Genomic DNA, 72,089 nt, shown 5'->3' with positions numbered 1-72,089 from the left:
CTTTGATCACAGGAATAAATTACATTTTAAAATATATTTCATACATATTTTAATAATATTTCACAATATTACTGTTTTCCTGTATTTTGAATCCAAATAAATGCAGCTTTGGTGAGCATAAGAGACTTCTTTCAACAACATTTTACAATTCTTACCATCCCCAAACCTTTGAGCAATAGTCTATGTATATTTAACAAATAATACAATAAAATGTAATAAAATGCGTTATTGTATAAATTCCAAAAGACATATAACCACGGGTGAAGTTCATCACACTAACTATGAACATGTTCCACTACTGTTTGACAACCACAAATTTTCACAATATTTTTTGTATTAATTTGTATTCCGTATTGTTTAAAAAAAAATGTTTAATTTGAAAAGCATGCTTGTGCTATTTTTCTTTCAAATATAAATACCACCTTTTTTTTGTGGCGTTTGATATTTTGTTATATTTAATGCATTTCTGAAGGCCCTGTATCTGCTTCCAGTAAGAATTATTTCAGTCTTTAACTCTTATTTTCAGCGTGACACACCTGATGTGATGATAAACTGATGTGAGTGTAAGCTAGTATCTCACCACTAGAGCCTCTTTAGTCATGGGGTAACTCTCCAGAGCGCATATCACGTCCAGAAAAGCCATCATGTTCTGTATCTGCTGACAGAAGTATTGCTAACGTCAATTCAGGCTTTCATAATATTCTTTATTCATTAAAAAAAGACTTGCATTGATTAATGATGAATCATCATTAATGCTGAAAGTCAGTTCCTTTGTCTTTTGAAAGTAAACATGTATTTGAATCCACTCGTGCACCTGCAGAAGTGAAACTTTCAGATCTCAGTTATGCTTCAAAATGCAAATGTGACATTCTTGCATAGTCATTGCTGTAAAAATCTGTGAAATAAGGCCCCAGGGAGCTTGTAAAAAAAATAAAAATAAAGAAAAGTGAAATGTCATTTATAAAAGGATGCACCCGTATATTATTTATTCAGGTAAAAGGCAACACTGTTTGTCATTCGTCTCAATGACAAAAACCCAATAATTAATTGAAGAAATAAAAAAAGTCTTGATTATGAGATAAATATACAAAGACGGGCATTAAAAAACAACATGCAGCTCATTAATCATTGGATGAATGGGTAGAAAATGGCTAGTAAAACTCACGTTATGTTGAGCATCGACGGCCTGCAGGAGCTGCGCTCTGAGTTGTTGAGGTCTCGATGAAGCTCTGTTCATTGTCAGTGACGCTTTGGAATAACACGGATAGATTTGCAGCAATAAGAACAACCGACTGTGCAAAGCTCTTCAAACATGCACTCGTCACTCATATGAGCCCACTTCACAGCCAACCCCGTTCGAGCTCAACTGGCCGTGTCCGCAGGCAAAACTCGGCGTCCCGAGGGTCCCACGGGTGCAGCGGTGCTCTCAGTGTGAGTGTGACACCCACATAGGTATCGAAGAAACTCATTCATTTAACAGGTTTCTAATTGTATAATTACATACATTTTTATATATTTTTATGAGCCCATATTCATATATGGACTTTAGCCATTCTTTTCATATATAGACTTTATGGTGACTTTAGCCCACCTTTAGGTGCTACAGCACCCATAGATATCCATAATAAAGGCTAGATGTCTCGTCCGCGCTGCTGGCCAATGGAGGTCGACGTCCGCACCTGGCGGCCATCTTGCCACAGGCAGCTCGCTCACTCGTAACATTGTGTTTTAATGAAATAACCATAACTTGCTCAATTTTCTACCGATTTTCAAACGGTTTGGTTTGTTATAAACGTCAGAGATGTAGCTATGATACTGCACACTTGTGAATAATAAGTGTATAAATAAATAATCATTCAGAATTATAGCCACGTTAATAACGTTTGTAAGAAACCAAACCGTTTGTAAATCCGTCAAGCTTTCAGCGAGATAAGAGTATTTGTGTTGGTGCCGATCACTCATCTTACATCAGGCACCACAGAGCCCGCCAGAAAGCTTGCCTGTGACAAGATGGCCGCCGGTGATGACGATAGAGACTCCGCCGTAAGACATCTAGCCTTTATTAGGGATATCTATGGCTACCGCAACCATAGGCTATCATTCAGTGGGCAATGTAATAACTGAAGAGAATATATGAGAGTCAGATGGACACTGTTCCTGAATCGATTCCTTCGGGTTTGCAGAACATCATGTCCTCCTTGCTGAATGTTCTCAAAAGTTCTAGACGATTTTCTTTTATTAATGTTTTCCTCCTTGAGGATCTGCAGAGTGACAGCTAAACTACAGGGACTCTTCCGCTCCCTGCCATTAACATAATGTTCTGCAGCTGTTCCCAAAGTGCTAAAAAAGTGAAGCTTGTGTATCGACTGCCATCGTCATCAAGATTTGTATTGGCGTGTAGAGGATGACGATTTGGTTCACTTAATAGCATGTGTCTTACTTATGTGAGGTTTTAAACATGTCAGGAATGCAGCAACAGTGTTTATTCATTCAGTCTGGCTTTCAGAGAGTAAACATACTTTTTTTGTAATTAATTCATTCGAAATTGCAATCAAATGACTAGAGTTAAAATGTTGGCCATGAAGGTCAGTAGCGCACCACATGATCCACTGACTAACACATATGCAGAATTGGCATTTGTAACTCTTTAGGTTTTACAATAAATAATAGGGGAACCTTTATTAATCAGAGGAACACAAGAACATGATTACATGTTCACGCGTGCGTATTACGTGTTCACGGGGTGTTTCTTGATCGCTAGTGGCCTGGCGGCAGAATACAGCCTTTTTAGTCACTTTCGCAGATCCATGTGAACGGGATTATAATGTTCATCGCTGTCGTGTAAACATCACTACATACCTGGGTTTATACTTGCATTTCCTTATAGCCATTGAACTTGCATAAAGATGCAGTTTAATGAAAGCCTGTATGATTTCTTATGCTTGACTGAGGGAGGTAGTGGTAAAAGTTGTGTGGGTTTTTCTGGAGGTCAGCAGAGGATGACGAACTGTGATGTTGTGTTGGCTGTTACTGATGGAGTTGGGTTATCGGTTGGGTTGTTCAGATAGTGGTCTCTAACCTTCACCTGTCACACCCAGGGCTTCACGCACTCAGTGTGTTTGAGGATGCCCTGACATGAAATTTGCTTGGGATCTTGGACCTTGTTTATTCATATTCAAATTTATCATCTAGCCAAGTCAGAAGTGTGACAAATAAAAACGTTTGTTAAAACAAGGGGTGGAAGTATTGAAGTCACGGTTCGGAATGGCTTTAGTAGCTACAGCAGGAAGGAGAAAATTAAACACAAAATTACTTTTTCTTTTAAATTTAACTGTTTTTTATTTAACCAAATGTGTATATGTATTTAAATAAATTCTATATTTAGGTTGTGTGTCGAAACGAAGCTTCGGACGTCACTGATCACATGGTTATGGCAAGACGAATCAAGCTCCGGTGCAGTGGTTCATGTGAGATGTTTCGTTATTTTTTACACAAGCTTTGAAGCAGCCTCGTCTCTCACATCACATCCCTACTGATCACAGCTACTACTGATGAGTGATAAAGAGCACTTTGACATCAAGGTGGCTGAGCGGCACACTGGCCAGTTCAAATGCCTGGTTTAAGCTTGCATGTTTATCATCAGCTATGATGATTATGACTAGCCTACATTATAAAAAAGGGGGACAAAGTTTAGTGTATAATTGGGAAAGGTATAGCTTTTCCACCTTTTGACCACAAGATGTCGTTAGTGTGTGTGCACCGTGTTGAAAAGCTTCGAGTAATGAACTTGAGGGAGAAGCCTCGTTGCTTCACAAAGCTTCATTTCACCATCACTAGTGTAGCCTATAGCGAAAATGCTCCTAATTATTCGAAAGCCTCCAGAACTAAATGTTAGATGGTAGATGTAATTTAAAGTAGGGGTGTGTGATATCACGATTTCGCTTACTATTTCACAGGGTCTCAAAAAATCTTAAGAAAGTCAGGGCGCCCGGCAAACATCTCATACAAAGACCAAGCAACAAGACAGAACTAAAGTAGGCCTACACAGGGGGAGAGGAGCTGCAGGGGAAGATGATTACACAAACGAGAGACCACAGGTGAGTGACATGACATCTAGTGGCAGAACTGAGGAAACAGCAGTCCCAAATCCGGACACGCAAATTTAGGGACTATCTCTGAATTTATACGACATTGGTTTTCACTTTTCCAACTTCGATAGCATTGTACGTTGATGGCGTTCCTCGAGTTTACCGCTATGGGCAGGGTTTTGAGCCAGCGGCCAGTCTAGAACAGAGGACCCCCGTCAGACCCCCGACCAAGGGGGTAATCCATCGACCGGAAGTTGAAGCCGGCCGGGTGCCGCCATGTTGTAGCAGAACTTCACTTGCGTTAGCATTTCCATTGACTCCCATTCATTTTGCGTCACTTTGACAGCGAATAACTTTACATCTGAGGCGTTTAAAGACTCCATTTGTCCATTATTTATTTCTAAAGAAACACGACAATGTATAAAGGGCTCCATTACCTTCTATGTTACATTATGGCCCCGTAGAAACGGATTTAGTAAAAATAGGCTAACGATTGCGTCATAACCACTCGACTCTCTGTCGCGCTGTACAGAAATGACCGTACAGACAGGAGGAGAAGCTCGCAGGCGATCGGGGGGACGCCCCGTCAAGGGAGAAGCCCATAGATAATGAGTCCATAAAAGCAACGGAATACTTACTCCTGCTCACTCACGCCAAAGAACTCTTTGCTCAAGTTCCCCGTCTCTGCAAGATTAACGTTGGCAATTTTCACGCACAGCTACTAGAAGAGTAACGTCTGTCAGACAGGTTGCTCACGTCATCAAGCTTAGTTTGAGTCGGTTTGAGTCTGCGCGTCAGGAACGGAAGTGCTCAAAAATCGCTAAAAATGGGCTTCAACTGTCTCAACTGAGTTCCAATGAGATGCTCTGTCCATTTATTTTACTGTCTATGCCCCCGACCCCCCACTTTCTTGAACACTTACACAACAAGGTACCTCACATGTCTGTAACAACACATATAATGTACAAAAATAAAACAAACACCGGGGCTCAAAAATAAGACTTAATTGAAAAGGGCCAGATGAGGTCATGAAGACTCTTCTGCTCAGAGCCTTCTGCCACGTCAACCTGCCAGGCTTCAAGTCTTGTAAAGAGAGCTAGGTTCCCCTATAGGAGCTAAGAGTCCGCTATTTTTAGGAAGGATTCCTTCTCTTTTTAAGAGCTATCACTCTCTGCTCCTCTCGTTCTGTTCTTCGCGCTCTCCTGTGAACTCTCGGGACTAACCTCCGACCTCACTTTGGCCTTTTCTAGATTTAAATGTATAATATCATACAAATTAACTTGAATCTGCATTCTTTTACTATTAATACTAAAGATATATTAATAAAAATACTAGTGACCAACTTGGGTTACAACTTCATGTGTTTTTTATGCATGTCTTATGATTGAACCACTAATTAATGCAACCCAATATAATGTATGGTGTCTCATATCAAAATAATTGTCTCCTAATTTTCTGAATGTTGATGTGTACCATGTCCTCCTAACTTGCATTGTTTTTTCATTTCTTACAATAATTAGAGTTTAGTGACAGAAATCGTATTTAGACCTAGTTCAGTGGGTGTGACAGAGGCGTCATGCCCATCCAACCGAGAGCCACGTGCCGCCTCAGATATTTTAACCAAATGGATTTTGCATGCAGCTTCCAAAAGTCAAAAATTAATAACATTTGTTTACATTTGATACGATCACACAGGTGTGGTTAGAGCGTTTGCGCTTTGGCTGGCGCTGAGACAGACACACTCACCTGTCATAAATGACAACCATAGATCTAACGGTTCAGTGTTTTCAGCCATGTAATGTTTATTTTATGTTTCTGATATTTGCACATAGTACTAGCAACAAAAAAAAAAAAAAGTGTAAACATTTTTATGTGTATGAAAGCGGCAATATTAATCATTTCAAATAGCTATAATTTTACAATGTGTTTTTTTGTATACTGTGTAACTATAAAGTTTACTCTATTAATTTCCCTGTTCACCCGCCACTTACTTTCATGTCTTTTGGGAGAAGTGGAAAAAATATTCAGAATTCTGATTCACTGATTCGCTATAGATCAACTAACATATCATTAGTCTGTAAACTGGTGTTTAAACGACAAAATACATTTACTTACATAGGCCTATATGAGAAGGGAATATCAGATCTTTCATGTTATAGTTAAGAAGTTTGGAAATGTTTTAAATAAAAAAAAATGGATATTAAATCAAAGTATAGCCTATAAGTCACACAGCGCTATTGTGGCTGCGGTGTGTGTCAGGGCATCCTCAAACACACTGTGAAGCCCTGGGTGTGACAGGTGAAGGTTAGAGACCACTATCTGAACAACCCAACCGATAACCCAACTCCATGAGTAACAGCCAACACAACATCACAGTTCGTCATCCTCTGCTGACCTCCAGAAAAACCCACACAACTTTTACCACTACCTCCCTCAGTCAAGCATAAGAAATCATACAGGCTTTCATTAAACTGCATCTTTATGCAAGTTCAATGGCTATAAGGAAATGCAAGTATAAACCCAGGTATGTAGTGATGTTTACACGACAGCGATGAACATTATAATCCCGTTCACATGGATCTGCGAAAGTGACTAAAAAGGCTGTATTCTGCCGCCAGGCCACTAGCGATCAAGAAACACCCCGTGAACACGTAATACGCACGCGTGAACATGTAATCATGTTCTTGTGTTCCTCTGATTAATAAAGGTTCCCCTATTATTTATTGTAAAACCTAAAGAGTTACAAATGCCAATTCTGCATATGTGTTAGTCAGTGGTTCATGTGGTGCGCTACTGACCTTCATGGCCAACATTTTAACTCTAGTCATTTGATTGCAATTTCGAATGAATCAATTACAAAAAAAGTAATTTCGTACAGTGGCATGGTTAAAGACAACTTTATAATGTCAATCCACAGTACATTTCACAAGAGCAGTAAATGATTGTGATTTCAGCATCATTTCGCTGTTGATAAACAGCAATTTGTAAGAAAATTAATATATTGCAGTATATTGAAAAATATAAGCACTAATTTTTTGTTTTATAAAAACAGTTTAAAAACTGTCAAAAGCTGAATTATATGGATTTATTATATCATGTGGTTATTGTTTTGGATATTTCCTTACCTGTTTTTCTTCAACTTTTTCTTAACTGTTTTGCATTAAAACACACTGATGTTTGCTGAAACTGTTACCTGGACATTTTCCCACCAGCCATCGCTGCTTACAACCACTGTTCCTTCTGGCAGTCAGCTTACGGCCGTCTGGCACAGTGCCTTACATTCCCATACATATGAATTTACTCTACAGTCCAATCATGTATAAGCACCAGAGATTCAGTTTTCCGGGCAGCTTATTGATCTCCAGACTACAAATGTTCCTGCTCTTTCATAAGGTCCCCAAGAAACAAAGATAGTCCCTGTTATGCCATTGTGATCTATTACATCATGACCCAGAAATTTGACAGACTTGTGTGAAACAACATTTCTTAAAGCCATTTTCTAGATGTGATAGTTTTAAATCAGTGCATACTTTACTGATATAGATACTAAAATGTAGCACAACAAATGTGGACTGCAGGGAATTAACATATATAGATCATAGAAGGAAAGAAAGAAAGAAAGAAAGAAAGAAAGAAAGAAAGAAAGAAAGAAAGAAAGAAAGAAAGAAAGAAAGAAAGAAAGAAAGAAAGAAAGAAAAAGTGATATTTACATGAATCTGGAAAGCTTTAGAATTTTAAGTTTTCACAACAAATTCTATTCTGAATTTTCGGAGACAGATAAAGGTGAGGTTGAGTAAATGATGGGGTGATTTAATTAATCAAACAAATAAGCAATGTGTCTTTATATGAAGAATAACTTTAGCAGAGCAGGATCAACTGGTGGTGCTCTTAATCCAGCAGAGATTATATAAACCACAGGCACCAGTCACTAGCCTACAGTGGGATCTGCTCAACAGGACCAAAGGAGCTGGGAGAAGTTGTGTTCATTTGAGTGTCATTGTTCAATAAAAGGAAACATGATAGTGATAATAGATCTAGTGTTGATGCTCTTGGACCTGACATACACCATCCTCCATGCGGTGGTTCGCACTGTTCTCCGGCCGCGGCTGAAGTCAGTGTCCGGGGAGGTGTGTCTGATCACGGGCGCTGGCGGAGGCCTCGGCCGGCTCTTCGCGTTGGAGTTCGCCAGAGAAGAGGCCGAGCTGGTGTTGTGGGACTGCAACACTGAAGCCAACGAGCACACGGCCAGGCTAGTGAGGGAACTTGGCCGCAAAGCGCACGCGTACACAGTGGATCTGTCCACGCGAGAGAGCATCTATCGGACCGCCGACCGCGTGCGGGAGGAGGTGGGCGACGTCAACATATTGGTCAACAACGCGGGGGTCGTCGCGGGGCGGCGGCTGCTGGAGTGCCCGGATGAACTGCTGGAGAGGACCCTTCTGGTCAACTGCCACGCGCTGTTCTGGGTAAGACCTTCTCAGTCAGGGGTGCTCAGATAGTGCCATGGTAGCGGTGCGTATTTTGGACATGATCACCACTATCATGTTCATTAAGTGCCTTAAATATTTGTGACTTTGATTGGACTGAAAACAATTTACCATAGTATTTGTAATGTAAATGTTGTACTGTCCAAAACTATATATTTAAAAAAAAAAAAAAAAAAATTGTAAGTGTTGTTTTTAGGTATGAAGCAATGTATTAGAATGTAATTCCTTGCTGTAGCTACACTGTAAGGGTAGGGCTATATGAATAGGGTAATTATTCTGTAGCAGGGTATAGTAGACTGTTATATAATAATTTCTAATAGAGATTTTACATTCTAAAAACAAATGTTATGTTATTATCGTAATTATGTTCAGAAACTACAATTAAGTTAGAAACTTAAGTTAGAAGCTCAAACGTGCTGCGCAACAACAACAACAACAAAAAACCCCCGCGTGCAGTATAACGTTACCGGAAGTAAACAAGAAGTAAGTTAGAGGTAAACATGGCGAGACACCATACTTTTGGAGCGAGGAGGACCAGCACCAAAGCGCAAACATCGCGATCGCGATCTGCCCCGAACTATTCATAATCCGGGTGCTGTTACTGTTGTTGTTGTCTTTGGATACAGGAAGAATCGGAAATGACGCATATTGCGTCAAGGTTGGCCGTACGTCCAGACATTAACCGTGCGTCGCCGTTTACATCGGGATATTGCCAATTGATTACAAATTCCATGAGTAACTCTCTCTGCTCACGCATAAACGGGTTATTCCGAATGTTTCAGAAACCCGAATAGTGACCTTAACCCGAATATTGACAGCTTGTAAATGTAGTCATTCGCTTTTGCGCGTCAAACGAACATGCTTGAGCTTCCATTAACCACAACTGATGATGTGTGAGGTGATGATTTTTATATGTGAATAAAAGCCTATTAAATATGTTTATCAAAATTTGGATTAAAGCGCTCAATTCATATGGATTAGTTTTACAATCTCCTTATAAACATTTTGAAGCTTTAAACAAAGTAAATTAAGATAATTTTTTTTAATTTTTTGGGTGAACTAACCCTAATGGGACTAATAAATCTGATCTATTTCAGTTCAAATTGCCAGCTGGCACACTCTAAAATGTTACTCGTATAACACAGGCATTTAATAAACAAGTCATATTACTTGTATGGCATTAGCACAATTATTTCTCATTTGATCAATGCAATGTTTATGAAGTCACCTACAACCTCTTCAGCACAATGATAACCACAGACATGTCAACAGAAGCTCTTTAAATGTCAAGCATAACAGCACTGTATAAAAAACACTTAATTTCAACATTTATTCAGCTTAGCTAAGCATGCTGGCAACTAGAAATCCACTGCCAAATTTTCAGTTATCAAGACAATTTCAGTAACTACAACATATTTACTTGTTTTTTTCTCTCTCAATTAACACAGAAAGTTTAAATACAATATAAAGTTGATGTAATGACCAACATTATTATGTCAGCATCAAAATAATATTTGGAACTTAAAAGGCTTAATTAGATCAATATATTTGATTTTGAACTTTCTAGAATTTATTGAAGCTGTGGTAACGGGTCTCCTGAGTGTCTTTTTACAGTGAAGTATGGGACCACCAGAGTACTTGTTTGTAAAGGCTGTCAGTCATTTTCAAGTGAACTTGTATAGCGGATCCAGGTGTGTTTGAGAACTCTCCAGGAGGGCTGATGTCCATTGGGTCCTGTGTCTGATGGGGACTGTGCGCGATGTTTCATGCTGGTGAACGTTAAGGAGATATTGAATTGCAGTCTAAAGCTGGAGTGGAAAAGTGCAGTGACTGTAATCTGCTTGATTTAAAAGGTTAAAAAAAATGGCTTATTGTGCATATGACCATAAATCACATGTACAACGAGGAACAGGACATTATGAACCAGATTATCAAGTCACTAATCATGACAGCAGCTCAGAACTGCATAAGAGTTATTATATAAACGCTCAATAATACAAAACCATGCTTCCTGAGGCATTTGGACACACCTTTAACCCTATTTTTAACCCTAGCCTTTAGAGAAGTTTATTACGTTTTGAAGAAATGCGACTTGCGAATTGTTCAATGTAAGTGTGTTCTATATATACTTACACTGAAGGAGGGACCCAAATCATATCTAAAGACCAGAATATCGTGAAGACTTGGTGTGCGGTCACATGAAAGCTCAATGTGTGACCCATTGGGACATGTGCGCTGCAGGACACGATTTGACCTAATGTGAAATTACTGAATGTGTCGCTTCCAATTGAAATGAGTAGTAAATGTGTGCGCAGCCGCAGCTTTAGAGGTGTAGTTTGGCACAATCTTTTATTTTATGTTACAACAAAAATGTAACTAAACTGCTTAACTGCTTGTTAATATAATATATATATATATAAACATTTACCGAATCTAAGTAATGTGGAGTGACCAACATAGAGACCTACAGAAAACAACATAAAACAGGAAGTGATATCAGAGGACCTTCATGACTGTGTCCGTCAAGGTCAGTAAGTCTATTAGGATGTTTTAATTGGACCTTTATACAATAAGGCTAGATCATGTTGTAAAATGTGATTTGGTGAAACTATACTTTATAGTTAATATGTACACTATATAAAGTATACTTTATATGTATATATGTGTGTGTATACATACAGTATTCAGACTAACCAAACATTATTCAGACACCAGATATAGTTTTTGATATTTTTTTTTACTAGTGGTTGCAGACACTATAGTTCATTTATGTAAGTGAAGATAGCAAAATAAAGTAAATTGTGACACATTATACCCCAAAAACTCCCCAGAAACATTGACCTGCTGTTTTGCTGAAGTGTTTTTTCTTTAATTGCTAATACGACCTTTTTACAGACCAAAAATTAAGCATTGCTTGGTAATTTGTTGAGCTATATTGTGCACTTAAATTGAACAGCTGACAGATATTCAACATAATTCATGTGTGAGAGTCTAACAGAAGGACGGACAAAACCAGTGGAATATCCACTGATCTGAGAACTGAGTTCTGCTCATGTTTTATTACCATTTTCTATGCAGACTATAAACTGTGATAATGTGAGAAATGTTGAAGGTGTCTGAACAAATTTTGGTTTGACTGTATAATATATATATACACTCACCGGCCACTTTATTAGGTACACCTGTCCAACTGCTCGTTAACACTTAATTTCTAAGCAGCCAATCACATGGCGGCAACTCAGTGCATTTAGGCATGTAGACATGGTCAAGACAATCTCCTGCAGTTCAAACCGAGCATCAGTATGGGGAAGAAAGGTGATTTGAGTGACTTTGAACGTGGCATGATTGTTGGTGCCAGAAGGGCTGGTCTGAGTATTTCAGAAACTGCTAATCTACTGGGATTTTCACGCACAACCATCTCTAGGGTTTACAGAGAATGGTCCGAAAAAGAAAAAACATCCAGTGAGCGGCAGTTCTGTGGGCGGAAATGCCTTGTTGATGCCAGAGGTCAGAGGAGAATGGCCAGACTGGTTCGAGCTGATAGAAGGGCAACAGTGACTGAAATAACCACTCGTTACAACCGAGGTATGCAGCAAAGCATTTGTGAAGCCACAACACGCACAACCTTGAGGCGGATGGGCTACAACAGCAGAAGACTCCACCGGGTACCACTCATCTCCACTACAAATAGGAAAAAGAGGCTACAATTTGCAAGAGCTCACCAAAATTGAACAGTTGAAGACTGGAAAAATGTTGCCTGGTCTGATGAGTCTCGATTTCTGTTGAGACATTCAGATGTTAGAGTCAGAATTTGGCGTAAACAGAATGAGAACATGGAACCATCATGCCTTGTTACCACTGTGCAGGCTGGTGGTGGTGGTGTAATGGTGTGGGGGATGTTTTCCTGGCACACTTTAGGCCCCTTAGTGCCAATTGGGCATCGTTTAAATGCCACGGCCTACCTGAGCATTGTTTCTGACCATGTCCATCCCTTTATGGCCACCATGTACCCATCCTCTGATGGCTACTTCCACCATGTCACAAAGCTCTAATCATTTCAAATTGGTTTCTTGAACATGACAATGAGTTCACTGTACTAAAATGGCCTCCACAGTCACCAGATCTCAACCCAATAGAGCATCTTTGGGATGTGGTGGAACGGGAGATTCGCATCATGGATGTGCAGCCGACAAATCTGCGGCAACTGTGTGATGCCATCATGTCAATATGGACCAAACTCCCTGAGGAATGCTTCCAGCACCTTGTTGAATCTATGCCACGAAGAATTGAGGCAGTTCTGAAGGCAAAAGGGGGTCCAACCCGTTACTAGCATGGGGTACCTAATAAAGTGGCCGGTGAGTGTATATTACTTGATGTTTAGATCACATGACACTTTTACATTTATAAACTTCAAACTTTTGCTGAAAACTGTTTTTCTATAAAAAAAAAAAAAAAGATTTTTCTTTCTGTTTTATTTTTGTGGACATCATATGTGTAGTCATTGACCCAATAAAACTCTCAATGTTTTGAAGATCTTAAATGTTGAAGTGCACAGTAAGTCCCGCGGCTCTGAGCTGATGACTCGTGTGAATAACTGTTATAAAAGAATTACCAGGGTCCTTAAAAAGTCTTACAATTCAGTTTTATCAAATTTAAAGTCCCCATGAAACCAAAATAGCGTCTCCTCCGTCTTGCAGCAACATCTCTTCTCTTCACTGATGATGTGTTTACTGGCTTGAGGGCGGGGCTATAACCTGTCACTCACATGAGATCCACCAATCGCAAAACACAACCATCAAATTAATTAACAATGGACATTTAACTACACATTTGTAATGATGAAGTTGCAATTTAGTACATTTAAAATATTTTAACCTACTCACTAACAAACAACACACTGAAGTTGACATTATTATCAAGCACTTTAGTATGTTAGTCCACACATGAAAATAAGTGTACTTCTTTTAAACACAACACAATATTATTTAAACATAATGATTTAAAATGTACTTCAAAAATAAAACTTTTCAATCAACATAATCACATAGTGACCTTTAAATAGTTAGACTATCTGCAAGCGCAGTGTTTAAAAAAATACTTTTAAGATTTGAGTAACTCTACAAGTGCACATTTAATACGATTAAGTGCACTTCTTTTTCACAAGGCTAAACATACGGTTTTCCTGCTTTGACAGATGACGAAAGCCTTTCTGCCACAGATGAAAGCCAAGAACCACGGACATATTGTTACTGTGGCGAGCACTCTTGGTCTGTTCAGCACTGCTGGTGTAGAGGTCAGTTACACAAATATACAGGTTTTAAAGGTTGTACAAGTCTGCAACCCTTCAATGCCATTAAAAGCTTTTCGACTGACTGCTCGTGTTCTCTCTCCTGTTTTAGGACTATTGTGCTAGTAAATTTGGAGCTGTAGGTTTCCACGAATCTCTGACTCACAGCTTGTTAACAGAGGACGGTGTGGACGGGGTGAAAACCTCCCTGATCTGCCCCTACATCGTCAACACCGGCATGTTTGCTGGATGCCAAATCAGGTGAGAAACCGGGAAATACATCACTAAAACTCAAATGAAAATAATTTAATAATGCCAAAGCACAACCAAAACAATGTTCTTCCACCAAATGCATGCAGTTTTGTTTTTAACCGCTAGAGGGCCAAAAGTTACATAGTGTACCTTTAAATGGAATTACAATGTTCATATTTATTGTATCAAATGCTTAAGTACATTGTAGTTAAGGCCTACAGCGAATGGACATGGTGTTTGATGTCAAACCAGGTTTATTATAAGTAACTATTAAAAACTTTGAAGCACTAAAATTACTTATTGGAAACAACTAAAACTGCCATAAAAATAAACCAAAGAAGCAAAATAGTCATATTTAAAAAAGCAAAAACTAAAAAAAAAGAAGAAGACAAATACAGCAAAATTACAAAATATTTAACGGAAATGAAAAAGAAAGCTGACGATGTAAAAATAAAAGCTAATTTAAAATATTAGTTAACTTGAAACTAAGCAGAACACCAAACCTAATGCAGCGTGCCTTCACATCTGAATATGGTGTGTTTGTGTCGTTTTGGGAGCCAGTGATCACCATACGCTTGCTTTGGAAATGAGCCGTACGAACAGTCTTCAAAAGAAAGAAGAAAAAAATGGCTTTGGAAGTGGAACACCATGAGGATGAGTTCACAGTACAGTTCAGCGGATGTCTGTCCGTCTAATCTCTGTCTTCCTTCACAGGAAGGAACTTCAAGGCCTGATTCCACCCCTGGATCCTCTATACTGTGTCCAGGAGTCAATGAAGGCCATTCTGGCTGACCAGAAGATGGTCTGCATCCCTCGCGTAATGTACTTCGCATCCCTCTCACGGGCGTAAGCATCTCCCCGGTCCTAAACACAGTCCAGTTTGCTTAGTCTTGGATTAAGAGAGATAGCTCAAGCATAAGCATGTCGTGTCTTTTCTTTAGGTTGCTCCCCTGGGACGCTAATGTTGCAACATATCGTTTTATGGGAGGCGACAAGTGCATGTATTCCTTCATTAAGACCAAACAACACCAACAGGCTGCGAACGGCCACCCCAGATCCTCTTAGCTGTCCTGTGATACTTCAGTTCCACACATCATCCACACTCCAAGGAGAAAAACCTACAAAAAAAGTATTGTGCCTGCTATATTAAAAAACAAAACAACAAAAACATTTCAACTGTACTTCATGGGGACCGACAGAAATATGTATTTTTTTTATTTTTCTGTACAACCCCCCCCCCCCCTCCCTCCCTCCTCCTCTAGTTAACTAGTTAATATTAACTAGTTGATTATTAGCATGCATATTACGAGGATAATGGCCGTTAGGGGTGTAACAATACCCTCATGTCACGATTCGATACATGATATCATGATACGATATTATTGCGATACTCCAAGACATATGATAAAAGGTTAACAAAAATGTACTGTTGATTAAAATGCTAACTTTGATATTACATTGTGGGTTTAAATGAATAGTCTTGGACTTGGTGCTTGTTACCCAAGGACAATAGAGAGACCCGAATAAAAATATTCATGATTCTGAAGCTGAAAATACAGAATTATTTTAGACGAATATGCTTTACTCTGTCACTGACTAGATATATTTAAAATAATGTAGGACACTTTTTACTGGTAACAAGATATTTGGCATTATCCTGACCCACAAATATTCCCCCATTGCATTATTATACATTATAATCAACATTATGTATAGTAGTTTAATGTAGTACTGACACTAAAACTCTGAAAAAATTTAATTTTTTTCTCACAGTAATTTTTATTTTGGGGGAACTATCCACGATACATATTGTTGCATTTTTGTATTGCGATATATTGTTACGCACCTAATGGCTGTTTATTAGTACTTATAAAGCACATATTAATGTCTTATTCTGCATGACCAGATTCTACATCACTTAATCCTCACAGTACCTTACTATTAATAAGCAGCAGTCATTAGGAGTTCGAGACAAAAGCCATAGTTAATAGTGAGATTTGGACCCTAAACTAAAGTGACCCAAAAAACAAACCATTGTTTTGTAACATAATGAATCTGTTCATACAACAAACTGATCAATAACCTCTTTCAAAACAGATGCATCTCAGCTATTTATTATATTATTTGATATGACATTGTTGCAATTTAATGTAACAATACATATTCAAAGTTTTAAATTGGAATTGACTAAAACGGCTTAAAATAGGCACTCACATTCAAGTATGAGGATGATTAATGACAACAGCAGGATATTAAATCAGTCCCGCGACTGGTGTTGGTCTCACGTGTTATAGTGTAACCTTAATTAACTACATGTACTTACTATAGGGTTAAAGGTAGAGCTTGGTTTAGGCTTAGTTGTGCTTATAAATATGCATAATCTACTGTTATTACTATAGTGCATGTTGTGTAAGGCCTGTGAAAGGATTGCATGTGATGTGGCGTGAGTTAGCAAGTATGTAATCCATGCCTCAATCATCACTGGGCTGAAGAAAATCTGATCAGATTGCTTTTATGAAGCAGAAATGTACATAAACCAGTGATAGAGTGCTAAAATGTTACACAAACTCATTTCGTTAACTGAAATCTCGACTTTGCATTATGGAAAATCAATACATGTGTTTCCTGGAATGCAGTGATCTGTGAAGTCCGGTAAATCCGCTTTAGCGTGTAGAACAGCTGAGCACAATACAGTGACTGTGGTCTTCAGCACGCCTAAGATCCTCCGGCACATGAACGTGACCAACATGTTACACAAGTGCTTCATTTTATTCATTAACTAGAGCAGCAAAACTAAGACATGAAGACAAAACATGGTAAATTACATGCAACAAGAGACATTTATAGTTTTTTTTTTTCTGCGTTGCAAAAACTCGTTTATACAGTAAAAACATCTTCAAAACTACAGGAAAAAGAACAATCGGAAAATACTTTTCCCGTTGATCTTAAAGATGCCACAAAATATCTGCCAACTCCCAAGTGATGTTAAATATTTGTAAAAGGCGACATTTGAAAATACTGACAAATGAATAGTTGGGTGAGACGGCAAACTAAACAACTTTAACACATGAGGGGAAGCGCCACCATGAGCAGAGGCCACCCAGTGAGGTGACCAGCCCCCCCACACCAGTAGAACCATCATTCCTTGCTCAGTCAAATTTAAATCCATTAAAACAAACCCTTAAAAACCCTCCTGTCTGGCCGTGCATCACTGGGCGGTGCGTCTCCGCTCATGTGGAGTCCATTGGTCGTCTCAGTTTGGGTGTCTTGAGAGTGTCAGGGATCCCCTTTCTTGGTGATAAGGAGTCTGTGTGTGTGTGTGTGTGTGTGTGTGTCTACACCAGCTGTACAGCGGCAGCCTGAAGGTAACCCTGCAGGTACTGAAGAGCTTCTGCTGGCAGACTGGTGCTCAACATGGAGGGCACCTGTCACAAACAACATTCAGTTAGAAGGGATTCTGGGTAGGGGAGACGAGCACGCTCCTGCCATGTTCTGAAGTCATTTTAGTGTTTACTTCAGCATCCCTAAGCCATCGTATGAGTGATACTCACCCTTCCAGGACAGGCGGTGGAGAGTTTGTGTAAAGACTGAGCTAGGAGGATTTTGGGATTGTTGACCGCATCTCCGATGGGGTCGTGTTCTTTCTTGCCTGCAAAAGCCAGCTGGGAGAAAGCGGTCTGGTATCCTGGAGTGTCCTCGATGTCTATGAAATGTTCATCATCTGGGATGCTGTCATCTTCCGGTAACTCGAACAGACCAATAAGAGCCTGCAGCAAAGGAGCCCTAAAGAACACAACCCAGGTTTGGGTCAATGGCAAATAAGTTTGTCCTCAGTAAAGAAATACAAATGTCCTCAACACCATGTGTACGGGGGACGTGTCCGTTACTCGAGGCGTTCTACACTGGATGTGACCAGCAACCATCGCTAATCTATTGCAGTACATCAGAAATAGAACGGGGCATCGGGCTACCGTCGGGGATTTGTAGAGTCACGCCGCAGGGTCTGCACGGGTCCTTTATGATGGTGTTTTTTCCTTCTGTTTGAAGGGGCTATATGCAGAACTCAGAAACCCTTGTTATTAGCGATAGTAGTGGCCGGTGAGTGAACTTATTGCTAGCACTCATGCACACTTAAGGCGGGCATACACTGCGATTTCAGCAAGGTTACCACTGTACGAGTAGAGCACATGTGATATAAACACAGCTCACGATTTATGTGCTCACATTACGGTCCTCTCGTCGAGCTGCGACTTACACAATCCGTGTGAAATAAGCATTTCTTGTCAAAAGCATCAGCTATCGGTATTAAGATGATTTATCATTTCCAATTCGTGTATTAAATTATTATTATTAGGGTAGGCCTATTAAATGGATATTACAATTAATTTGCCCCGCAATAATTTCATAGTGCATCACGTTAATAAAAGATTAGACAGATTAGCTTACTCATCATTGAAAATTATTTAAAAAGTTAGGTCGATTATTCAATGAATTATAGGCCTATAATTAAAATTATTAACAGTATTATTAACTAGCTTAAATTATTAACTAGAATTTGATGCTCTGTTCGCGTTTGGTGTGACCGCATAAAGAACAGGCTGCGATGTCAAGATTGCAATGCTGGAGTGTGTGTGTGTGTGCGAGAGAGAGAAAGAGTGAGAGAGAGAGGCGCGGGCGCGATCGAACAGTGGAAACATAAAAAACATACTCCGTCATTTTGTTCATACAGATCATTAAACCTGCAAAGTGTTTACTTATATTTGTGTACACTCGCAATAAAACACAACATTGTGGTTGTCACACTGTAAACTCTTGTCAAACTGTAACCTACAACTGTCACCCAACCAAAATCACACACACACACACACACACACACACACACACACACACACACACACACACACACACACACACACACACACACACACACACACACACACACACACACACACACACACACACACACACACACACAGTTTTAAAAGCAAAACATATTTATCCAACTCCATTTCAAAACAGTCTGTGTGTTCCATCTTTTGGACATTCATCATATCGCATTGGTTTTCATTTCTTGTCCTCGGAGCACTAATCTTACACATTCTACAGAAAATCGAATGTGTTTTTAATGGTAGTATTATTTTATACAGAAATCAATTATTTATAAGTCAGCTGAGAATAATGTTACATTGTTAATTAATAATGGTAATTAAAATTAAGGAAAACAAATATATTGATCTGAAATATAGCAAAATAATTTTAAATTAATTCAGGTACAATTACCAAACATATCGCAAGGTCTTTTTGTCTTTTTATTAATTTTATTAATAAACTAATTATTTTAAACTATTGTCAGTGCACTACAAATAAACTGGTTCTATGCCTTTATTAATAAAACTTATTTAAAAAATACAATGCCTTCTGCATTTTTGTTTTGCTTTTCCCTCCATCGTACCGAAGCGTGATGTCTGAACCGAACCGTGACTTCTGTGTACCGTTACACCCCTAATATGGGCCACAAGAGAATTAAGAAAATAAATGAAGACAGTTAGGCTATACAGCCTACCGTTATCAGCATTGCAGATTTAACTCTCGTCGTCTCTGAGAGAATATGCGCCAAAAGCTTGTCAGTTTTTACTTTCCCTTTCTGTATAGTGAATAATTGACTGGGGTTAGAGACTTCTTCACCAGCATAACTCTCTTATAAATAAATAAACTGTAGTGCTCCTAAATGTTGCTGGTTTAACTGAAGTTAAACACCAGTGCTACCAAGTAAAAAAGTAGATTTCAAGACCTGACATCATATATTCATCATTTTACATATGCTGAGTTAGTCTTACCAGAGTTTGGTGTACTCCGTGTCCATCATAGCAGGACACTCCGTGAGGATCTTCGTGATGCCCACCGCACAGATCTTCTTCTCCACCGGCCCGGAGACCTTCTGCACCTCAGGAATCACAATCTTCTCCACAACCATGCCAAACATCCTGAGGAGACCGAACAAATAGAAAGGTTCAGCAAAATTTTTTATAAAAGATAAACAGACTCTTTTTTCAAAGATACTTATATGGGAAAATATCAGTAATAAAACAGGAAGCACACAACTCAATACTTCCAAAATATCTGCACCGCAAAATTACGACTAAACGAATTTACAATAACAAAGCAACTTACTTTGGCTGGATGCTATCAAATATCTCCTGCAATGCAATGGCACCATATTTCACAGAATAAAGGGTGATAAAGACGAGGAAACCTGTGAAGAGGAAAAGAGTTGTGGTTCAGTATAGTGATTTGTAGTGTTCACAGGGACCACCTAAATATGCGGCAAACTAGTAAACTACCGACTGAAATCACTCACTCTTAACAAATTTAGTAGTCTTGGAGCTCTGGAGCCTCTGAAAGAGCAGAATAAAGATCTGCTTCCTGTACGAGGTGATGGAATCTCTGCATAGAAACAGAACAAACACATAAATAGAGCACAGAAACATGTCAACGCTTTTATCCATGTGTCCTCATAATGCATGGCTTACGGGGGCATGTGCTCCACTATACTGTTGAGCAGATAGAAGCCTTGATGGTCATTAGCCTTCGATGCGATGAGTTTCTGGAACACGCCAAGAAGACCAGGCTGGAGGGGTACAATTATTTTAATGAGAGCTAATTCAAGTGAGGTAGACTGCATTATGGGTATTAGTAGGGCTGGGCGATAAAACGATAACGAGTTATCGCGATACAATTTTTCTCGCGGACCGAAACTCATTGAACCGCGCGCGCGTCACGGAGCGTTTATCCGCTCGGCTCAGAGTTCAGCGAAGAACACACACACGTCTCGGTGATTTACCCCGTTTAAAGGCAGAGGAAACAGCGCTGGCGAACAGGAGAAACACTGATACAGTCGGAAGGCTTTCCCTATACAAATCCCCATCATTTACTGTAACGTTAGCCTACTAATATTAACTGCACTATGAAATGTGGGATATACATATTGAAATGTAGTATATTATTAATGTAGACAATGTAAGGACTAATGGAATATAACAACATTATTTAATAATGCATTTAGGCTACAGTTTTTCATGCAAACACCATAGAAACCATAAAGTAACGTATTGCCATGATAGTGATGTGCTGTAGGCTATGGTCGGCTTTATCTGGGGTTATCATGATCTAAATGCATGATGCTGGATGACCAATGGTTAATTTTAATAAAACTCAAACAGTCAGAATATTACATTTTACCAAATAAAAATTAGCACATGCAGAAACTAAGAAATATTTTTTTTTCTATTAAGATATTTATTTTGTTAAGGACAAATGACACATGTTTGAATGTTCTACCTCAGATTTGTGAAATGTTCTCGTGTTTGGCAAGTGTTTGTCATGATATGTTCTGACAATAAAGAGTAGTTTAAAACCACAATTAACGCTCTGGTTTCTACAACTTTCACTTAAGAGCAAAAATCTGCCTTTAAACTTGAAAGAAATACAGATTTGACATTTATCGTGATAATTATCGATATCGACTGATATAGAAAATTTTACGTGATAATTGTTTTTGGCCATATCGCCCAGCCCTAGGTATTAGTCTAGCAGAAACATCTCACGATCTTGTCAGCGGCTGTGCTGGCGATGGTGGCGGCGCCCTTCTCCAGGTAGGCCTGCAGCAGCCGCACGAGTGGAGGGATGTTCCCGGTGCGCTCCCACAGGATGGGCTGCAGGAGGTGGGGAAACAGGGCCATGTAGGAGGAGGGGATGGAGCTGGAGTGGATCTCTAGCAACAGAGACATCACCTGGAAGACGTACGGCACAAACTCTGCAGGACCAGGGGACACAAGAGCGAGGGCTCATAAACACATGGCCCAAAACTGTACACTCATCATCAAGAGATTAAGTGCAGGAAACGCATCATATAGACCACTGCTCTTACTAGGGATGATCATTTAGTTTTTTTCTCTCAAACGACAACCAAAGTTCCTTAACCGAGAAGATTTTGTTCAATTTGAATTAAATTAAAGTGGATTTGTGACACACTCCAAAAACAAGTTCACGGAAAGGAAACGGAAGGCATCCTGTTTTGTTTTCTTTATTTTAAAAAGCAATGTTTTGTTTTTATTTTGAGTACACAAATAAAAGTAAAACCTTTACCATTTCTAATGAATATCTGTATGACCATTTTAAGTTGTTTCTGCACACACACATCAGCTCTAGCTTGACATCACAGCCTGTTCATTATCAAAATAAAAGAGTCAATCAAACAATCTGTGCCGTTCAGCACAACCACTGCCTCTGGTGTTAAGCCAAGCCCATTTTAGCGCATGTGAAGGATGATGTTTTACGAGGACATTGGTACGCGAGTGAAGTGCAGAGCCTAGTTTACATAAATAGTAATAAGAGTAAATTATGCATAATTACATGCAACTATCCTTCAATCAAATCCAAACCCTATAGTAAGTACATGTAGTTAATATTACTCAGTACTTAAATGTATAATTACACTAACAGTGACACCTTAAAAAAGTGTAACCCATTTTGCTTTATTTACCAGTATTTTACATTGCCGTACTATGCAACTTGTACGTGACTTGTTTTTTTTTCCTACAAAACCTCAATTTTATGTGAAGCATTATTTTTAACCATGCAGCAAACATTTTCAAAATATCTTGAAAACTTACTTAAAGAAAAAAATCACTTAAATTAGATTTGAAACCATTTAACGATCGTATAAATTCTTACTGTTGGTAACCAGTTAATGTTGAGCATGCCTAGTTCTAAGGTTAGGGATTTTTTAATTGAAGTGAATTTTAATTTTTAAGTCATTACTTCAAGCCAATACTGTAGTAAAGACATTTATGTTACAAAAATTCTATTTCAATGAAATGCTTTTGAAATTTTATATGAAGAATCTTGAAAGAAATGTATTATGATTTCTACAAAAATATTACGTAAATCACGGTTTTCAAACTGATAATCATAAATGTTTCTTGAGCATCAGATCCTCATATTAGAGTGATTTCTGAAGGATCATGTGACACTGAAGACTGGAGTAATGATGCTGAAAATTCAGCTTTAATCACAGGAATAAATTACATTTTAAAATATATTCTAAATGAAATATATACGTTATTACTAAAAATACTTTATTCTAAATTGTAATATTTGACAATATTGCTGTTTTTAACTAATAAATGCTAACCTTTGAACGGTTGTGCAAGTCACCACACAATTGTGTGGTTTAAGAGTTTAACAACTTATAACAGTGTAACGCACCCTGTACATCACTCTGGAGGATCTCGGTGAACACCGGAAACAGGGCCTCCTCGAAGCTGCTCACGGTGTCTGGGTTTGCCTTGCAGGTGACCCTGATGGACAGGCACAGCGACTCAAACAGGTAATGGTTGAAATGTGGCTTACTGGGATTCTGTAGAGAGAATAATAATAATAATAAAAGAGTCATCCTTCAACAGGGTGCCCAAATATCCAAAAAGCATTTCATGGTGTGGCTGTTTAAAACTGTACATATATGAAGTATATTGCTTACTATATAAAGCAGTTTAAATAAATGATTAACTTAAGTCTTAAATTTGGCAAATGAGCTCACTATATTACACGTTTTATTTAGTGAGTGATAATGTACATGCTTCAGAAATACTACTAGTAAAATACTATGCTGAAAAGTATGGTAGTGTGCCATGCTGAACACACCCAGTGAACGAACATTAGCATGGAGGTGTTCCGTCCTGCCTTTAGGATCAAGTCCGGCTTGGGAAATGTCCCCTTTAATGGACGGATATTTCTGTGTGTCCTGCCAGTGAATCCAATGCCATGGATTGAGACATGGACCACATTGACTGGACACCAACCTGAACTAAAGCCCCCTTTCGTGGACAGCAGATTTATTGACTGGCTTACCTTGCTGACAAGGAGGAGCTTGTGGGTGAGCTGGCCAATGAGAGTGGGGATGTAGGGCACAATGGCGTCCTGCAAGAGGGAGAAACTCCTCATGATGGCTGGAGAGGTGGCAAACAGAAAAGGTCAAGGAGAAAATAGCAGAATATTAAAGTAAACAAAATAAAGTTGATAAATATGGTCTGTGAAAATTAAACCGCCAATTACCTTTCATGATGTACTCGTTCTCAGATGAGCCAGGGATTGCTAAAGCTTTGAACAGGTGATTGAGTAACTGCTCTGTGAACGGTGCCATCTCAGTAGGTGTGATGCTGAAAAACAGGATTAGTTTAAAACAAAAAACAAGGACAAACTTCCGAGCATGACCACTCTTCTCATGTAGTGTATAAACTCACAGGGTGGAGTTGTTGGCTCCTCTCATGGTGAAGAGTCTCTCGAGGGCATGCGCAGCATAGGTGTGCTGAACGATGCTCTCGGCCTGCAGGTGCGACACCAGGAGAGGAACCGCCAGCACCAGCTGCTCTTTAGGGAGCTGAGGACCACACACACCATCACACACACCAAGCACACTTGTGGAACGGAAAGCACACAATGTAATGGAAAAGAAAGTGCTTACCTGACTTCTGAAGGTCATAACATACTTGATGGCATCTGCTTTCAAAACGGGGAACTCGTTCACTGAGGGGATGAAGAAGAAAACAACTCATTCAAAGCAATACCATCATCCCACTGCAGTTCTAGTGCATTTACAGTAAATGTAACAAATCATTTGTCTGAAAAGTTAAATGAGACGTCAATTACCGTTGGGAGACTTCAGGTCTACTAGAATGTGGTTGACAAAGAACTCAGACAGGTTCACCAACTCATTGGCTTGTGTTATTCCATGCTGTAAAACAGAAGTGAACGCTTGTAAGACTGGACCTCAGACAAACAGTTCACAAACAAAAAGAAATCAAATGCAAAATATTCCTGAAACTGGCTCCAAAAATCCGACTGCCAAGTAAATTGTGCAAAAAACATGTAACACGATTGTTCAATTCAATAAAATGTATAAAAAAAATGTTCTTAGAAAATACGAAGGCAGTGAAGCATAAGAACCAATGTTTGACAAATTTGAAATTGTTAATTATTTAGATGTGAAGTAATATTGTAGCCTACCTCGATTAAAGCCTACCATCTGTTTTGTGTCAACTAAGATTATTGAAAAAAGGGGCATGAAATTATAAGACTAGGTCTTCCTCATGCTCCTATTCAGCATTGAATGTTATTATTTTGTTGTTTATGTGATTAATATTGTGTCTGTAATAACATCATGACTGAATAAAGAACTTGAACTGAACTGAACTAAATTGAATTTTTACAGCTTGTTCACTAAAAAGTCATGTTAAGGTGCGAGACAACACATGTAAGCCTCTCGATTAAACATTTAATTTCACAAACCTCGCAGATTTAATCGAATCCAGCTGTGATATCTTGTGCATTTGTAGCCTGCATAAACGAGTGACGGTCGGAGTGAGTGAATGCGAACAGAAGATCAGCTTCACAGGAGACGCCATCGAAAAACTTTAAATCCTTCATTTTGAAATATGCTGTGCTATATCCAGTTGGCCACTGTGTCATATTCATATAGTTTTCATATGTAAAATAAGCATTACCTTGTCTTTATTTGAAAAAATATGATTACCAGCGCACACGAAACTACCAGATTACTGAGTGCGCTGTTACAGTGTTTACTTTTTATTCACATATTCATATATATTTAAGCAATTACTTTATTTGTGAAAAATACTGTAATAGGATTGCATATTCAAGAAGTTGCCATCTAAAGTATAAGCATGTTTATTTTAAAGATTCGATTTCTTATTTATAATTTATTATATATATATATATGTATATATATATATATATATATATATATATATATATATATATATATATATATATATATTAATTAGTGTTGTCAAAAATATCGATATTTCGATAAATATCGATACTGAAATATCTGAACGGTACCAATACTAATTTCCCAAAGTATCGATACTAGCCGAGCGGTCACTTTCACTTCTCTCCAAAGGCGCGTTGACAAACACCACACGTGACGCACTCGACTCATTCGCTCTGGCAAAAGTGAAGTTAATGGAAAGATGGCGCGGGCGGCGCCCCCGCGACCGGCTTTGGTTGACTGATAAAGAACACCGCGAGCAGGCATGTCGGAGAATAGCGCGGACACGCGGTTCACACTGTGAGCGTGCTGCGGGCACCTGAAAGATTGTTTGACTATATCAATATCCCTCACATCACTCATTTTTTACAATTATTTTATAGGTGCAAACAGACTTAAGGAACAGGCTCCAGGGGCACCATTTAGCAGCATATGCTCAGCATCAGGGGTGTGTGTTGTTTGGACAGACCTGCCCCCACTGCTAATTAAAACTCTAAAGGACACACTGTAACTCTTCTCATTTGAACTTTTCTGAAACATTAACCAAGATGGCCTAGTATTGTTGTTGATATGAGTCTGTGTTGTCTAGTTTTTTCACCTTTTTTTTTTTAAAAGTTAACATAATCTGACTGAGGAATCTTAGACAAGTAAATATTGTAACTGTGGTCAAATGTAAATTAGATTGTGCCTATTTAACTTTATTCAAAAATTATTATTTAATTCTGCAATTTGCCTTCATTAGCGATTATCATCAATTTGATTACACAGATAATTAAACTAAACAGACAATGGCATCTCTGAATTCAATAATGAAATGCCTTTAACTGAAAATTGAATGTTTAATCTTATTGTAGTAGACATGAAAGAGTTAATGTTTTTGATTGTCACGTGATCCTGGTGGCGGGTCACGGGATTACGTGGGAATGTGAACATTAGTCACCTGTTCACTGATTAAGTTAGGTGAGAGGGGGTGAGCAGGGGCGATGTATTCTTTGTTGATCACTAAACTTTGTACTATCAAGAAACATCAGCCAGCAATAAAGAATTGCTAGTAAAAGATCATTTGCCTCATCGATGTTTTATTTATGCGTCACAAGTGCATAAAGTCCCTGTCTTAGTCTCTCAGCGGTATCATCATTGGATTGAGTAGTCGCTATACTTATTATACATTACTGACACTCTATCCTCCAATTTGATACTGTTAAGTGCTTTTATGTTACAGTATATTTTAATCTTTGATAACAGTAGGTAATAAAAATACAACGGATCATGTTAGCTATGGTCCAATTAAAAATATTAACAAACAGAACTCAGGACATTTTTGTTCATGTAAAATATACCTCATTGTCATGTTCTAGACTTGTTATATTTAGCTTTAAATAAAAAAAATTCCCCCTTAATATTGTGGCAGTTTTTTTCTCCGTGGTATCGAAAATGGTATCGAATATCGATATTTTTCAAGGTATCGTATCGAAGTTAGAAATTCTAGTATCGTGAAAACACTAATATATATTAAAGCCTATTATATAAAATGTATTTAGCTAATAAACATCTAAATAATTACAGCTCTGTAGAAATTAATTATCTCCGCGAGAGACGTTCTGTGTAAAATCTAGACCGACAAAAACATTATTAATAATTCTGATAACATGCCAGATGAGATGGACTCCGTAATTGTGATGATGTATTCGCGGTTTTGTTTGTTTTCTGACAATGTTGTTTGCGTATTCCAGTGTGTTCCATTCTTTTCACTCTTTAACCTATCAAACAACACAAACCTTTTAAAAATCGTAGTTTAAAACGAATGCTTATAATTATGGCGAGTTTAGACTCCCGTCTAGGGCTGGGCGATATATCGATATAAAAAATATATCGATATATTTTTAAATGCGATATGGAATTAGACCATATCGCATATATCGATATAGTTCAAATATGCGCTGTGATCCTTGCTCCAAGCATGCTGCTGACCTGGAGCTCTCTGCACTGCTCCCCGTGCGTGAAACTGCCCGCTGCAGAAGCCCCATCCGCAAGCCATCGACACCCCGAAACGGTGCTTCTGCTACATTCATTCTGCCGTGGTGGTCCGCCACACCAAACATCATCATGCCGCGGCTGCAGCTTCTCAGTGAGGTCCGATATTGTGCAGAATGTGCACACTATTGTGTTATTGTTAAGCCCCACTAAAGGCATAAAAAATATTGTAAAGCACCATAAAATTTTCGTGCACTATATTCCAAGATTTCTAAAGTCATTCGATTGCATAATGTGAGGTAAAAATTAATATTTAAGTCGTTAAGTTAAAGTTAATGGTAACTCATCTTTCCTCAGTCTTTCTCCATTCAGCATTCAAACACCCCGTCGCGTTCGCTTATGACTAACACGACGACACTCTCTTCAAGATCAATGTTCCCACTATTATACTTTATTTGTAGATAAATGTCTATGGTTTGCATAAAATGACTTTATCTTGCTGGAGTTTACTGCGCTTTCTAAATCATATTCCTTTGTCCCGGGTGTCTGTTACTACAGCACTGGAGTAGAGAGCGCTATGAATTGTTCTTCATGCGCACTGTAACTGAAATTTAAAACTGTTAAAGAAAAGGCTCAATAAACTGTTGCATAGATATAATATACTAAGCATCAAATATCTCTTCGCTTTGTGCTTAAATTTTTAAATGTGAAGCGCTGCACGCTGTGACTTCGCGTTGGTTCAAGTGCATCATTTTGCGCATGGGATGTGCATAATCGTTTTGCCGCTCTAAATTGGAGCCTTTCATATTATAATAGTTTATAATATGAATGGCGAGGTTTAAACACCTGGGGCAAGGGGGCGTGGCCCATGGCAATATCACTGCCACCACAGCTGGAAAAAATCCTAGAGGAAACACTGCGAAAAAGCTCCAGCCCCGAAACAAAGCTCACTGCAAACTTAATTTTCCCGCAGCCACCTTGTGGAGCTTTGATTTCAAAAAAGGTACTCCTGTTGTTATACAGTATTTATGTTTACATTTTATTGTTATTTGAACAGCTGAGCATTTAATTATGAACCAGGTGAAGAAACCGGTTTATTATTTATTCATTTGATTTTGCACCTGTTCACTGAAATAGCCGGTTTCAATAAAACTAGGCTACTTGTGACGTCATATTTGGCTTTGACTTTGACTGAACATTTGCTCTCACTTAGCGGAAAAAATATCGGGATATATATCGTCTATCGATATTCGACCTAAATATATCGGGATATGACTTTTGGTCCATATCGCCCAGCCCTACTCCCGTCATTTATGTTCTCCGTTTGAAAACATTAGACTGTAAATATATTTTGCATGTTGTAAATATGCTGTTGTTATAAATAGAAAGATGCAACCGCAGTAATGTTTTTTTTTTATTCAGGCATTTTGTTTTATGCTTTTTTTAATTTGTAAGAATGATTTTACATGCTATATTCATTACCCGTGTTTACCTAATCAAAGATTTTATTTTAAAAAAAGACACTAGTTCCAGTGCAGTGTATATATATATATATTAATTTTTTGCACTCTTACAGACTATTTATTGTTGTTGAAGTGTGTTTTGTTTTGCATGTAAGGAGGGAGTGAAATTGCAAAAATTAGAGTATTTAAAAGTGTTAAATAAAACAGTCTGTTCAGTTCTGTTATAATTGTCAAAAACAGTCATAAAACAAATATCGGTTCTATATATCGGTTATCAGGCACATAAACATCCAAATAATTGGTATTGGTAATAAAAAAAAAATTCTATATCGGTTGATCGCTAAAAACAACTTGATCAAAACACCATCTATAGCCTCTCACCTTCTGTGTCTGAGCTTTGGAGGCCAGAGATGTCACCAGGTAGATAGCAGCATCTTTGTGCTTCCAGTTCACACCAGGGTTCTTGGCATACTCCGCCAGCATGGAGTTCACATAGCCAGAGAAGATGCCCGTCACCGGGCCCTCGAAAAACTTACAGAGGCCTCGCACCAAATCACAGGCTGCTCTACGCCTTGTGTCGATGTCTGAGGACAGAAGGCATCATTGACTACACACATCAGAAAGCCACGAGCCTGAGCAATATAGTGTAGCATCAACAGACCTGAGCCTTCAAGGTCTCTGATGATGTACTCCTCCGAGTTATCTTCAAAAGCCTCTTCATCTGCACCTATTCACATTCATATATCAATTTACAACATGTAAACATCCTTCTGAATGACTTGTACATCTCATTAGCCGGGTTCTTTGTTAACTACTGACATAGAAGACCTTGACAAAATAAATTGACACATACTTCTGAACTCCATGTTGGGAACGATGACTTTCTCACAGATACTGGTGAGAACATTCTGATCTTCAAAGAGATGTTTATAGTGCGGCCGCTCACACACTGACGCCAAAAACTGGATAGCATTGCTCACAAGCTACAACAGACACAATATTATCAGGCACCATTAAGAGAAAACTAACAGCACTGTGAACACTAAAAAGAATCTAGTGGCAGACATTATTTTAAAGTCTTGAAACGTGTATAAACGATATGCATGTTAAATACAATCCACTTACCAAGTCATATTTGACCTCCTGACCTGTTGTGACCAGCAGGTTCCAGATAGCAGTGACGAAGCGAGGCAAGTAGGGCTGGAACTCTTCGTCGTATTTTTGAGCGTAAAGTGCAGCATTATCACAGATTTGAGATTTCAACAACTCCAACAGACCAGCCTCCTCCTCATCCTACAGCAAAAGTTACATTTTATTTTCTTAATTTTGCTTATCTGAAGTCTGTGTTAAAGAAATCAGATTTATGAGCACTCCTCTGCAACTATATTTGAGGAGCTCTTTTCCAAAACGCGATAAACGCCTTTTAAAAAAAAAATTAGTTTGTCATGTCATTTTGCTGTGTTCTGAACCTATTCACTGCTCCTATTTTTAGCCTAAACGCGATAAATCCTCTCTCGACAAATCAGAATTCAGTGAGCGTTCTACGCAATCCAACATCGGCGCGCTGAACAGAGGTTTGTTTATGTTCATTCATTCCTCAAAATCAGTGCTTTAAACGGTGATAACACTTTTGATGGCCTTGATGAGCCAGTGAGACCTACACCTGGGGTAGATGCTGCTGCCAAAGGTTTCGGTTTATAATTTCTGGCAAAAATGGCATTCGACAATCAAGGAGCAAAAGTCGAATATCGTTCGAAAATCGAAAATTTTATTTCATTTTTATTAATCAACTGTTTTCTGTGTGTCAGTGTCTGCAAAGATGAAATTGACGATCAGCATCTCTGTAGTGAACGTGCCTAGAGAGAAATGCATGTAATGGATTACATAATCAGAGAGTATGCTATTTATTTTCGTTTTTAATTGTTTCGTTTAAAGACATTTCAAGCTTTCTATATAGATATATTTCTCATGTCTGAGGCATACGCTGAATTTCGGCTAATTTATGATGAGATGCGCACCAGTTCACGTGCAAAGCAAGTGACCACGCCGGCGCCTCCATGTCATGATTATATTGTCTATTTGCTTCTTATTTATTAAATCCAGGCAATTGGTTGATGAAAAAATTATTAAAATTAAGATACAATTTATACAAAACAAAATTCACTTTAAAGAAAGGCTTTCTACAAAACAAAACTTAATTAAGTGGCCAAAATCATCCATTTTTGGATTTTTCTTTTGTGGATTTATAGCGTTTTGGAAAAAGAAATTTACTTTGAATTTATCATCAACATTATTGTTGTTTGATTTAATAATCATTGTTCAACATGTTCAGACTGAGGGGAAAAAACATTTTAACAGGCTAAATTGAATATTCACAATGTGTGGGTCTAGGTAAAAATTTTTAAAAAAATTCTGAAAACTATTGAAATGGATTTATCGCGTTTTGGAAAAGAGCTCCTCAATTTAACATGAACAAACTCACATCTGTTTGCAACAACTTGTTATCCAAGGTCAATAAGTTATGAAAATTTGTCATCCAAGTCTCCATGTTATCTTCGAAGAACTCTGGAAGATCCTGAAGAAATTGAAAAAACAAAACAAAAAAAAACAAACAAGATGTTACTGGCAAAAACAGAAAGAACATATAAAGTGAAAAAGGTGTCATGAGAGGAATGAGTGCAGACTTACTTGGAAGTTAAGGCTGTAGAAAAGCTTTGAAATAAGCGTTAGAGAAGAGAAGAGCACTTTCAGGGCGTTGATATCTGTTGCATGAGTTTGACACAAATCAATTGTAGCCTAAAAGAAAAAAACAAATGACATTTGAATTTTCATATCACATATGTTGTAACGATTATAGCATATGAAGAGTTTGGTTCCAAAACGCGATAAACGCCATTTTAAAAAAAAAAAGTAGTTACTGCAAAAATCAGTATTGTATCTGGTTGGTATTGAAAATTCAATGTTTAATTTTAAGTAAAATGCGATATCCGCCGTGTTATTCTCTCATGTTTTCTCCCTTTCTTTCCAAACCGCGACAAACGCCAGTCTCCCTTCTCTGCAGAATGGATTTATTGCATTTTGGGGGGAAAAATAATCCATTTTTATAATAAATCTTTGAAAATCAAAACCTGGATTTAATTTTTTTTTGTCATTATGACCTACAAATGCTATGTGAAAGTTTGAAACAAGAAAATAGTGGTTTTCATCTTTCCACTTTCTTGGTAAAGAAAACACATTTTTACTCAAATTAATCTAAATGGATTTATTGCGTTTTGGAACCAAACTCTTCATATATAGAATTTAGTAATAACAAGATTACAACCGCTCATCGACTTTACCTTGAAAAGTTCAGTGAGAGGCTGTGCAAAAGTGTCCAGTACTAGCTTGATCTCGGACCACAGCTCATTGGACTTAAACTCATGGCGGTATCTGAAAGACAACAAGAGATTGGATACATCAAACTTAAGTAAAGGTCAAGTTCAAAAACATACATAATTCACTGAAGATTAAAACACATTATGTAAAAGGACTACACTGTTGCATTCATCTTATACCTATGCGTCTCAAATACCTTTTAAAAAGGGAATGTGCCGTGCGAAGGATTCCGTTGATGATGTGGAAGTCTCCGCTCTGAAAGCGGTTCACCATCTCAGTCAAGAGATCCGGCCACTTCTGAGGAAAGTCCTCTCGCCCGATGATGCTGATCGCATCACTGAGCTGCAGAAGGGAAAACAGGTCATCTCTACTGTCCAGTTACATCAGCAGATCACTAGGGCAGTGTTCCCCAACCCAGCGCTACTCAAAGCGCTTGACTCCCGCGGCCCACAACAATTAGGGCTTTACATTGAGTATTAATGATATTAGGGGTGGGCGATATGGCAAAAAATAGCATATCACGATTTTGTTCAGGAAAATCACAATTTTATCACAATTCTTTTTCATGTTGGTTTTACTATTTTGAAAGTGAATGAGCATTACAGCCAAACTAATGTCCCCATTTTAAAAACAAAGTCTTATAAAATAAAAAAGAATGGCAGACATTTAGGCCAAAGTGGCGAAGATAATATATATTTTTTTTTTAGAAAATACTCAGCGATGGTGTTGACGTATGAATTTGCACATAGTTTGTCTTAATGCACATTAAAAACACCACACTTTAAGAGGCTCATGGATTTATGCTGTTATTTCAGTTAGAATATATAGAAATTCATAGAAATTTCAGTTCAGTTAGAACCAACTGCATATTTATAATTTGTAGGGATGCACCGAAATGAAAATTCTTGGCCGAAACCGAAAAAGAGGAAACCAAGGCCGAAAACCCAAACATCGAAAGAAATTATGCCAATTATTAGTACCATTGCATTTATGGCTATGACTGTGTACAAACTTTACTAAATTCAAGGCATTGCAATTGCATAAATTAATATAAAATTTTCAAAGAATAAATCAATTACAAATTATGCAAATATTTATTTAGCACATTGCAACAATGCACAGTATAAAATAAAATTCAAACTAAAATGTTTAACTTGACCCCACTCATGTGTACATTAAATAATAATCTACTGGCCTGCAGAAAGGTTTTAAAATTAAATGTTCTCTTATAAACACAAAGCCGAGCACGAACTTCTCATCACACCAGCACCCAGTTTGCACGTCTAAATTAGTTGATTACATAAAAAAAAAATGAGCATACAATAGCATAAAAAGCCTTTTTAATGACCTACGGTCCATGTTTAATACAAATGTACACGAAACTTAATGAAATATGTTTAGTGAAATTAGAAAATATTTAAGAGAGCGTTAATTTAGTTGTATACATGCATGTTCCCATATACATATTTTTTTGTAATGTCACAAGTAATAATCTCAGGGTTTACTGGGTTTTACATGATTATTTTTGTATTGGTGGTGGTATACTAAAAAATAAACATTGTCACTTGTTTATCTTTCTTCTCACCGATTCCTGATGGTTAGAGGACAGTGAGTCGCCCCCTGTCGTTTCAAAGAATAGTACAACGGCGAGCGCGTCAAGTATAAACCGTTTGGAGAGGTGAGCGCTGTCTGTGGAGACTCAAGTATAAACGCCTCGACCGTTTGGAGAGGTGAGCGCTGTCTGTGGAGACTCAAGTATAAACACCTCGACCGTTTGGAGAGGTGCGCGCTGTCTGTGGAGACTCAAGTATAAACGCCTCGACCGTTTGGAGAGGTGAGCGCTGTCTGTGGAGACTCAAGTATAAACGCCTCGACCGTTTGGAGAGGTGCGCGCTGTCTGTGGAGACTCAAGTATAAACGCCTCGACCGTTTGGAGAGGTGAGCGCTGTCTGTGGAGACTCAAGTATAAACGCCTCGACCGTTTGGAGAGGTGAGCGCTGTCTGTGGAGACTCAAGTATAAACGCCTCGACCGTTTGGAGAGGTGCGCGCGCTGTCTGTGGAGACTCAAGTATAAACGCCTCGACCGTTTGGAGAGGTGCGCGCTGTCTGTGGAGACTCAAGTATAAACGCCTCGACCGTTTGGAGAGGCGCGCGCTGTCTGTCGAGACTCAAGTATAAACGCCTCGACCGTTTGGAGAGGTGCGCGCGCTGTCTGTGGAGACTCAAGTATAAACGCCTCGACCGTTTGGAGAGGTGCGCGCGCTGTCTGTGGAGACTCAAGTATAAACGCCTCGACCGTTTGGAGAGGTGCGCGCTGTCTGTGGAGACTCAAGTATAAACGCCTCGACCGTTTGGAGAGGCGCGCGCTGTCTGTGGAGACTCAAGTATAAACGCCTCGACCGTTTGGAGAGGTGCGCGCGCTGTCTGTGGAGACTCAAGTATAAACGCCTCGACCGTTTGGAGAGGCGCGCGCTGTCTGTGGAGACTCAAGTATAAAAGCCTCGACCGTTTGGAGAGGCGCGCGCTGTCTGTGGAGACTCAAGTATAAACGCCTCGACCGTTTGGAGAGGTGCGCGCTGTCTGTGGAGACTCAAGTATAAACGCCTCGACCGTTTGGAGAGGCGCGCGCTGTCTGTGGAGACTCAAGTATAAACGCCTCGACCGTTTGGAGAGGTGCGCGCGCTGTCTGTGGAGACTCAAGTATAAACGCCTCGACCGTTTGGAGAGGCGCGCGCGCTGTCTGTGGAGACTCAAGTATAAACGCCTCGACCGTTTGGAGAGGTGCGCGCGCTGTCTGTGGAGACTCAAGTATAAACGCCTCGACCGTTTGGAGAGGTGCGCGCTGTCTGTGGAGACTCAAGTATAAACGCCTCGACCGTTTGGAGAGGCGCGCGCGCTGTCTGTGGAGACTCAAGTATAAACGCCTCGACCGTTTGGAGAGGTGCGCGCTGTCTGTGGAGACTCAAGTATAAACGCCTCGACCGTTTGGAGAGGCGCGCGCTGTCTGTGGAGACTCAAGTATAAACGCCTCGACCGTTTGGAGAGGCGCGCGCTGTCTGTGGAGACTCAAGTATAAACGCCTCGACCGTTTGGAGAGGCGCGCGCGCTGTCTGTGGAGACTCAAGTATAAACGCCTCGACCGTTTGGAGAGGTGAGCGCTGTCTGTGGAGACTCAAGTATAAACGCCTCGACCGTTTGGAGAGGCGCGCGCGCTGTCTGTGGAGACTCAAGTATAAACGCCTCGACCGTTTGGAGAGGTGCGCGCTGTCTGTGGAGACTCAAGTATAAACGCCTCGACCGTTTGGAGAGGTGCGCGCGCTGTCTGTGGAGACTCAAGTATAAACGCCTCGACCGTTTGGAGAGGCGCGCGCTGTCTGTGGAGACTCAAGTATAAACGCCTCGACCGTTTGGAGAGGTGCGCGCGCTGTCTGTGGAGACTCAAGTATAAACGCCTCGACCGTTTGGAGAGGTGAGCGCTGTCTGTGGAGACTCAAGTATAAACGCCTCGACCGTTTGGAGAGGTGCGCGCGCTGTCTGTGGAGACTCAAGTATAAACGCCTCGACCGTTTGGAGAGGTGCGCGCGCTGTCTGTGGAGACTCAAGTATAAACGCCTCGACCGTTTGGAGAGGCGCGCGCGCTGTCTGTGGAGACTCAAGTATAAACGCCTCGACCGTTTGGAGAGGCGCGCGCTGTCTGTGGAGACTCAAGTATAAACGCCTCGACCGTTTGGAGAGGTGAGCGCTGTCTGTGGAGACTCAAGTATAAACGCCTCGACCGTTTGGAGAGGTGCGCGCGCTGTCTGTGGAGACTCAAGTATAAACGCCTCGACCGTTTGGAGAGGTGCGCGCGCTGTCTGTGGAGACTCAAGTATAAACGCCTCGACCGTTTGGAGAGGCGCGCGCGCTGTCTGTGGAGACTCAAGTATAGACGCCTCGACCGTTTGGAGAGGCGCGCGCGCTGTCTGTGGAGACTCAAGTATAAACACCTCGACCGTTTGGAGAGGCGCGCGCTGTCTGTGGAGACTCAAGTATAAACGCCTCGACCGTTTGGAGAGGCGCGCGCGCTGTCTGTGGAGACTCAAGTATAAACGCCTCGACCGTTTGGAGAGGTGCGCGCTGTCTGTGGAGACTCAAGTATAAACGCCTCGACCGTTTGGAGAGGTGCGCGCTGTCTGTGGAGACTCAAGTATAAACGCCTCGACCGTTTGGAGAGGTGCGCGCGCTGTCTGTGGAGACTCAAGTATAAACGCCTCGACCGTTTGGAGAGGTGCGCGCTGTCTGTGGAGACTCAAGTATAAACGCCTCGACCGTTTGGAGAGGCGCGCGCTGTCTGTGGAGACTCAAGTATAAACGCCTCGACCGTTTGGAGAGGTGCGCGCGCTGTCTGTGGAGACTCAAGTATAAACGCCTCGACCGTTTGGAGCGGTGCGCGCGCTGTCTGTGGAGACTCAAGTATAAACGCCTCGACCGTTTGGAGAGGTGCGCGCGCTGTCTGTGGAGACTCAAGTATAAACGCCTCGACCGTTTGGAGAGGTGCGCGCGCTGTCTGTGGAGACTCAAGTATAAACGCCTCGACCGTTTGGAGAGGTGCGCGCGCTGTCTGTGGAGACTCAAGTATAAACGCCTCGACCGTTTGGAGAGGCGCGCGCTGTCTGTGGAGACTCAAGTATAAACGCCTCGACCGTTTGGAGAGGTGCGCGCTGTCTGTGGAGACTCAAGTATAAACGCCTCGACCGTTTGGAGAGGTGCGCGCTGTCTGTGGAGACTCAAGTATAAACGCCTCGACCGTTTGGAGAGGCGCGCGCTGTCTGTGGAGACTCAAGTATAAACGCCTCGACCGTTTGGAGAGGCGCGCGCGCTGTCTGTGGAGACTCAAGTATAAACGCCTCGACCGTTTGGAGAGGTGCGCGCGCTGTCTGTGGAGACTCAAGTATAAACGCCTCGACCGTTTGGAGAGGCGCGCGCTGTCTGTGGAGACTCAAGTATAAACGCCTCGACCGTTTGGAGAGGTGCGCGCGCTGTCTGTGGAGACTCAAGTATAAACGCCTCGACCGTTTGGAGAGGTGCGCGCGCTGTCTGTGGAGACTCAAGTATAAACGCCTCGACCGTTTGGAGAGGCGCGCGCTGTCTGTGGAGACTCAAGTATAAACGCCTCGACCGTTTGGAGAGGTGCGCGCTGTCTGTGGAGACTCAAGTATAAACGCCTCGACCGTTTGGAGAGGCGCGCGCGCTGTCTGTGGAGACTCAAGTATAAACGCCTCGACCGTTTGGAGAGGCGCGCGCTGTCTGTGGAGACTCAAGTATAAACGCCTCGACCGTTTGGAGAGGTGAGCGCTGTCTGTGGAGACTCAAGTATAAACGCCTCGACCGTTTGGAGAGGTGCGCGCGCTGTCTGTGGAGACTCAAGTATAAACGCCTCGACCGTTTGGAGAGGTGCGCGCGCTGTCTGTGGAGACTCAAGTATAAACGCCTCGACCGTTTGGAGAGGCGCGCGCGCTGTCTGTGGAGACTCAAGTATAGACGCCTCGACCGTTTGGAGAGGCGCGCGCTGTCTGTGGAGACTCAAGTATAAACGCCTCGACCGTTTGGAGAGGTGCGCGCGCTGTCTGTGGAGACTCAAGTATAAACGCCTCGACCGTTTGGAGAGGCGCGCGCTGTCTGTGGAGACTCAAGTATAAACGCCTCGACCGTTTGGAGAGGTGAGCGCTGTCTGTGGAGACTCAAGTATAAACGCCTCGACCGTTTGGAGAGGTGCGCGCGCTGTCTGTGGAGACTCAAGTATAAACGCCTCGACCGTTTGGAGAGGTGCGCGCGCTGTCTGTGGAGACTCAAGTATAAACGCCTCGACCGTTTGGAGAGGCGCGCGCGCTGTCTGTGGAGACTCAAGTATAAACGCCTCGACCGTTTGGAGAGGCGCGCGCTGTCTGTGGAGACTCAAGTATAAACGCCTCGACCGTTTGGAGAGGCGCGCGCGCTGTCTGTGGAGACTCAAGTATAAACGCCTCGACTGTTTGGAGAGGCGCGCGCTGTCTGTGGAGACTCAAGTATAAACGCCTCGACCGTTTGGAGAGGTGCGCGCGCTGTCTGTGGAGACTCAAGTATAAACGCCTCGACCGTTTGGAGAGGCGCGCGCTGTCTGTGGAGACTCAAGTATAAACGCCTCGACCGTTTGGAGAGGTGAGCGCTGTCTGTGGAGACTCAAGTATAAACGCCTCGACCGTTTGGAGAGGTGCGCGCGCTGTCTGTGGAGACTCAAGTATAAACGCCTCGACCGTTTGGAGAGGTGCGCGCGCTGTCTGTGGAGACTCAAGTATAAACGCCTCGACCGTTTGGAGAGGCGCGCGCGCTGTCTGTGGAGACTCAAGTATAAACGCCTCGACCGTTTGGAGAGGCGCGCGCTGTCTGTGGAGACTCAAGTATAAACGCCTCGACCGTTTGGAGAGGCGCGCGCGCTGTCTGTGGAGACTCAAGTATAAACGCCTCGACTGTTTGGAGAGGCGCGCGCTGTCTGTGGAGACTCAAGTATAAACGCCTCGACCGTTTGGAGAGGTGCGCGCGCTGTCTGTGGAGACTCAAGTATAAACGCCTCGACCGTTTGGAGAGGTGCGCGCTGTCTGTGGAGACTCAAGTATAAACGCCTCGACCGTTTGGAGAGGTGCGCGCTGTCTGTGGAGACTCAAGTATAAACGCCTCGACCGTTTGGAGAGGCGCGCGCTGTCTGTGGAGACTCAAGTATAAACGCCTCGACCGTTTGGAGAGGTGCGCGCGCTGTCTGTGGAGACTCAAGTATAAACGCCTCGACCGTTTGGAGAGGTGCGCGCTGTCTGTGGAGACTCAAGTATAAACGCCTCGACCGTTTGGAGAGGTGCGCGCTGTCTGTGGAGACTCAAGTATAAAAGCCTCGACCGTTTGGAGAGGTGCGCGCTGTCTGTGGAGACTCAAGTATAAACGCCTCGACCGTTTGGAGAGGTGCGCGCTGTCTGTGGAGACTCAAGTATAAACGCCTCGACCGTTTGGAGAGGCGCGCGCTGTCTGTGGAGACTCAAGTATAAACGCCTCGACCGTTTGGAGAGGTGCGCGCTGTCTGTGGAGACTCAAGTATAAACGCCTCGACCGTTTGGAGAGGTGCGCGCTGTCTGTGGAGACTCAAGTATAAACGCCTCGACCGTTTGGAGAGGTGCGCGCGCTGTCTGTGGAGACTCAAGTATAAACGCCTCGACCGTTTGGAGAGGTGCGCGCGCTGTCTGTGGAGACTCAAGTATAAACGCCTCGACCGTTTGGAGAGGTGCGCGCTGTCTGTGGAGACTCAAGTATAAACGCCTCGACCGTTTGGAGAGGTGCGCGCTGTCTGTGGAGACTCAAGTATAAACGCCTCGACCGTTTGGAGAGGTGCGCGCGCTGTCTGTGGAGACTCAAGTATAAACGCCTCGACCGTTTGGAGAGGCGCGCGCTGTCTGTGGAGACTCAAGTATAAACGCCTCGACCGTTTGGAGAGGTGCGCGCGCTGTCTGTGGAGACTCAAGTATAAACGCCTCGACCGTTTGGAGAGGTGCGCGCTGTCTGTGGAGACTCAAGTATAAACGCCTCGACCGTTTGGAGAGGTGCGCGCGCTGTCTGTGGAGACTCAAGTATAAACGCCTCGACCGTTTGGAGAGGTGCGCGCTGTCTGTGGAGACTCAAGTATAAACGCCTCGACCGTTTGGAGAGGTGCGCGCTGTCTGTGGAGACTCAAGTATAAACGCCTCGACCGTTTGGAGAGGCGCGCGCTGTCTGTGGAGACTCAAGTATAAACGCCTCGACCGTTTGGAGAGGTGCGCGCGCTGTCTGTGGAGACTCAAGTATAAACGCCTCGACCGTTTGGAGAGGTGCGCGCTGTCTGTGGAGACTCAAGTATAAACGCCTCGACCGTTTGGAGAGGTGCGCGCGCTGTCTGTGGAGACTCAAGTATAAACGCCTCGACCGTTTGGAGAGGTGCGCGCTGTCTGTGGAGACTCAAGTATAAACGCCTCGACCGTTTGGAGAGGTGCGCGCGCTGTCTGTGGAGACTCAAGTATAAACGCCTCGACCGTTTGGAGAGGTGCGCGCTGTCTGTGGAGACTCAAGTATAAACGCCTCGACCGTTTGGAGAGGTGCGCGCGCTGTCTGTGGAGACTCAAGTATAAACGCCTCGACCGTTTGGAGAGGCGCGCGCGCTGTCTGTGGAGACTCAAGTATAAACGCCTCGACCGTTTGGAGAGGTGCGCGCTGTCTGTGGAGACTCAAGTATAAACGCCTCGACCGTTTGGAGAGGTGCGCGCGCTGTCTGTGGAGACTCAAGTATAAACGCCTCGACCGTTTGGAGAGGTGCGCGCTGTCTGTGGAGACTCAAGTATAAACGCCTCGACCGTTTGGAGAGGTGCGCGCTGTCTGTGGAGACTCAAGTATAAACGCCTCGACCGTTTGGAGAGGTGCGCGCTGTCTGTGGAGACTCAAGTATAAACGCCTCGACCGTTTGGAGAGGTGCGCGCTGTCTGTGGAGACTCAAGTATAAACGCCTCGACCGTTTGGAGAGGTGCGCGCTGTCTGTGGAGACTCAAGTATAAACGCCTCGACCGTTTGGAGAGGTGCGCGCGCTGTCTGTGGAGACTCAAGTATAAACGCCTCGACCGTTTGGAGAGGTGAGCGCTGTCTGTGGAGACTCAAGTATAAACGCCTCGACCGTTTGGAGAGGCGCGCGCGTTGTCTGTGGAGACTCAAGTATAAACGCCTCGACCGTTTGGAGAGGTGCGCGCGCTGTCTGTGGAGACTCAAGTATAAACAAGGCTTCCGTCTCCTCGCGGGTTCAGATATATTGAAATACGTCCACACCGCAGACATGTTGCTTCACACAAGCACGTGCAGGTCGCGGTTTCTGTTTGCGTCATCACAACATTTCGGCCGTATTGTTTCGGTGATAAAAGTCTTTCGGCCGAAAACCAAAAATGCACTTTTGGGCCATTTTCGGTGGCCGAATATTCGGTGCATCCCTAATAATTTGTATATTTGTAATTTGATTATTTTATGATTGTTGATATTTCTGTTTTGAAAAGGTTTTTGATTGAACCTGAACCTTTGATTGAATTTTTTTTTTTTTTTCATTCAGGCTAGTTAAATTCATGTCGGCTACCACAATCAGAGAGTGCCTGCCTGAAGGGCTACCAGGGATTTTTAAATCTCGTGAGCCCTGCAGACTAAGGGAATCCTGGTTATTTAGAAACAGTTGTTGAGAGGGTAAACTAAAATAAGTATCTTGACATTTTAATTTGAGTTGTTGCAGCTTATTTTGTGCCAATCTTGAGAACCCCTTGAAGTGTGCCCTGGTCGAGAACCACTGCTCTAGAGACTACAACATGGTTTATTTAAAACCCAGTAATGTGGATTTTACAGCTGCAGCACTTATAACTGCAGAAGTATGTAGGGAAAGCAACTTTACTCTAACCACTGCTTCTCATAGGGTATCTGAAATGGGTACCTGTTTTTGTATTTGCTCTGGGCTGGTCAGCATCAAATTTACAATGTTGGCTTTGATAGCAGTCCGATCAGGATCAGAGATTTTGTTTGGTTCATCCTCAACCTGAAGAGAACATTCACACATCCACATTAAACATCCACCTATCACACATCAGACTGCTTCAGTAACGTTTACCAGGATACTCACTACGCGCCAGTTCCTCTTGATGTAGTTCTTGAAGGTGACGGCCGAACACACACGGATGACATCTTCTTGGGACTTCTCTAGTACTGTGAGCAGTAAAATGGGGTAGTTCTGGTTTCCCTCCACTGATTCAAGAAATTTCTCAGCTAAAGATGGAGAAGCCAACGAAAACAAACAAGAAAACATTATAAATTCCTTCACCTGGTAAACCAGCTCTTCATCTAGATGCATCACGAATCAGGGCTATGCTCGGGACAGCAGACAGAATGGTCACAGGCTGCGCCATCACGAAAGCTTATCATCTGCAAAATTGTGTCAAAATGGCACCCTGGCAGGTATTCACGTACACCCACAACTGTATGCATGCCAGGATTTTAGATCTGTGCATTAGGACATCAATCAGCTTTAATAAGGATCCATTTATATTATATACAGTGAAAACTATGCAGTTATTTTATATTTAATCATTTACTGTACCTGAAAAACTCGGCACCGTTTAATATATTGTTGTTCTATTGCTTCTAATTTGTTTCTTTGTTCTTCATTATTACTGACTGTGACTGCTAACTTTGAACTTTATATTAGGCTAATATTAACCTATCTAGTATTGACACTGGAACTGACAATTGTGAAATTTCCCAGGGATCTAAAAATATGGTGTCATCATCACCATATATATTAAATACAGGCTTAAATGGGTCAATGATACAAAACAACAAAAACAATAACTTTTTTTGAGGCAGGGCATGTAAAAAACCTGATGCATTGGCCCAGTAGAAAATAATCCTGCAAACATACGTTCTTCTCATGCTCAAAACCAAAGTAAATTCAACATATATTTTTAAATATTCTGAAATGTGAATGTTACCTGGCCGTCTCACAGCTGGGTCAGGGCTTAGTGTTTTCTGCAGATACTCAGTCAGGGTTTGGAGATTTGCATCATTGAGCTCCATGATTGCTACAGAAATAAAAACACCATCTATGAGAACTGATGCAGTAGAGATAATCTTTAATAACTCACAATAAACCCTCCAAAATTATAGAACATATTCAACCACAGCAAGGACTTTCCGTATAGGATAACTGAATCCCTAAATCATGTCATTGAGAACAATACACTCTGATGATGAAGTAAACGGGTGTATTTGAACACATCTGACAAATTAAAGACCTGCATTAAAAGTATATTTTGACGTAATTATTACTCTTTAATGTTTATTTGACATATCCCGTATCTTGATAGTGAAAACTGTTGATATTAATAATCTTGACAGATGGCAACACACACCCTTGGCCTGCTCTGACCGAAGCTCACTATCACGGCCGGACAGGTAACGTTATCTCACTAGAATTTATGAATAAACACTAAATTATGATGTGTGTGTGAGCGACTGCTGGTTTATGGTGACCACCGTATCAGTTTGAGTGTTTCTGAAAGAGTTTAAAGACAGAAACTCGGGCCATGATTCACGTGCTAAAGCTGTTAGCATCCTAAAATGCTAGTCATCCTAATAATAGTCAAAGTAAACAGCGTTTCAGCATTTTCTATTTAACGTGCAGAACGCTGAAGAAAACGTTAAACGGGGTTAATTTAGTAAAAGAAAGGCGGAAAACTCCGCTCTGTAAAGTAATCCGTGATGTGGTGAGGGTTAGTTCACGAGCTAAGTTAACTCTCGAGCTCACTTTAACAGCGCGCGCTGCGTGGGTTAACATTCAAACAAGATAATTCAGTATCTCACTGTTTAATAACGCCTAGAAGATAAAAGAGAGTGGATTTATTAATAATGAGAAGATATAAAGGCTCTTACCGTTAGCTGTAGGTTGCAGTGCTGTGCTAATCACCGGCGAGAAGTTTCAAACGCCTCACACAAGTGCGCGGTCACGACTCCGCGCATGCGCACTAATGAGACATATAAAGGAGCGCACGTGGGGGCGCATGTCTGTGTATATCATGTACCGCCCCCTCGTGTATGTTGCGTGAATTTGATGCATGGAGTTTGTAATGTAACAGCCTCATTTTAGACTAGAGAGAATATATAAAATTATATTTTGCATAAAAATAAACTATTTTAAAGCAAGTACGCAGTTAGGCATATTGCCCCCAGTTTTCGTAGACTGAGAAACTATACAGTAAACTTGTCTAAGGATTTGAGCAAAAATCTAGGCCTAGTCCAATTACACAAATGCTACTTTTCTCTAGCAGTTACTTTTTTGGTTGTTTAAAATTTCCAGTTCAAAAATGTAGTCATAAAATTAGCATATTTTTGTAAACTCTGTCCAAACGGCACCAGTTTAAGCCACAACAGCCACAAACATATCATCATGATGGTATTTTTTTAAGCTGTTGTGGCTTAAACTGGTGCCATGAGTGTTTTAACAGCCTAAAAATGCAAATAGAATAGTCTTTCTTGTGTGAATGTGATTATAATAGGATGCAAATTCAAAAGGTTAAAAAATGGATAGACTTTATACATGATATGCATGTTGCTGTCGCTTACTGTAACAATGGGTATATTATTGTCACTTATAACAGCATGTTCAAAGTCTGAATCTTCTGATCATTGCACCGTTTTCACTATATAAAATATTAAAGATTGAATGATATAAAAGTAAATTAATATTATAGATTAAATAACCAGCATATGACATTGGTAAGGCTTAACTTCAGTTTCGTTGTTTTAGGCTAAATGTTATGCTCTATAAAAAATAACCTTTTCTCATATGTCTAAAATAGCCATACACAAAGACATACATGATTCACACATTCTTTGTGGTGTATTAATAGTTATATAACAGCGTGACTCTGATTTTTTAAAGACATTCAGTCTGACTGTCCTTTCTTCTGTGTATTGTTTCATTTTGTAATTAACTTTGCTTTGTCTCTTGTGTTTATGGGTTCCAGCAAAAACTCAACACATAATTGCTTCTGGTTCCTCGTGATTATTGTTTTTATGCCCCAGAGCTCAGCATTTGTTCTGATTTAAATCTATAGTTGTGAAAATCTAAATCAGGCATTGTAATAATTACAGCAATTAGGACCATTCAGACTACTGTCAGAGAGAGAAAATAAGAACACAAACCTGCCAGAAAACGAAAACTAATTTGAACGCTGGGTGGCAGTGTTATGCTTTTGGATATTTCATCCACTGAACCCTCACTTGGTTACAATCACAGAAAATGTGAATTTGCCGATATATACTAATTTTGTGACTACATTTTACTGTATGACTAAATATACAAATTTTATGACAACTTTTTTTCAGCATTTTATTTAAGACCAGTCAACTGATGCGAGAATATTACTACATTGCTGGTTTATTATCTGATCATTTTCTGATCAGAAATTAACAAGGGATTGTGTCAAAAATGGCACCAAAATGAATACAAAAGCCCACAAAATGCAAGATACTACTGAAAAAAATTACGAGATGAGATCTTGTTTTATAACAGTTTTAGTTTTTTATAATTTCTTTAAAGCTCCAGTCCGTAACTTTTTTGGGTTAAAAATAAAAAAAATAGAAAATACATAACCAGTGTTCAACACTCTGCTTGCCTTAGCGCGATTCAAAGCGGTAAGCTTGTAATAATGTTTTTAATTCCAGTGGTACTGGTGGATTTCCGCGGGAAATTCGAGCATGTCTTTGCGTCATTACGTCACATCTGTACACACACATCTGTACACACACACATCTGTACACACACACATCTGTACACACACACACATCTGTACACACACATCTGCACACATAAAGGAGTCTCGGCTAGTAGGCTATATTGAGTGTGAGGATGCTGGAGGTGGAGATTTATAGCCTTTTCTCACAGCCCTTGATATAATTAAACTTATTAATTTGATGGCAGATCCAGAAAGGTTCAAACGACAATCATCAGTGACAACTAGAGATTCACCCGTTGTAAAATGCAAAAGACTTTGGACTGAGAGTCTGGAAAAAGAGACTACAACCGGCCCATGCGAAAACAAGGATAATAATCGGAAGGGCATTAAATGTAGTCACGCAATGCTGATGTTGTTAACATTAACAATTTGAGAACAAAGTATAATTTGCACGGTTTGACGTGATATGATAAGCGATTGTTAGAATTAATCAGCGCGATTTACTGCTGGATGTTACTTACTTGTTCAGATGACATTTAAGGGTGAAAATTATTATGTTGGTCAAAGAGTAGAATCTGTGATTCTGAATGCCAGTATCCACACCGGCGCGGTGATTGACACCTGCACATTCTCCTCAAAACATTGGATTCATCCGGGCTGTGCCATGCCGAGGTACAACTCACGTAAAGTTGATAATTCCGCGAATGACTGCAATTGCAGATTTCGAACAGAGAAGGCGACAGAGAGGAAAAACTGCGGACTGCAGCTTTAAAAAAAGAATAATAATTAATGGATAGTTCCTGTCCTTGATTGGTTGAGCTGTGTTCAAAGCTAATAGGTGTGTCTGACTTGAAGCGGCGCTGCGCAGACTAAAAAGCATTACTCACCCCTTAGCTGTTCCAGAGCAAAAGAGCTGTTTTCACAAATATGAGCACGATTGCAAACATGATATTAATGTCCAATAATGAACAAAAAGTTTTTAAAACAATCTCAAAATTATTTATTTATGCAGTTGTAATTTGACCAATTCAGATGCAGCTTCTGTGCCATCTCTGCAATGCAAATATTAATTGTCCTGTTAATGATTTCATTTGATTTGGAAACAGCTCATAGTGTCTTATTATGCTAACTGTATTTATTGATTATAAGACAGTTCTCATGCAGTACATGTGGATCTTTCAGATGAATTTGAGGAGTTCTGGTCTTGGTCTTGACTCGGCCTTGGTCTTGTCTTGGTCTCAACCCCTCCAACACACATTGGTCTTGGTCTCAACCCCTCAAAGTCTTGGTCTCAACCCCTCAAAGTCTTGGTCTCGTCTTGGTCTCAACCCCTCAAAGTCTTGGTCTCAACCCCTCAAAGTCTTGTCTTGGTCTCAACCCCTCAAAGTCCTGGTCTTGTCTTGGTCTCAAGCCCTCAAAGTCTTGGTCTTAAGCCCTCAAAGTCTTGGGGCCCTATCTTGCACTCGGCGCAAATGACTTTGTACAATGACGCATGTATCATTCCTATTTTGCACCCGCGCAAAGCGGGCTTTTCCCTCCACAGACGCACGCCGGTAAACTAGGAAATGAACTTGCGCTCCCTGGGCGGGTCGGCGCAAAAAGGAGGCGTGTTCCGGCGCAAACATTCCCTGGTGGTATTTTGCAGTTCCAGAAAACAATTGCGCCACTGACCAGAAAAAAACTAGTCTAAAGTCAGTGGCGCGTTGCGCGTACATTCAGATGCTATTTTAAGCGCGCATGCTTGGCCATAATACAGAGTGTGAACAACGCGCATACACTGTAGATGATTCTCTCATCTACACAGATGCATTTTACTTTTTGCAAATGATATATTATTATAAGGAAAAATATTAAACACGAGGGAAATCATTGTTGTGTCCATGACAATTTGAAAAATAGGCATAAAGCTTACACATTTACCCCGATTATTATATGCATGTTTAACCGAAGCTAATTTGGGTGGGTTTGTCCCGTCCCCAATGTCACTTCTCTTTCTTTTACGGCCCTGACGAGAACATCGATCTCCTCGGCTGTGAACCGATTCTGAAGCGCGCCTGGTAAATGCGCCGTTATAATAGTTTTGCGCCATGGAACAAGCGCACCTCGTTCATCATGCTCTTAAAGGGAATGTGATATGACGCTCTTATTGGTTTGTTTCCCGTTACGCCCAAACCACACCTATGAATAATGAAGCTACTTCAGACAACCCCTTTTAGATTTGCGCCTGGCGCAAGAGGCATTTATCCCGCTGGGAAAATAGCAACAGCGCCGGGATCCGCCCACAAAGTTACTTGCGCTTTGCGCTTTGACACTTGCGTTTCAGATAGTTAAAATAGGGCCCTTGGTCTTACCCTGGTCTCAACCCCTCAAAGTCTTTGTCTTGGTCTCAACCCCTAAACGTCTTGGTCTCGTCTTGATCTCAACCTCTCAAAATATTGGTCTTGTCTTGGTCTCAACCCATCAAAGTCTTGGCCTTGTCTTGGTCTCAACCCCTCAAAGTCTTGTCTTGATCTCAACACACCCTGGTCTTGGTCTCAACCCCTCAAAGTCTTTGTCTTGGTCTCAACCACTAAAAGTCTTGGTCTTGGTCTCGACCCCTAAAATTCTTGGTCTTGGTCTCGACCCTTCAAAGTCTTTGTCTTGGTCTCAACCCCTAAAAGTCTTGGTCTCATCTTGGTCTCAACCCCTCAAAGTCTTGTCTTGGTCTCAACACACATTGGTCTTGTCTTGGACTCAACCTCTCAAATTCTTGGTCTCAACCCCTCAAAGTCTTTGTCTTCTCTTGGTCTCAACCCCACAAAGTCTTGGTCTCAACCCCTCAAAGTCTTTGTCTTCTCTTGGTCTCAACCCCGCAAAGTCTTGGTCTTGGTCTCAACCCCTCAAAGTATTGGTCTCAACCCCTCAAAATCTTGGTCTCGTCTTGGTCCCAACCCCTCAAAGTCTTGGTCTCAACCCCTCAAAGTCTTTGTCTTCTCTTGGTCTCAACCCCGCAAAGTCTTGGTCTCAACCCCTCAAAGTATTGGTCTCAACCCCTCAAAATCTTGGTCTCGTCTTGGTCCCAACCCCTCAAAGTCTTGGTCTCAACCCCTCAAAGTCTTTGTCTTCTCTTGGTCTCAACCCCGCAAAGTCTTGGTCTTGGTCTCAACCCCTCAAAATCTTGGTCTCGTCTTGGTCCCAACCCCTCAAGGTCTTGGTCCCAACCCCTCAAAGTCTTGGTCTCGACCCCTCAAAGTCTTTGTCTTCTCTTGGTCTCAACCCCGCAAAGTCTTGGTCCCTACCCCTCAAAGTTTTGGTCTTGGTCTCAACACACACTGATCTTGGTCTCAACCCCTCAAAGTCTTGGTCTTGTCTTGGTCTCAACACACACTGATCTTGATCTCAACCCCTCAAGTCTTGGTCTCAACCCCTCAAAGTCTTGGTCTTGGCTTGGTCTCAACACACACTGATCTTGATCTCAACCCCTCAAGTCTTGGTCTCAACCCCTCAAAGTCTTGGTCTTGTCTTGGTCTCAACACACACTGATCTTGATCTCAACCCTTCAAAGTCTTGGTCTCAACCCCTCAAAGTCTTGGTCCCAACCCCTCAAAGTCTTGGTCTCAACCCCTCAAAGTCTTGGTCCCAACCCCTCAAAGTCTTGGTCTCAACCCCTCAAAGTCTTTGTCTTCTCTTGGTCCCAACCCCTCAAAGTCTTGGTCTTGGTCTCAACCCCTCAAAGTATTGGTCTCAACCCCTCAAAATCTTGGTCTCGTCTTGGTCCCAACCCCTCAAAGTCTTGGTCTCAACCCCTCAAAGTCTTTGTCTTCTCTTGGTCTCAACCCCGCAAAGTCTTGGTCTCAACCCCTCAAAGTATTGGTCTCAACCCCTCAAAATCTTGGTCTCGTCTTGGTCCCAACCCCTCAAAGTCTTGGTCTCAACCCCTCAAAGTCTTTGTCTTCTCTTGGTCTCAACCCCGCAAAGTCTTGGTCTTGGTCTCAACCCCTCAAAATCTTGGTCTCGTCTTGGTCCCAACCCCTCAAGGTCTTGGTCCCAACCCCTCAAAGTCTTGGTCTCGACCCCTCAAAGTCTTTGTCTTCTCTTGGTCTCAACCCCGCAAAGTCTTGGTCCCAACCCCTCAAAGTCTTGGTCTTGGTCTCAACACACACTGATCTTGGTCTCAACCCCTCAAAGTCTTGGTCTTGTCTTGGTCTCAACACACACTGATCTTGATCTCAACCCCTCAAGTCTTGGTCTCAACCCCTCAAAGTCTTGGTCTTGGCTTGGTCTCAACACACACTGATCTTGATCTCAACCCCTCAAGTCTTGGTCTCAACCCCTCAAAGTCTTGGTCTTGTCTTGGTCTCAACACACACTGATCTTGATCTCAACCCTTCAAAGTCTTGGTCTCAACCCCTCAAAGTCTTGGTCCCAACCCCTCAAAGTCTTGGTCTCAACCCCTCAAAGTCTTGGTCCCAACCCCTCAAAGTCTTGGTCTCAACCCCTCAAAGTCTTTGTCTTCTCTTGGTCCCAACCCCTCAAAGTCTTGGTCTTGGTCTCAACACACACTGATCTTGGTCTCAACCCCTCAAAGTCTAGGTCTTGTCTTGGTCTCAACACACACTGATCTTGATCTCAACCCCTCAAGTCTTGGTCTCAACCCCTCAAAGTCTTGGTCTTGTCTTGGTCTCAACCCCTCAAAGTCTTGGTCTTGGTCTCAACACACACTGATCTTGGTCTCAACCCCTCAAAATCTTGGTCTTGTCTTGGTCTCAACCCCTCAAAGTCTTGGTCTTGTCTTGGTCTCAACCCCTCAAAGTCTTGGTCTTGGTCTCAACACACACTGATCTTGATCTCAACCCCTCAAGTCTTGGTCTCAACCCCTCAAAGTCTTGGTCTTGTCTTGGTCTCAACACACACTGATCTTGATCTCAACCCCCCAAGTCTTGGTCTCAACCCCTCAAGTCTTGGTCTTGTCTTGGTCTCAACACACACTGATCTTGATCTCAACCCCTCAAAGTCTTGGTCTCGTCTTGGTCCCAACCCCTCAAAGTCTTGGTCTTGGTCTCAACACACACTGATCTTGGTCTCAACCCCTCAAAGTCTTGGTCTCGTCTTGGTCCCAACCCCACAAAGTCTTGGTCTTGTCTTGGTCCCAACCCCTCAAAGTCTTGGTCTCGTCTTGGTCCCAACCCCCTCAAAGTCTTGGTCTCGTCTTGGTCCCGACCCCTCAAAATCTTGGTCTTGTCTTAACCCCTCAAAGTCTTGGTCTCGTCTTGGTCCCAACCCCACAAAGTCTTGGTCTTGTCTTGGTCTCAACAGACACTGGTCTTAGTCTTGACTTGATCTCGGTCTTGACTTGATCTCGGTCTCTTGACTACAACACCATTGTAAAGAAGCAATCAAATACAAATAACAAATATCAAGCAGCATAGACTCACTCCACACAATGTACAACATGGAGATTTACTTAAAGTACATCAAAACTCATATTTTATTTTATGTATAGCAATACAATTTACATATTAAATAACACTATAATAGAATGCTTTGATATATCTTTCAACAAAAGAAAAAAAAGAGAGAGAAAAAAAACAAAACAAAAAAAACAAAAAACCAAGAGAAAAATTTCCTTTGTGTGTTATTCCAGATTACAAAAAGAGGATATGATGGTGACACCCACCTGCTTTGTATGGGGGAATTATTCTTACAAGAGCTATTCTATTGCACTTCTGGACTATGAAACAGATTTTATTTAGATTCAAAGGGGGGAAAACAAAGAAACACAATCACTGCCTTAGTTTATGATTGTTGTGAGTGTGTTTGGAATATGATGTCATCAGCCACCTTCTGAAGGATCTGGGGACATTTTGTGTTAACCATCAATATGAGAACTAAACACAAAACTAAAAACAAATAAAGTTGATTTATATGAAAATATAAAGTTTGCGACTATATGCCAGGATACAAAGCTTTCAGAGAGCGATGGGTTAATGAAGCAACAAAAGATATGTACATGATAATGTAAATATATTTGCAAATGCAACCCACAAATAATGTTAGGGCAAGAAAAGGGAAAAAAGGGGACACCACAGGGCATACAGGTAAGAACAGATTTAGAAATGCAGCTTGTCATCTCCAATGACCTTACGTGATGTACGGAATATCAGTCAGAATATTACCCCAAATGTTGGAGAGATATGACTTCATTTTTCGGCCTCCTTCTTAGGAGAAACAAGACATTAACAGAATAAACACCTTCAATGTTGGTCTTCTCCATCTTAACAGCATAACGATTTCCATCTTTCTAAAGCATTTCAAAAGACAAACAAAAATTCAACAGCTTTCTTCTTCAAAAGAAATCAGTAATAGTATACATTCTCATTCACTTGCAACATAAAAAACAAACAAAAATAAAGGTGACCAGTGAAACAAACATTTTTAGTGGAACAATTTTGACAAAGACAAACTAGAAAGAAAAAAGAAAAAACATAAAACATTATTTTGCCTGTGGAATCATCCTTTTTCCAAAAACATTCTTTTTAAAACTGCTTTACCCAACAATAAAAATAAAAACTTTCCCACGTGTTTCTTGAATGAAGTGAATGACAGTTTAGTCTTTGGTAAAAATTAATGAATCACGGGTCCCCTGTTTTCTTTTAAAGACTGATTCTAATGTTACTTTAGCAAGGCCTTTGTGCTGCATCCTGCATGAGAGAACAGTTTATGATATTACAGTAACCGTCTTTCCTAGCGTATCTGAGGATCTTCGATACTGTAAGAAGTCTGTTTAGTGAAGAAATGTTTAGACAGAGTCTATAGGTTTCTAGTAAAACCAGTCAATACCAAACACATACACACACCTATATCACACACACACATACACACACCTGCCGAGGTGAAATGAGACTGTACAGAAGGCATCGAGAGACTTGTATACATTATTCTCAAAGTGATGGGACGGCTTGTGACAGAGAAATATATATATAAAAAAAAGGACAAAGTAGAGGAGTATAAAATTACAAAATGAAGTGGGCAAATAACAGAATTAACTCCTACATTATGAGTCCATAGGTAATGCGTCACATGATATCATTACCTGTCCGGTTGCACTCAAGTGACACAAGTAGCAGCTTGCAGCATAAAGCAATGGAGAAATCAAACCAGCAGGGGGTGCTAGAGAAGTCAAGAGCTCTGGGGGTCCTTCAACCGAGCGCAGTGACTGTGACATTTACAAAAGCACAAGTTATCATGATATACCATATATTCATATATATTAAAAGCAGAATATGAATCATACAAAAGTTCACAGTAGCTGTTTTAATACCACCTTTTCGAAAGTAAATATGGGTTTAACTAGAAGCATAATGAATAGACTACTATTTGGGGTGCGAAAGCAAATAAACAAACCAAAACTAACAGTCCATATTACTCATATGGTCTTTCATCTGTGAATCTGACGTTTTGTGGTGAGTCTTCGCAAGTTGGATGTGGGATTAATCTCTTTTTCCAGCTTCTGAGGTGTGCGTGGAAAAGCGTTTTTCGTCTGTGGCGGTCATTTCGCAATCTTCGGAGAGCAGCTTTATTATGGAATGTCAAAACAAGGGCGTGACAGTGAGAGCTCAGGTGAGCGAGAGAGACTGACGAGGTCGAGATGCTGGGGTAGGCAGTAACACTGATAGTTTCATAGTGCAAACTAGACAGAACTGTGTTTCATTTTGTTTTGTTTGTTGTGAACTCAAAAAACGTCGGTGCAAATGTTCAGTAGGATAACATTAAGACATAAAATGGCGAAAAAATAAATATCAAAAACTTTTTATCAGTGTAAAAAAGTAATCAGGTTATTCTTTTAACCAAGAGTTCTGGCAAAAAAGGCCTCAGAAAAAGTCTGTCTTAGTCCTTGAAGTTTTACAAAGTTAGATTAAGTGCCTCTTCGGGGGCTTCAGACGAGGGACTCCATGCTTTCAGCCGGGTCCGATTCGTCAGACATGGCCATACTGCCGTTCCTGTCCAGGGACATGGGGCTGGATCCGTTCTCTTTCGTGCTTATCAGGCTGAGCATAGCTTTGTAAAGGTACTGGTACTGTTCCTGAAAAACAGAGGGAGACATCAAACATGACTATAGAATGGGGCATAGAGGGACGCTTTGGAGAAAACGAATGTTTCCTTTAGAAAACTAGATTTTTACATTTTCTGAAAGCAATAAACAAAACTAAAAAGTGATGCCTGATTTGACTAGGACGTTCTCTATGGAATTCTGGTCTGTAGATATGGCTCTGCTCCCTCCTTCTCCCTCCAGTCCAGTAGGTGGCAGAAACACAACTTTTATGTTTGTGTGTAGAAATGTTAGAAGAACATTGAACATTTCCGTCACATATTGGACTGGAGTGTGAAGTGCTGAATGGTATATGAGGGATCACAGCTTCACTGTTAAAATAATATGATCCCGCGCATAACATCCAGAAGAAAAAAATTATATTGTGGCCACAAATTAAGAACGAATGAAGACAACATTGTACTAATTCATTCTAATTCAGGAACGAATGAATATGCTGTGGGAATTAATTTTTTGGACACATTTTACTAATTTGTTTTACATCGTACAAATGTGTTGTAATTCGAGAATGAATAAGTCGTGTGAACGGATTTGTGGCCACATTTGATTAATTTGTTCCCTCGGTTTGGCCGAATCGTGACCACGTTGTACTAATTTGTTGCAATTTGGGAACAAATTAATACGTTGTGCGAACAAATTAGTGGCAACATTTTATTAATTTGTTTCGAAACAAATTAATAAAATGTTGCTACTAATTTGTTTCCAAAATGTTTTCCCCCATCAATTTCGTTTTGGTAAAAATTGTAATGCCTTATTAAGCATTAAAGTGAGTGTCAATTTACTGGCAAATTAAATTCACCCAGCCAGAGGTTCCTTTCTGTAGAAGAAATAAAGTCATTAAGGTTTGTGTGTGTGTGTGTGTGAACTAAACCTTTAAATATGACCAGTATAATTATATAAAGCTCAATATAAACACTTACAATGTCGGTAAAGACCCCTGGTCTCATGAGGTTGATCATCTTGGCCACCTGATAGACGCCCACCGCTCCTTCACTCTCCAGCTGCTGTGACAGTGTGGTGAGAGCACATAACATCCCAGCAGACACTGCACCAAACCTGTCCACACACAAACATTTACATCATAATATAGAAACTAGTGCTGTCAAACGATTAAAATATTTAATCGCGATTAATCGGATTAATGTCATAGTCAACTCGCGATTAATCGCACATTTTTATCTATTCTAAATGTCTCTTGATTTCTTTTTGTCCCATTATTTTTTCTCATTTTAATGCTCTTATCAACATGGAAAAGTGGATCGGCTTGCTTTGTGCAAATGTTTTTTATTGAAAACAACACTGGCATATACTGTGTTCAATTTCACACTAACATTCTCACTTGGAGCAAATAATCTCTCACACAGTGTAACACTGTCCATCAATAAAAGGGTGAAAGAAATACTGACGAGGTCCTGATATTGACGAGGGGGCGGAGGATTCGCATCAGTGTGTGTGTGTGTGTGTGTGTGCGTGTGCGTGTGCGTGTGTGTGTGTGTGTGTGTGTGTGTGTGCTTGGCCATCATCAAGTGGTGTTTCAGACTGGACGCGCTGCGATGATGATAGCTCAGGTCACAACGACACACAGATCACTTTGGTCTCGTCAATGGAACCATTTGGCAACTTTTTAAAAGTGAACTTTCCATTCAGAATCTTATTGGCATCCATTTCGGCGTCTCGCGCTCGTCATCCACTCAAAGCGTAACGTTAACCTACTATTTGGCCGGCTCGCAAGCCCAAACAAGTGTGTGCGGCGTGCCTGTTGTTTTGTTCCCGGTCTAGCTAGATCCGCTTTGGTCGACGAAGCAACAAAACGTCCTCGCGCGGCGCAAGCCATTGAAATGAATGGGTTTCACAGCGTAGCGCCGCGTCCTGTTGCAAAAGCATGTGAAAAAAAACTACAAAGTTTGCTAGGCCAAAAAGACCGTTAATCGCACGATAAAAAAACTAACGCTGTTAATGGGTTTGTAGTGCGATCACACTACACGCGTCCTGCACCCGAGGCCAGGGCACCGTGCGCAGCGATCACACTAGGAAAATGAACCAGACTTTTGGGGTCAAACGTCCTCCAGCACGGTTCAGATCGCCTAGTGTGAGTAAAGCCTTATAATGTGTCATATGCCAAGTTTAAAAAATATTAAACAAGAAATAAAGTGTAGGGCCCGACTTTTATTTCTATTATTGTTTCATTGACAACTGACTGGAACATGACATGTTGTGTCTATGGGGTTAAAGGATGAGGTTAAAAATGTGCGATTGGTGATGTCAAACAGGGTTTCTTAATATTATTTATATACTATTTTAGTATTTATTAATATTTAAATTAGCTTTTATTTTTATATTTTCAGTTTTCATTCAATCAATTTTAGTTTGTTTAGTAATTTTGTTATATGCATTTGTCATTTGTATTTAAAAAAAAAAAAAAAATTATTTAGGTTTAATTTAATTTTATTTCAGTTTTAAATTTTAGAGCTTTTACTTAAACTTATTTATTTCAGTTAGTTACCGAAGCAACATTTCTCATTTTTGTCCTTTGTCTTTGAAGTTTTTCAAGTTTTTAATCAAATATATATATATATAAAATCATGCAAAATATGACAAAGAATGTGCATGAGGACATTTTAGTTATTACTTTAAGACCTTTATGTTCTCATGAAACTGTGTAGTGTAGTATTTATTTATTTCAATTAAAAAAATGGAAAAAAAGAAATAAATTCAACCAAGCATCTAAATAAATAAATAAAATAATAATAATAAAATAAATAAATAAATAATTAAAACAAATAAATATAACCATAACCATATTTACATAAAACAGTGTAATTTATTCCAATTCACCAAATTCCAAAGTTCTAGTTTCTTTTTATATTATAGATTCCTTTCTATAGATCATGGTACAGGCCATTTTCTGTCTCATTTCATCTAATGTTCTTGTGCAACGTCTCCCACCATAAACACTATATATAAGTCTATGGGAATCGAATCCATTACTGTTTCTATTGTTTGACACACTAAGGTGCTGTGATCCAATTAGCTCTAACGAGTATTCCTTCATTTCAACAGACATCACATTGCAACAAAACGACTAACAATGGCCCCTTCATGTTCATTCCTTATGTTAATGTGGTTAGCTTGCCTCATCTGATAAACATGGCAGACTAATTGAGCTTTTCAAAATGTGTAATGTTACTATGGTATCACCGCTAAGAGCTTTCCAAAAGATGGCAGTCTTAATTAGCATTGCCTTCATTAGCGGTGAAGATATGCTAGTCTGTCAAATGCTCCTCCTCCAGAAGTGTTGACAGAAGCAAAGATCTGGCTCTCCTGTGGAGTTATTTCTGCGCTCGCCGTCTCCCTGGTGTTTGACAGAGAGCTACTTCTGGCTTGAAGGAATGTGAACTCTTTGTAGTCTCGAAAAGGAAGGCCTTTCGTTTCCACTCAGTGAAAATTGAGACTGCCTCCATCACATTTCTAGAAGGAGCTGAACATGAAGGATGGCCAAAAAAAGCTGACGTATCAAAAGTTTGAGAATTTGTAAGGCTGAATTTGCTTATGTCTGCTAGCGATGATAAGTGCATACATATGAAGCAAGTCACAAAACATGAAACTTTTTTGCAGTATGTTCAATTTCTGACATGCCACATACTATATCAGACAGTTAGTATGCAAATTGTGAATTCTCTCACTCCAGCCCCTAAAGCCAGAGGCGGTTATCAGGCTTTTACAGGTTATCTAAGCCAAACTGTACATTGAAAGAGCATTACTTACTCATCATGCACTATAGTGGGTCCATCTCTGGTCATGGCCTCTTCTTTGATGACGTTGATGAGCTCAAAGGTGCTGCTAATGGGAGCGTCAGGGTTTGGCCATTTGGGGCACTGAAAATGACGAACTTCTAAAACATAATCATCCTAAAGAGAGCAAGGAAGAGAGAGATTGTTTAAAAAAAGAAAAGAAAAAAAAAGTACCACCATTTCCACTAACTGTTTTCAACATAGATAATAATAATAAATGTTTCTTGAACACCAAATTATTTTCAGACACTGAAGCTTTGCCATCACAGAAATAGATTACATTCTTAAATATATTAAAAATGAAACAATATTTCACAATTAGTGTATGCACTGTATTTTTTTGATTCAATAAATGCAGCCTTGTTGAGCATAATAGGTATTAAGATGCGTTTTGGTTGATTGGATCACAAGTGGACGACGCCAAATACAGGTGTAAACGGGGTCTAAAACACTTTAAGTTTGCCCACTTTCAGATGTAGTCGAAAACGTATTTGACCGGATTGCTTTCGCAGAGTAACCGCTTATGTGGTCGAATGTGTTCAAACAGCCACAAAAGACCAACAACTGTCCGCCTACTGACCTAATGCGTAAACATTACGGGAAGAGCGCTAGCCAGACGGGATTTACACTTTGTCGGCTGAAGACCCAAGTTTGGTTTGAAGATGGAAATGTACCAAGCACAATGTTCTCTCAGCACTCCTGATTTCTAACACACACTCACAGCGTTCGGCTGGTCTTGATGCTGTAAGAGCAGAAACAAAAGCTGATGCTCTCCGGATGTTTTTCTGTCGTCTCTGAACGCGTTCAAATGTGAATTACGCGAGCTTTTCTTGTCCATTAGATCGAAAGATCTGAAAAAACACACACATTTACCCGCCCATAGACCCTGCCCTCGAAGAAATCAGGACAAAGTGTTTGAAAGTGGACAAAAGAGACGTATTAAAACTCCAGGTGTGAACGTGAATGAGTCTCCCTCGTCCACTTGTGATCCGATCGACCAGAACACATCTTAATACCAGGTGTAAACAGGGCCATAGACTTCCTTCAGAAACATTAAACATCTTACCGACACAAAACATTGAAAGGTAGTGCATATTAATAATTATTTAATATCAATTATAGTTAAATATAATTAATGATATTATAATAAACATGCGAAATTAATTTTACAATATTATATTATATACACAGTAACATAATATTAGACGAAATACATACAATTGTTATTTATATATTCTACACAGTTTCAATCCACATCTTTTCCTCCAAACACAGACCTGTGTGGCCTCCAGGATGAAGTCATGAATGATGATTTGCTCTTCATTGGAGAGACAGAGTCTGTCTTTACTGATAAGCGTGACTGTAAACGCCTCGCAGTTCATGGCTTCCTCTCGACTCGGCCAATACACAAACTCATCCTCCGCCTGCGGGAGCACACGTGAGTGAGCATCAGCACAGAGTAATCAGAGACTTCCAGAAAGACTGATGCTCTTACAACCAATTCCCATAATTCCCCGCTCAGACATCAGCTGACCTCGAGGAGCACAGCCTATAACATTAACTTGAGCTCCCATCACTCAAGGCAACAGCGAACTCTACAGAAGCTCCTGAATACCCACCAGGCCCTGGTTGTCTGGTAACATGACGATGATTTGAGCGTTGTGGTCCCAGATCATCCTCCAGAAGTCTTTAGTGGTGTGAGGCAAGGGATGCTGGGTAATGATGAACTCATTGCTCCGGCAGTAGCCCTAGTAGTAGTAGTAAGAAAACGTTCAAAAAACAAATGGACCAATCAATTATTTTAGCTTTCAGTGTACAACAGGCAGTATTTAGTTAGTTCATTTCAGTCACTTAAACAATAGCCTTAAGGCTTAGGATATCACTAATTAGTAGTTAAAAATGCTTAACTACAATGTGAAGTCCTGTCCTGTCATCTTAACTGTCACCGCCCCGTATACGGGACGCCTAACTTTACTTCGCTATATTACTATTAAATCCTAATCTACTTATGACAAACTATATATGGTTGGAAAGGTCTAAGACTCCTAAATAGATATTTGACTGCTGTTTTTTTGCTACAAATTATGTAGGAAGAGTAACCGATGAATTTTTGACAAGAGTGCACCTCAAAAAAATCTGCATCATAACAGGAGTTCTGACCTTTGTCACAAAAATTTGACGCACACACCTTTAATAATTGAAACTTTGGTTTTCATGCTAAAAGTTCATTAATAAAACATATAATCTAGTATTTTTCAATAAAAAATTATCATATAATATTATCCTCTAAAAAGTATAATATATATATATTATCCTCTAAAATATAATATTATCTTTTTTATCGCCTTTTTTTATTACATCACATGTTTTAGTAGTTATCATAAATTAGGTATCATTTGAAAGCTTACAAACTCAGATTTCATCCTGTGAAAACAATTTTGAAATTGAACGTTGCGAAACGGTACTCTAAATTATTTTATCAGGCTCCTCCCCTTTTGGGCATCATTATATTTCATAATTTATGATCAAAACCTTTTCTAATCCTGACAAAACACATATTGACAGAAAGGTCTGAGTCTCAAGGTTCCAGATTTTGTGACAGAATTGATATTTGGACAGAAATGTATTAATTTGTTAAGGCGGAATGTGTACAACTAAATTCAATGGAATGTATGTCACCCGGTGGCTATTTTTGGTACTACGCCTAAACAAAATCTCGTGGGAACTTAAATTTTTTGTGATATCAACTTCAAATTTGGAACACAACTTGGTTAGATATATGGCTTTGATTTTACAGTAATTTTAGAGTAAAAAATATTTAGTAAAATATGTATTTTTTATAAAATAAAAAATATATAGTACAGTATATTTGATTTACTGTAAATTTAAACTTCCATAACTTTTTCATACTTTCATTTTTTGAAGTGTTTTCACTTCACTTCAGCAAAAATCTGCTGAGTGTTACTTTTAAAACAAGACCAAACTTGGGTCTATATTCCAAAGCATTCTTGAATTACAACCATTTTGAAGTTTGAATAGTGCATTTTAACCCCCATTCTCAAAAAGGGGGGTGACAGCGAAGGGGTTAAGCCACGTATAAACCCTTTTCTATACCATTTGAAAAAAAAGTGTGCACAAAACCAGTGCACAGTGCAACATTACATCAAATGTTCATTCTTACAACCGTGAAACAGATTTTCCCAGAACACCGAGTGCTAATTTGAAATCCAGTACAGGTTAATGTTTAACTGTGGGGGGGTGTTGAGTACTCACCATTATATAAGACGCATTGATGTAATCAGTGCCTTTCATTCCAGGCAACGGTGCGAGACCAACTCGTGCTCGTTCCGCTGAGAGGGACAAAAACAGCCAATCAGGATGCAGAATAGGAGCAGGTCAGGGATGTGATCTCATTAGCTCAAACTGTGTTTGAAATATGTGTTGCAATTTGGATACTAGAATATTAGTAAAGATAATTATCATAAAGGGCCAAGGTATGAGAAAAAGAATAAAAAAGACACCACAGTACACAATAAGCAATAAACCAATTGATTGTGCAATTACATTTAGGTGGCATCAGCTGCTTTAATGCTAATAAACCTTAATTGTCTTCCATATTTTAGTTTATGTTACTCACAGGGGACAACAGAAGAGTTGCGGTTCTTCTCTTTGTTGCATTCTTTCTGAGCACTGAAGCACTCCACAAATCTTGCATTGCACTGAGTCACCAACTGTACATAAAGGAAGAATTATATTTTGTTCTTTATTTCAAAGTAGCAGGAATACATCACATAAGACAAAGCCGACCTTTAGAATTCAACAGGAAGGAAATATGTCCAGTTGCAGTCTATGTACCAGACACAGAGAATTTCAGGGCTCAATAAACAAAACAAAAACCAAAAAAGGAAAAAGAAAAAAAAAAAACCCAAGGAAAAAAACAACAACAACGAACTGAACCGTTTTATTTTTAACAAAACATAAGATTTAGTTAAAACACAAAACAAACAAAACAAAAGATTCATCCAATCTTTGTAACTCGCATGCCCCGCAGTCGTAGCCTACCAAAGAAAACATGATGAGGATTTATATTCAGGTTTTAAAGCCAAACCAAACAGAACCATAAAAAGTCAGAATTTCAAGGCTCAATAAAACATTTGATAAATTCATGAAACTCGAGCAGAGCACATATCACACACTTTACCCACACAGAACCTGTCAGACTTGGGCTGTAAGTCACAGTGTGCAAACCAGGTATGAAATGATGAAGTATTAAGCGATAAAAGTGAACCAATTTCATTCAAAATTCTTCTCCGCATAAATGTGCATTAAAAATATCTTCTGATATGCTAAAATTGTATCGCGCATAGCAGTTCTGCAATCAGCTTGGACGGAAATGGCTTGTCAAAATGCCTTTGCATAAGGAAAGAGACAGTCCCCACCTTGAACTGCTTCTCTAGTCGTGTTTTGGCCCCTGGCCCCGGCGTCAGGATGCTGTTGACGTAACTGTGCAGCTGACCGGAGGGCACCTCGGTTTCCTTACCAAGAATGGCTTCCATCAAGGCATCGTGGATGAAAATATACTGCTCCTAAACAGCAGAGAGCTTAATAAGAGACGTGCTAGATGACACAAACAAGCAGGACAGATTTGGACTGCTGGCTCACCTCCGTTTGGACCAGGTAGTTTCTCTGAGTTCGTATATGTTTGAGGAAACCCAGCACATTGACTGAGCCTTTATCCTTCAGCTGTTGTAGCATGCTGTCAATCACAATGTAAGTTCCTGTCCTGCCCACACCAGCGCTGCGGAAAACACATGAATAACATGTAAAACTGCTCTCTTTAGCCATTAAATGAGGCAGTGGAAGTGTGTGTGTGTGTGTTACCTGCAGTGTACCAGCATGGGGCCCATCTCTGGAGTCTGTGCGGCAGAGGACCTCCTGACGAAGGTGAGCACAGGTAACGTGTACTCGGGGACACCCATATCCGGCCACTGAGTGTAGTGATACTGCAGGACTGTTCTCTCACTCTGACGGCCCTTAGTGTTTCCCTTCTGACCCTGCAAACACACACAGACCAAAGTCTCACAACTACACATGACTCTTCAGCGTGAAACGACAAAGAAGAAGAAGAACACAGACGTCTGCTGTTTTTAAAATAATCCAAATTGAGAAACAAAACAAATCGAGACACAAAAAGCAAAACAAAACAAAACAAAAAAGACACCCCCCCAAACCCCCCCCCCCCCCCCCCCCCCAAAAAAAAAAAAAAAAAGACAACCCCCTCCAAAAACAAAAACAAAGTAAAAACAAACAAACAAAGCAAAGCAAAGCAAAACAAACAACCCCCTCCAGGATACATGCTAAACTGACATTGCATTTCATATTTACTAACCAAAGCCTTATTATATTTGCAACACTGACCCATTTATTAAAAAAAATTATACTAGTGAGAATTATCCCTTAAGTCAGTTATTTTTTACTACATTTTTGAGGATATTTTCAGAAACTTGGCCCTAGCAAGTAGCGAAAAAAGGATGCTTTTGCGCAATTGTATCTGACAGTCATTAAACCCAAACACCAGATTAATAACTATCTTCAAATAACCCTTACTTGACATTCAAACTTGCAGTACTGAAGCCTGTCAGCTTTTTTAAAACCATACATTACCATACATGCACTTTTCCTTGTGGCATAAAAAAATTGTCACCTAAGCTCAAATCTAACAGGCTGCCATAAAAAGAGCCTTATTTCTTTGCCACCGGTGGCCTTGGTGTGACTGCGTATTATGAAGGAGATTTACAGAGAAAGCAGATCACTCTCACTGACGCTGTGAAGGCCAGGACCTGCATAAGCTCCTTAAGACTTTTCTCTCTGGCTTTTAATGCTCAACCACAATCCTTCACACAGGTCAAACCATGCATAATTACTATTAGATGAGTGCCTTTTCCAGTTTGATGAGGTGATTTTAAAATGGATGTTTATAAAGCTATATCTATCTGAATAATAAACAAAGATTGTTTTTAAGTGTTAAATGGCATTGTGTAACAGGGGAGCAAGGACGGCATGAGGAGAAGAGGAACTAATGCAGGATATTTAACAAGCAAAGCAAACAGGAACCGAGGAACACACAGGGCAGGAACACTACAAACAACTGACAACCCAACACACCAAACACTGGGGCTTATATTCACAGGGACCTGGATTACCAAGACACAGGTGAGAACAATGAGGGACTAATATGGGGAACCAAGAAACAGTTTATCAAACTATATATCAAACACTGAATACATAAAAGAAGAAACAACTGATATGACACATTATACCATCTCAAGCTAAATGTACTTTAATTGAGAACTTAGGACCCCTCATGAAGGAAAAACAAATCAAAACAGGGTAACAGGTTTGACAGTTTAATTTAAAGGCACAATATGTAGGTTTTTTTCGCCACAAGAGGGCGCAGTTTCCTACAATAACAAAGGCGTAGGTTGATGACGCAGTGATGAGCTGAATGATGGGACTTGCTGTCAAGCTGTTGGATCTAATAATGTTTATGGATGAGTGCAAACATTCATGTTTTTTAACATTACAGTGGTATGAAGCAGGTCGCGATTGCTATAGAGACAGATATCACACGCGAGTCCCGCGGATATAAAGGAATTAGGACATTTAATTCTACCGAACCCGCGAGTGCTGGATTACTCACACAGGTCAGCTTATTAGACAAATTAAACTTGTGAGGTAACGCAGCGCTGCTTCACACGGTCTAACATTACACTATCACACTAAACGGCATTTAAATGTGTGTTGAAAGTTATAATGTTATTCTACGTGTTAGTTCGTTTGCTATACGAAACTAGCAGTAAGCTAGATCAACATTAGAATAACATACTGACCATATTCTAACATTTCATCATGTTTAGCTGTTATATTACATTGATTTGTTTTATGTACATTAGCTCACCTGTCTAATAAAGCTGTCGTGACTCGTGAAGTTCTGTCGAGTCCAAGTTAGTCGCGGACGCTAGCTCTCGGCATCTCAAAAACACCACGCTGATGTTGATCCTCATTTTAGTTCTCCTTGTCTGTCCCAAAGTCTGCTCGCCATGGTCTATGTTTGAAAGAAACAAGAACTGCGTGCCGCTAAACGTTACGCACTACGCAGTTGTCCACGTCTGTCGCCATGGTTACATCATGGATATGGCAGTACGAGCGTAAACCGAGGATAGCGCGAGATTGCGTCATTGACAGGCGAGTTTTATTTCCCGGATGGCCACTTATTTAAAATGGGAATTTCTCTGAAATAAAAAATCTTTGGAGACTTTTGGGATATTGTAAGTACACAACTGCAGGAAATATATCACACTGTGCAAGTGATTTTTGGATATTTTAGTACAAAATTCTTACATATTGTACCTTTAACACACATTTAACAAACAAGTCTTGTGGTCAAACTTGTGAAACTATAAGGTGCTTCATAGAGTCTAAATCATGGTAACAAGGTTTTCAATGTTTAAATGTAAGGGCAGGCGATGTTTTTCATAAACACTTTTTGTTAAACTGGCTGAAACTCTCACAGCCTGATAGCAACCAATAATGGAAGTGGTCTAAATATATATATATAAAAAATACATATATCTTCTGTGGAAGTCTCAGGACCAAAAAATTTTTTTCTAATCATTGCATTCGGTTAAAAAACAAAAATAATTGACGTTTACTGCGTTAGACTAAACTGGGACTGGTCACAGCACTTGCATATTGTTGTCCTATTGTTAGTTTCACTGCTTCTATTGCTCTCATCATTTGTAAGTCGCTTTGGATAAAAGCGTCTGCTAAATGACTATTGTATGTAAATGTACCTGCCTGTCAACCTATGTATTTCCATTTTATGTTCATCAAATTGAGTATTTGCTAATAGAACAAGGAGAGGTTGGAAATACATGGGTGGGGAAAGGTAAAAAATGAATACTGGCTTTTTGTTCATAGCGTTTCAAAAATTGTCTATATTAACCAATTAACCAAAAGTTAATTGGTTAATTAACTTAAAAAGTGATTTTTTTAAACGTACGTAGTAAATAATGGCACCCATTTTGTTGAATGATCCATTTTATGATCAGTGTGTTTTTGGTAACGCTTCATTTTACAGTACAGTACTTACGTGTACTTACCTAGAAAGTACTGCTAATATAAGGTAAGTACATGGGTTAGGGGTAGGTTCAGGGTTAGTACCTAGTTATTACCCAGTAATTGTAATTACTATAATACGTATATAGTAAGTACATGGGTAACAGGACTGTAAAAGGAAGCGTTACCGTGTTTTTTTGGTTTAAGTAGCGTGAGAGAGGCAGGCGAATTGAAAAATGGTTACCTTCTTTACTTTGGTGTTTCTGATAGTGAAGATGCGGAGTGTGTAGCACGCCATAACTTTGGTTCTCTTCAGCGTCACCACAATATTACCATATTCCTCACTGTTCTCTGTCGGCCAATACTGGTCGCATTTTCTCTGTGAGATGCACACGAAAAGGGGACACGTTTAAAGAGGCCATATGGAACGAATGATTGTTAATTGTAATGGTTGTCATAACTCACTCTGCCTTTCTCCACCAGGTTAGTGATCATGACTATAATGCCGGTGTTCTGTTCCCACACCATCCGCCAGAAGTCTTCAAACGTGGATTTGAGAGGACCCTGAGCGGCGACGTAGGCCTTGGGTTTATTGTAGCCCTGTAGAGGAGAGAGATACAGAAATATACATCACACACAGTCAAGTTATTCCTCACAGCTACTGAAGCCCTCACATCTGCAGACATCACTCACATCCACATAGTTGGCATTGATGTAGTCACTGTGTTTGGAGTCTTTGCCTGCCAGAGGCCTGAGCTTCACTCGGCTGTGGTCGTCTGGAGGAAGAAAGAGAGATGGACAGTGAGAGACACGTCTGATGTCTGACCTACAGTCAAAATATGGATGCAAACATGCAAACAAAACTGTGGAAACATTATGACCAAATATTGCCTCCAATGAAGCACAAAATGCTCACATTCTCATAATATGTAAGATAACAAGATCCTCATCATGCAGCTTCTGTCATTAAAGCAAACGGGACAATGCTGGAAATGTACAGTGCTTCAAACATTTGGGAAGATTTGTTTATGTTTTTGAAAGAAATCTCTTAAGTTTACCAAGGCTGCATTTAGTTGATCAAAAGCACAGTAAAAAAACAATCGTATTTTGACATATTATTACAATTTAAATTGAATGTTTTCTATTTTAAAATGTATTTATTCTTGTGATCAAAGCTGATTTTCAGCATCATTACTCCAGTGTTCAGTGTCACATGATCCTTCAGAAATCATTTTAATATACTGATTTGCTGCTCAAGAAACATTTATTATTATTATCAATGTTGAAAAGAGTTGTGCTGCTTCATATTCCTGTGGAAACCATGAAACCATTTTTTTTTCAGGATTCTTTGATGAATTGAAAGTTCCAAAGAACAAGATTGATTTGATACAGAAATCTTTTTTAACATTATAAATGTATTAACTGTCATTTTAGATCAAATTAATGCATCCCTGCTATAATCAAATTTGTAGAGAGATAGAAATAGAAGAATTTTCACAGGTGGCCTCAGACTTTTGGACCCCTACCGTATGTGTGCATTTCATAGAAAGACTCACAGGCTATGATGTTGATGTATCTGTTCTTGTGCTTGTTGTCCGGATGATTGGAGTGTTCTGATGTGATCTTCATGTCTGCCGTGCAGCGCTGCACTTCCTACAACACACACACACACACACACACACACACACATCTCATTTTCATTTTTTTCATCATACAAAAAACTCTTTTTCATACACATAACATTTACAGAGCAGGAAAGAAAGAAATGTAATTTCCCCCAAAACTCAAACCAAGTGGCGTCTGCAAACAAATGATCCTTTAAGCTTTTACTTTTTTTTTTAACAAAAAAGGTGATTTTCAGTGTTCCTCAAGTTCACATAGATTACCACCGGTGAAGTTTACATTTACATTTATTCATTCATCAGATGCTTAACAAGTGATTCATCTAATAGAATTTATGTAGATGATGTAGTCCAACACATTAACGACTACATGAACCTAAAAGTGATCAAATACTTTTTGGATTCATTTTGATTGTTTTTATAATTTGCTTTTACAGTTTGTTCTCTAATACAATGATATTCATGCATTGTTACACGTGACATACAATTACTGTGCATTTACACAAATTGTCTCTAGTTTGCAGGGATCATGCAGTTCAGCACTGCCATCATCCTGAGGCTGTTAACAGATCTCTCAATAAACACATGACGCAGTCTGTTAACAACCAAAACCTTGAGACGTTTCAGTGACGTACCAGAAAACAGGAATTGGCTGCGTGTGCATTAGTGTGTGTTTGTATAGCGTTTGGAGGGTGTGTGGACACGGCCGTTTAAAACCACGAGATCTGCCAGGGGCTGTTCTCAATGACTCTCTCCTCTGCACACACACACACACACACACACACACACACACACACACACACACACACACACACACACACACACACACACACACACACACACACACACACACACACACACACACACACACACACCTGTGTGGTTTCTGGTTACCTGCACCTGAACTAACCCCCGCTCACATTCTGAGAAGAGCTGCTCCTTCACACAAGCTCTCAGGATAAAGTCAGCATTTATGTGAGGATGGTCAGTTCTGTTCATGTGACCTGTGATGTCATATGTGATGTAACCCATTTTACTTCCTTCAGTGAAAAAGTATTCAAAAAGAAAACAGTTACATTGGGAATTGATTGGATGATGAAAAGTGTGCTTTCCATTATCTGAATGCAAAACAAGTAAACCGCAAAGCCTGCTGGGAAATGAGACGTGAACTAGACGAGGAGGCTGAAAGTCCAGTTCACCCTGAGAACATCTCGATGTACAGCATCACATGAAGAGAACATCAAGACAACAGAGAAGTTTGTGTTTATTGACCAAATGTCCTTGTTAAACTGTACAATTCAGTGTCAGGAAATGAATGTAATGTTATCTTAGTAAATATCAAATATCTGTTTATTGATTTGTTGATGTCTGTGAATAAATGTCCTATTTCAAAAACTCTAGAATGGGTTAAAGGCATTTTTATTTGGAATAATTTAATCAGTGTCTGGTGCTGAGGGTTATGTGGTACAGGAAATCTTACATCTTAATGAACAAATTCAATCTTATATATGAATTCAATCCTCCAAATTATAATGATGTGCTTGGATTATTTGTATTAATTAAGCAAAAGATCAAAACAAGACATTGTTTGTATAGTATTGATTACTGACGTCCATACAGCCATCTTCCGTTTATTAACATTATAAGAGCACCTGGGAACTAAACATTGTTAGCGTATTCATTATTTGCTATTTACTATTCCATTAACACTGACCAGAATAAGATTCAATTGTTTTTTGTTGCTAAGACATTAGAAAGGCTGTATATTACTTACAACAACAGTCTAAAATAATTTCTAAATATCTATTTGGCTGTGCAGTTATTATGTTGTCAGGCTATTATATTATTTGGTAATTTTACCTTATTAAAATATCAATTAAATAACATCTTAAAAGAGTTGATATTATCATAAAAGAGGCTGAGGAACCATTCACATTTTTATAAAAGACAAAAATGATTGATTTTATGTTTTGTCTTACAGCATTAAAACTAAATAAATAACACAAAACTACAATTAAACTACAGAAGGAAATAAGCATGTCCTCCAGTGTATTTCTCAGACTCGGTCTTCCTCTCTGGTGTTCTCCATTCACTCTTCTCTCCGGTTTCAGCTGAATGCCAAACTTCTCCAAGTGTCCTCTTGCTTTTTTCCCTTTGAGTCCCCCCCCCCCCAAACTCTCATGCCCGGGCCGCATATAATCCCTGTGCCTGTCCAGGCCAAGCCCCCCCCCCCCCCCCTCCTCCTGGCTCCCATGATCACTGCCACCCCAGCCAGTGCTTCTTGTTTCGGCCCCTGTTGCACAAAGCCACTTGTCAGGGGCCTGGGGGCTCCGTCCAAAGGGGGTTTGGCTCAGCTGTCCCCCCTCTTCTTCTCTGCTCGAGTCGTGGAGGCGAGAGAGAGGGGTCAGGAACCACAGAGGAATCATTGAGGGGAAACAGCGCCAGAAACCCCCCTGGAACCACTTCCCCATGTCCATCAAGCCCACATGAGCGCGGGCACACACTTTCTGAGGAACAAAGGGGCCAAGGCCCTCAGAGGAACCCTAGCGGCCCACACACCTCCCCTTCTCTCCTCCACTCATTCTCTTCTCCGAACGAGGGAAAGTAGAAGACCTACTTTGAAACTAAATGCAAAGATTTTCCTTTCCATTTTGACAAACACAACAGACATAAGCTACATTCACACAGTGTTCTGGACTGTACTTACTAACAGGTGCGTGGCAAAAACAATAGGGCTGTCAATCAATTCAAAGTTTTCTTTGATATTTTGATTAATTAAACAAATATATTCTGAAAAATGAAGGTGCTTAAAAATAAAACATGCTTTTAATTTAATTTAAACTTCCGAAATGAATTTTTAAGTATATAATTGTTTTAATTTTTAATGTTTTAAATATAAGATTAACTTTGAACTAAACTACTTAAAGAGTTTTCCAACCTATCAAAGCAAGCTATTAATAATGTAATTAAGTTAAGTTACGTTACGTTAAGCTATGTTAAGCAAAGCAAAGCTAAGCTAAGCTAAGCTAAGTTAAGCTAAGTTAAGTTAAGTAACTTCCAAAATGAATTATTAAATATATATTCGTTTTAATTTTTTATGTTTTAAATATAAGATTAACTAAACTAACTAAAATTAGCCGGGCCACATATTTAAGCAAAATCTGTATAATTTATACATAAAGACATGATTTTACAAATAAAAATTAGTATAAAATCATGATTTTTAAAAATAAAATCTGAGTATTTTTGCACCCACATAATCTCAATATTTATTATAAAATAAAATGAAATGAAAGAATAAATAAATCATTAAGCAAGCTTGTAAAAATAAATGAAATGAAATAAAAATAAATAAAAGCAGGTAGTGTTTGTGGTGCATACTTTCAACTGAAGACCGGCTCAGATTGTTTCGCTGAACTGCTTATATTTAAATCATTCATGATTGGTAAAAACAATCAATTTTGTCTACGACCTCAAACATTTGTCAACGCATCTGAGTAAAAATGTAGTAATGTGTGCACGGCCAAAGCTAGACCTCCAGAACATCAGGATACTTCAGATTCCTGATCCACAGAGGACACAATAAACCCAGCATGTGTGTGTGTGTGTGTGTGTGTGTGTGCGCGCACAGCTCTGACCTGCAGGCGATCATCGGTTGCCAAACATTTGAGATCGTTCATTGATATTCACCTGTGCAACTGAAAGCACCAGCAGACGCTGTGGCCCGAGACTCAATGGTTAACTAATTACCAGTCATCCTTGTACAAACTGCCATCACATTAGTCAGACAGAATGTTGTTGTGGTTTTCTGGCTTCTGCGCCGCACTAACACACACACAGCAGAGACAGGCCAAACTCGGTGTGAAAAAGATGCCAGCGTTCAGATGGCCTAATTCATTCTCACACAGGCTGAGTTCAACTGGCTTGTCCTGTACAGCCAGCTGCCAAAAACCAACATCTGCACGAGCTGTTCTCAGACCTGTCAAACAGAAGCACTGCAGCGAGGCCGAGGAACCACACGAGCTGTTCTCAGACCTGTCAGCAGAAGCACTGCAGCGAGGCCGAGGAACCACACGAGCTGTTCTCAGACCTGTCAGCAGAAGCACTGCAGCGAGGCCGAGGAACCACACGAGCTGTTCTCAGACCTGTCAACAGAAGCACTGCAGCGAGGCCGAGGAACCACACGAGCTGTTCTCAGACCTGTCAGCAGAAGCACCGCAGCGAGGCCGAGGAACCACACGAGCTGTTCTCAGACCTGTCAACAGAAGCACCGCAGCGAGGCCGAGGAACCACACGAGCTGTTCTCAGACCTGTCAGCAGAAGCACTGCAGCGAGGCCGAGGAACCACACGAGCTGTTCTCAGACCTGTCAGCAGAAGCACCGCAGCGAGGCCGAGGAACCACACGAG

The 72,089-nt window shown here is 40.5% G+C and overlaps 3 protein-coding genes across 3 annotated transcripts in view; 1 reads left to right on the top strand and 2 right to left on the bottom strand.

Annotated features, from left to right (window-relative positions):
* Window positions 1-8,060: 8,060 nt before the first annotated feature.
* On the top strand, window positions 8,061-15,179 carry LOC130069127 (retinol dehydrogenase 10-A-like). The gene is made up of 5 exons (XM_056232850.1): window positions 8,061-8,554; window positions 13,770-13,868; window positions 13,975-14,123; window positions 14,829-14,960; window positions 15,056-15,179. The coding sequence occupies exons 1-5, from the start codon at window positions 8,105-8,107 to the stop codon at window positions 15,177-15,179; spliced, it is 954 nt and encodes a 317-aa protein (XP_056088825.1). The 5' UTR covers window positions 8,061-8,104.
* A 2,191-nt stretch (window positions 15,180-17,370) lies between these two features.
* On the bottom strand, window positions 17,371-44,360 carry cse1l (CSE1 chromosome segregation 1-like (yeast)). The gene is made up of 25 exons (XM_056232854.1): window positions 44,257-44,360; window positions 43,317-43,406; window positions 42,452-42,594; window positions 42,266-42,367; window positions 32,971-33,116; window positions 32,738-32,828; window positions 32,088-32,195; window positions 31,882-31,974; window positions 30,525-30,692; window positions 30,253-30,382; window positions 30,061-30,126; window positions 29,781-29,983; window positions 24,822-24,906; window positions 24,637-24,698; window positions 24,416-24,552; window positions 24,228-24,331; window positions 24,024-24,121; window positions 23,382-23,532; window positions 21,719-21,927; window positions 20,645-20,742; window positions 20,473-20,558; window positions 20,286-20,367; window positions 19,952-20,098; window positions 17,666-17,897; window positions 17,371-17,539 (listed from the first exon to the last, which is right to left on the bottom strand). The coding sequence occupies exons 2-25, from the start codon at window positions 43,399-43,401 to the stop codon at window positions 17,450-17,452; spliced, it is 2,916 nt and encodes a 971-aa protein (XP_056088829.1). The 5' UTR covers window positions 43,402-43,406; window positions 44,257-44,360; the 3' UTR covers window positions 17,371-17,449.
* A 9,473-nt stretch (window positions 44,361-53,833) lies between these two features.
* The window catches only part of ptprga (protein tyrosine phosphatase receptor type Ga), a gene marked incomplete at its 5' end in the record, with an annotated part of 120,600 nt that continues 102,344 nt past the window's right edge, over window positions 53,834-72,089 (bottom strand). Inside the window, 14 exons of the mRNA XM_056232857.1 lie at window positions 53,834-54,123; window positions 55,071-55,206; window positions 57,916-58,058; window positions 59,219-59,365; window positions 59,561-59,689; window positions 61,215-61,291; window positions 61,579-61,672; window positions 62,381-62,527; window positions 62,604-62,739; window positions 62,823-62,995; window positions 66,304-66,438; window positions 66,525-66,659; window positions 66,753-66,835; window positions 67,616-67,712. Of these exons, the coding sequence (XP_056088832.1) occupies window positions 53,977-54,123; window positions 55,071-55,206; window positions 57,916-58,058; window positions 59,219-59,365; window positions 59,561-59,689; window positions 61,215-61,291; window positions 61,579-61,672; window positions 62,381-62,527; window positions 62,604-62,739; window positions 62,823-62,995; window positions 66,304-66,438; window positions 66,525-66,659; window positions 66,753-66,835; window positions 67,616-67,712 (1,779 nt within the window). The remainder of the gene's footprint in view (window positions 54,124-55,070; window positions 55,207-57,915; window positions 58,059-59,218; window positions 59,366-59,560; window positions 59,690-61,214; window positions 61,292-61,578; window positions 61,673-62,380; window positions 62,528-62,603; window positions 62,740-62,822; window positions 62,996-66,303; window positions 66,439-66,524; window positions 66,660-66,752; window positions 66,836-67,615; window positions 67,713-72,089) is intronic.

This window comes from Rhinichthys klamathensis, unplaced genomic scaffold (assembly GCF_029890125.1).
Source record: "Rhinichthys klamathensis goyatoka isolate OS25496 unplaced genomic scaffold, OSU_Roscu_1.1 h1tg000357l_1, whole genome shotgun sequence".
NCBI lineage: Eukaryota > Metazoa > Chordata > Actinopteri > Cypriniformes > Leuciscidae > Rhinichthys > Rhinichthys klamathensis.
The sequence above is the reverse complement of the archived record's forward strand: the minus strand, read 5'-3'. Positions and strand labels throughout refer to the sequence as shown.

Bases quoted from the DNA above. Each gene is read 5' to 3' on its own strand.
- LOC130069127 (XM_056232850.1), top strand. From the start codon at position 8,105: ATGATAGTGATAATAGATCTAGTGTTGATGCTCTTGGACCTGACATAC. The intron at 14,124-14,828 runs GTGAGAAACCGG...CTTCCTTCACAG, and splicing joins TTTGCTGGATGCCAAATCAG to GAAGGAACTTCAAGGCCTGA. The intron at 14,961-15,055 runs GTAAGCATCTCC...TCTTTTCTTTAG, and splicing joins TTCGCATCCCTCTCACGGGC to GTTGCTCCCCTGGGACGCTA.
- cse1l (XM_056232854.1), bottom strand. From the start codon at position 43,401: ATGGAGCTCAATGATGCAAATCTCCAAACCCTGACTGAGTATCTGCAG. The intron at 30,383-30,524 runs GTAAGTGGATTG...TGTCTGTTGTAG, and splicing joins AGGAGGTCAAATATGACTTG to CTTGTGAGCAATGCTATCCA. The intron at 24,699-24,821 runs GTAATTGACGTC...TCATCCCCTCAG, and splicing joins AGACCTGAAGTCTCCCAACG to TGAACGAGTTCCCCGTTTTG.